General features: G+C 42.0%; 1 protein-coding gene and 1 pseudogene across 1 annotated transcript; both read left to right on the forward strand.

The window, feature by feature from the left end:
* Positions 1–7,399: 7,399 nt before the first annotated feature.
* Positions 7,400–49,951, forward strand: LOC139448453 (C-C chemokine receptor type 5-like). The gene is made up of 2 exons (XM_071230003.1): positions 7,400–7,698; positions 48,852–49,951. Exon 2 carries the CDS (start codon positions 48,880–48,882, stop codon positions 49,930–49,932), a length of 1,053 nt encoding a protein of 350 aa, XP_071086104.1. The 5' UTR covers positions 7,400–7,698; positions 48,852–48,879; the 3' UTR covers positions 49,933–49,951.
* On the forward strand, positions 14,308–15,584 carry LOC139448728 (uncharacterized; annotated as a pseudogene).
* Positions 49,952–72,089: the final 22,138 nt, after the last annotated feature.

The following is a 72,089-nucleotide window of genomic DNA, read 5'->3' on the forward strand; positions in this document are numbered from 1 at the left end:
ATCACTGGCATATCTTATCCAGACTCAATGACTGAAACGGCCACTGGCATAACTGGAATATTGCTGGACGCGCCGTTCAACAACAAACGAAGACACTTAAATATATATTCCAATATCAGAGCTACGGTTTTCTTGCGTTATGTTTGATATTGAAAATAAATCAAAGTATGAAATTTCAAACCCTTTGCCATTACCAAATCCCCCAAAGGAATCCAATTGTTAACATTACGGGGGCGAATATACACCCAAATATGTGACGTCACAACTGACAGTGCACACCAAAGGCTGAGTCTTTGGCATCATTGGGAAAACATAGTTTGCGGGCGAAAGAATTCCCCAAAGTGCTGATTTGTGTTATAATGCTTCAGCGGAAAAATAACGCCAAGGCCTGTATAAACTAGCCCCCACAACGCTGATCTATCGCCTTTAATCTGTGATCTTACGATAGTTAAATGTTGGATGTTGGCCGGCCCCACACTCTCGTTAGCAGTTCAGACACCTGTTGGATCTCATGACAATGGGCCGTTACAGCAATATTTCACTTGAACATTTACTTGACGTAAATTTCCCGCATTTTCAACGACGTCAGTAAGAAGGGCACAACTGTTCAGTTTCCATAATAAGGATCAAACGAAGATAAGAAAAATCAATTTCATATTCAAATTATGTATTCTCACTTATTAAGGCAAAGAGTGAATGGATGAGTATTGGTTTAACACCGGTTTGTACTGGAAAGCCAGAAGAGATTTAGTCCTTTAAGTTTGCCACTAGGGTGAAACCCATAAACAAGGATACGGCGCTGACAAACCTAGAAATATATTCCGGGTGAACCGGGATTCGAACCCACCACCATAGATTTCGATGCTCATGATATCAATCATTATTCATGATGTCAATCACTGGATTGTCTGGCCGGGACTCGATTATTTGCAGACCGCCGCCATAGCTGGAATATTGCTGAGTGTGGCGTTAAATCACAAACAAACCATAGGTTCCCGCAGGACATTTACGCTGCCCCCCCCACCCCCCCACCCCCCCACCCACACACACACACACACACACACCAACGTCCCCTATATTCATGACAGATAATATGTATGAGTCGTCGCGTTTTACAATAGTCAAACTACTTGTAGGCTGGTGACAATAAGTGTGTTTCAACTTGTGCATCGATTCAGGAAATCCAACACGGGTCTTCAGAATTACGTCCGAACGAGTACGCGTGACCAAACTTTACAATGGTCGTATCACTGCACTGTACTCTTCACTTAGCTTCTGTGATGTTCAGTATGTTCAGTGCAACGATTTAACTAATCCATTTATCTTGATTGTCCGTAACGTTGAAAGGAGGGACGCCGAAAGTGGCCCTGTGGTCCTGTTGAACAAATACACAAGCTGATTAGCTAAGCAACAGATTAACACCTATTACAAGAGATAGCTACATGAATACTCTGGCAAGGCAATCGACAAGATGCATTGACAGCCAATTGTGACCAATTAACACCTGAGAGTTAATTAACTTGACACTCTGATATGAATGACTTCGAACTGAATGACTATCTTGATAACGGTGTTAGAACCTACACCGAAAGGTCGTTCTTAATTGTAATAAAGAAGTTGTTCATCCATAAATTCTTATCCTTATCTAATATGAATGAATAACCTCGGCTTGGCTTGATCCCTAAAATCCCTTGGCCTATCCCTAAAATATGTCCCTTGGACAATTCAGGCTAGACAAACACGCCGAAATAGAAGATAAGTCTTATAGACTTAAGTCGGTTGGACTGAGCAACGGAATTCTAGACTTCACAAAAATACAGGTACTTGACCCTTAACTAGACAATCCCGGGGAAATTGGATAATCGGGGATCACTAGAAAAAAGGGGTATAAAATATAACACCCGAGCTAATACGTTTAGCCCAGTAACGCCAGACTATGTCAATAGAGGGTCAAAATTGCCCATTAAATATTATTTACTGGCGAAACTAAGTTTCGACCTGACCACCCAATACATGTAATTAACAGTACGATATGTAAAGCGATCTAGCAAATCCTGGTAGTGTGATCCTCTGTTGTTTCCTGTTTTCTTTAGTGTTAAGAGGTTGCCTGAGCAATGTCGACTGGCCTGTCCACTTTGGTTGGTTGGTTGGTTGGTTTGTTGTTTAACGCCTCACTCAGCAATATTCCAGCTATATGATAGCGGTCTGTAAATAATCGAGTCTGGACCAGACAATCCAGTGATTAATATCATGAGCATCGATCCATGCAATTGGGATCGATGACATGCATCAGCCAAGTCAGCGAGCCAGACCACCCGATCCCGTTAGTCGCCTTTTTTTACGACAAGCATTGTCACCTTTTACGGCAAGCATGGGTTGCTGAAGACCTATTCTACCCTGGATCTTCACGGGTCTGTCCACTTTGGGATTTATGTGTTTGAGTGGGGTACAATATAATATCTATTGTGAGTTTTTCGTTTTGATAAGATTTCATTTGTGATTTTTAGGAATTGATTTTTTTTTATTGCTCTGTTTATGTACGTGCTGACCGTCTCTCGGAAATAACCTTGAAGTGCCAGGGCTTTTGTACGAGACGCGCGGACATCGGAGAAAGACCCTCCAACCCCCCACCCCCACCCCCCCTTGCTATCCGAGAGAGCCGGGAGAGCTGACAGAATTGTGCTTTCTAACATAGGCAAAACCCTGATAGAAAAGTTTGTTGGTTAGTTGTTTAGCGCCGCACTCAGCAATATTTCAGCTGTATGACAGCGGTCTGAAAATAATCGAATCTGGACCAGACAATCCAGTGATTGGAATACGATGACATGTATCAACCAAGTCAGCGAGCCTGACCACCCGACCCCGTTATTCGCCTCTTACGACAAGCACAGTCGCCTTTTACGGCAAGCATGGGTTGCTGAAAGCCTATTCTACCCCGGATGTTCAGGATATAATGACACATTAATGTAATGATCTCTCGCAAGAAAAAGATAAGCTTTGAAAAATGACTGCCGGAGATAGAAATTTTCGGTACCAAATCCTAACACCCCCGAAACATGTCAGGTGGACAATGTTACTCCTCTGTCCACGTAGGCTGGGGTCATTCTTGATATTGACACTTCAGTGAAAGGACGTCAACTCGCTCTGAAAAAATAATATTGCTGATTTTTACCCACAGTACTACACACTGCTGCTTTAATGCAACATTTTTAAATCAAATTGGGACCGTGTCGTCTTCAACGTGATGAACCCACTGCTTCAACGGTAGAACTCAGAGAGACGCAGCCAATATGTTCAATGTGTCTCAGACTGTGATTTTGCAGTCTTTGGAACAGGTAGCTGCAGACACAAAATGTTAATGATCGGCCCAGCACAGGGCTCCCTTGGTCAACAACACCAAGTCCAGGGTCGGTTAATTAGAAACTAGGCTATTAGAAATCCAGCCCAAACAGCCAATCGAATCGCTGTTCACTAACGCTAGGGCACAGGAGTTCAAGTTACTGATGAGACAAATAAAAAATTTCTGCATTCAGCTGATCTCATGATCGGCGACCGGGTGTTTTAGCACCGTCAACAAATCAACTCATTCTAGCCAGACGCCAATGGTATTGAGGAAGGCAAATGATCTCGTACAACTTTTTCAGACGAGTCCGGATCCACGTAAGGTAACATGACAGATTTGTGGGGTGGGCCTGTATTGATATTGGCCGGAATAACTATGACAGCCAGAACACCACTGCACATTGTCCATGGAAGGGTTACTGGACAGTACTCCCGGGATGACATACTTCCGCCAATCATGGTGCTGTTTTCGCCCCACGCTGGTCCTCGTTTTGTCTTTCAAGACGCCAACGCTCTCGCCCACCGTGCACGCATGTTTTATACTGTAATCGGTAAAGGTTTTATTTTGTGTATATTTTATGATATTTCAATGGTATATTTTCTATGTTCTTAGTTTTGTAGTGATAACCTTTTATGTGTATATAGTTTTATGTTTTGTGTATATTTTTAGTTTATATATAGTCTCTCATAACCCTTAAAGGGGGGCTCACTTTTTATTGTATTTTGTATAGCATATTTTTACCCACACCTGTGAGGTCCCCATAACGTGGATCGATACTCATGATATTAATCACTGGCTTGTCTGGTCCGGATTTGATTATTTACAGACCGCTGTCATATAGCTGGATTATTGCTGGGTGCGGAGTTAAACAGAAAAACAAAACAACAAAAAACAAGTGTTTGAACCATTTATTTATGATATCAAGTTTACTTATATTTCGTTGGACCTCAGACTATGCAGAAGCAGAAATCCAGGACACAAATCTATTATCAACTCTTTTTTTATTTCACTTTGATGCAACAGAAATTTTGCATACTTTGACCATGGAATCTGGATTGTTCCTCATTAGTAACATCGCCAATGCTGCCTAAATTTTGCAAAACCAATTTCCCTCCAAACTTATGTGTCTGGAGCTGCGTATTGCATTTGGAATGTACATGTGGATGTAACGCGGTAAGTTGCTTTCCACTTTTTCCAGTATCAGGATCAAGGAAAGTCTACCAAGCCTGAGTCGTACACTAATGTGGGTCTTTATTTACAGTGGTGCATTCCCTCTTAAAAGGCGTCGATGCTAAAATGACAGGAGTAGCATTTAAAATCGGTTTTAATGGTTCCATATTACTCTAAAATGAGACAAAATCGTATTTCGTAAAGTATTTGTGAAAACGTCATCCAACCCTCTTTCATTGTATAATTCGTTCAATCGCTCAAAATGTAAGTGATGTAATTCGTTCAATACATTTTAAGGTTTGCCGCAATACTTTTTCCTGAGAACAATGGAATTTACGAACTTCAACATGTCTTTCAGTTTTGAATGAGAATGATGCAAATTGCCGCCATTTTTTAATATATGTAATTCCTTCAAAATGGATGGTGTAATTCAAACCTGCCGTTCTTACATGTTGGTTTTATTACGATTGTGAGTGTGCATCTAAGCGTATACGCGATGAGTGTGAACCGTTACCACTCTGGATAATATAAGTAAAAGAGGGTTTTTAATATCTTTTTATCTAATGCCGCACACAGCAGCATTCCAGCTCTATGGCGTCAGTGTGCAAATAATCGACCAGACAATCAAGAATTTGACATCATGAGCATTAGTCTATGCATTTGGGATACGATGACATGCATCAAAAAGTCAGCGAGCTTTACCACCCGATCTCGTTCGGGATCGACCATTTATATTGTAATAGGGTCTGGGATATTAATTGGAGACCAGATATTTTTCAGTTACTGTTGAAAAACCAGATATTTTTTTAAAATTAAAACTAGATTTAAAAAAAATTAAAACTAGGAGCCTAATTAGATATATTTTTTTGAACGAAAAAAACACCTGGCAACAATGCACACACACACACACACACACACACACACACACACACACACACCAATGGCCAAAGAGCGATGTTCACAAATTGGAACGCAAACCTACTGGGAATGACGCCGTGATATAACTGGAATACTGTTAAAAGCGGCGTTAAACCTAACTCACTCACTCACTCACTACTGGGAATGATATTTATGTATTTGATGGTACATCGTATCACTTTACCACATAGGCTTTTGACATCTAGATTTGTCTCAATATAAACCCATGACACCTAATTTCCCTTGTTGTTAATCAGTGACTGAATATTTTGACGCCGCAGTTTACAGCGCCTGTAAAATTGGAATCTGAACCAGGCATACCAGAGACCGAAAACATGTCTGACATACACGTCATCGTCGCAGGATGACACAGCGAGCCTTGGGACCATGGTCATCTTTGGTTGGTTCTTATGACAAGCGCTGACTGATGGGTTTGCCATGGGTGGCACGTGGTCCTGTGCACAGCGTACAAGGCACAAATTTGGTGAAATTAAGCCACGCCCGCCTCAGAGAGTAGTTGAATGGGTGATCGCTTTCAGCAGCTTGACTTCTGCGAGTTTCTAGGGTTTAATTCCTGCTATGACAAGACGATGAATGATTTTACATAGTTGCCTCCCATGTCCGTGCCCGGATCGTATTCCAGGTTCTCCCCACTGTGATCGTAATATGTTGGAAAATAGTGCGGAAGATGTGTCAATTTTTGAGTTATCCCACGTGAATCAAAGATGCAGTTTTAAAACTGAAATATTTACCACTTCTGTGTTTGTTCGGTCTAATCCACTGTCTTGTTACGTCCGAGATTCAGTTAAATAAATTATGAAGCCGGTTCGCCCCGATTATGTTTCTAGGTTTGTCAGCACCATACCCGTGCTCATGGGTTTCAACGAAGTGGTAAACGTCTGAGACCTGCATCACTTCGGGCTTTCCTCCCACGTAAGCTGACACGCCGTGATATAACTGGAATAATGTTAAAAGCGGCGTTAAAGCCAACTCACTCACTAAATTTAAAGCGTCAATACCAGAGAATAACCACTCTCTTTTTTCCGCCGAAACAGATTCCACTGGGCACAAAAATGCCAGACAATCAAGTGATTGACTACTTTGTCCAGTGACACAAAAAGCGCATTTACTGATTTTGTTTTACGTCTTCTGTGTACACATGAAAAATAATCTGCTGCATTATGAGTGAAGGAATACGTTTCAGAAATATGTTCATTTTGCAAGACAATGTGTGCAGTGTTAATGTCTCGGCCCAAACATAACAGAATACCAAACAACCACCTCCATTAATCTCGAGACCCGTGAAGATCCGGGGTAGAATAGGTCATCGGCAACCCATGCTTGCCGTTAAAGGTGACTATGCTTGTCGTAAAAGACGACTAACGGGATCGTGTGGTCAGGCTCGCTGACTTGGTTGATGCCTGTCATCGATCCCAATTGCGTGGATCGATGCTCATGACATTAATCACTGGATTGTCTGGTCCAGACTCGATTATTTACAGACCGCCGTCATATGGCTGGAATATTGCAGAAGGCGGCGTTAAACAACATACCATACCATACCATACCATACCATTAATCTCGAATACTATCACCCTTTCCCTGCGACCCCCAACTTAGACTAATAAAGGAAAATATAATAACAATAATTGAAAAATCAAAACCATTTGTATGTTTGGCACCCATCTGGTCTGATTACTGTACATGCTGTAATTACAGGTGCTGGCAATTACATCGTCAACTACGAGTGTATACATGACACGGTAATAGTGTCCCGATCAATAGTTGCCCAACAAGCCAGGGACCGCCACCACCGTCCTTTATAATGTCCAGCATTCAGGAAGAATGGCCATAGGTCGCAACCTACAGCCGAATGCTTCTGTGAGAAGTCTTACCACGCACGCGTCCATAACCTGACAGCTTGCATTTTCCACATTTGTTCATCGTAATAAGCTGCGAAGTGCTAACGACGTCCAAACGATTGAGCGTGTTGTACACAACAGTAGTCACAGAGTGATTCGGGGATCAATGATCGATATGCTGTAGGCGAGTTATGGCTCCGCCTCCTAGAAGAAAATATGTTGTTGTGTGTCGACACTGACAGGAGTCGCTCATCCTTCAAACACGTAGACATACGAGGGAGCGGCACGGGCAAGTGCAGGCACTGGTCTTCGTATTGACACGCCTTGATATTTTCCAGACGTTAGTACTCGGATATAGCTACGGCGAGCTTACTGAGCAAGTGTGTCACGTTTTCATATATTCAGGTAAGTAGGTTCTCTATACAAATGTGAAGTCATGTGTACATTTTGTTATAAATGTATGGAAATATTCAGGCCTTTTTATAGATACTATTTAGTATAAAAGTATTCAGAAGTTGAGCCACAATATGAATGGCTTGCTACTTCTGTAGTTTTTATACACCATGTCTCGAGGAGACCTTTTGCCCTTGATGAGGCATTAACGATGGGGCATCAATGATGGGACTACTACTACGACTACTACTACTCACCCATGAAGAACAGCAAACCATGCAACACTAACCGGGTCGGGTGGTCAGGCTTGCTGACTTGATGAATAATCAGAGTAGTGTCTGATCCAGATTCGATTATTTTCAGAGATCTGGATCCAATATTGCTGACACAAGCTACTACAACTACAATACTACTGCTACTACTACTACTAATAATAATAATAATGATAATGATAATAATAACGAACATTTGTAATGGGCCATATCCACCCAGGAATACATGTTCATAGCGCTACATGATACGAAATAGGTAAAGAAAAGGAATTTATAAGTAAATGTACTGACGCGGGACAAGATTTCAGGCCTTCTAGATGTTTTTTGTTTAACGCCGTACTCAGCAATAATCCAGCTATATGACGGCGGTCTGTAAATAATCGAGTGTGGACCAGACTATCTAGTGATTGTCGTCATGAGCTAGAAACCGTGAACATGTTCTTGATTTTGATTTATCCAATGAAATGTTTCACCTTATTCGTATTTTCACAAGTCTAGATGTTTTATAGTTTTCGTGTTTTAATGTTTTTTTAGATACATATTATTTGGAAATGCACATATTCCTAATGATATAGAGGTACTGGACATTGTTATGAAAAATTATACATCACACATGTATGTACCACGAATAATTATATGTTCCTCGTATGATACCAGTGGTAAGCAATGTTCATGAACAGTTTTGCTATAACTTTCTTGTGATATAACACGATATATTCTATTATAATGGTCTATATATATTAAATTGTTACTGAATTTATTTCGGTTTAGTTGTTGAAGACTTGCCGCATATCTGCGTCGTTGCACTTTAATTTTGTCTATATGTGTCAACGTGTAAGACGGCGAGGGACTCGTTCAAACTTCTTTAGTCGGTTTTAAAATAAACAAATACAATTACTAACAGAAATAAATTTAGCGGTGATTCCAACTGCTCAGCAGGCAGACGTATCCTGCTCGCGGCTTTACATACAGGTGCTGTCGGAATACCTGACTAACTGACAGTACAGGTGTAAAGATATATATATATATATACATGTATGTTAAAATAGATAACCAAGGACGGACGAAGTGACAATAGCGTTGCCCTTGACATGAGACTTGTGATTTAGTGATGAATTGCTGTGTTGGACAATGACACAATGGATCGCTGTGCTCACAGCATATCACTACAATGCAGTTTTTATGAAGATTTACGGTCTAATTTATTAAGAAAACAACCGAAACTTTAATGATATTTGCGAAGAGAATAAATTTAATTTCTTTATGAATTCAAACATTTTACAAAAATTGCTTGCCTGAACGCTTCTTAGAATGTTCATAATTATTCAATTACATAAATACAATTTGTTTGTTTTGTTTTCCCTCATCGCTTTATACATTTCTTTTCCTTTCGTTGTTGAGTCGAGGAGTTTGTTATTGTTTCCTGTGAGTCTTCTGAATTCGTAGCTAAATTTCCCACCTCTCACATTATATTTATCTACTATGTTTCTGTTGCATAAAGTCTCTCATTAGAACCGCCATCGCACACACGTTGACAGTTGACGGAGATTAAAACAGGCACCACCATAGTTCCAGACTGGTTTCTGGAAATCGTAAACTTGAATTTTCATATTTAGTTCAAACATCTTTTATTATTTAGAGATTGATACAACAGGGTCCTGTACTAGAATGGTATTCGGGTGTTGAAGGTATCCAACATGTCCAAGGTATGTTCAAGGTCCTAGAACTCTCTCTGAATCCCTCATTGCTCTCATTTTAAAGGGCGATAAGGCTCTGCGAAATTGGCAGTGGGGCACGGCTCATTCACCTTAAATCCCACTTAAGTCAATGTTTAACCTAATTCAATGTCACAGTTTCACCAAGGACACTTATCAGAAGGTATGGAACTCAACTTGACATGGGCAAAGGTCTTTCAAATGGTCTCATGATAATGTAACCAATTTAGTGTGGGGGTAAACAAAGGTTCAAGACACTGGTTACGGGGTGAGAACGGTTTCCGGTGTATGATAACACTCCCTAAAACCATATATCATTCAATAAATACAACGTCATGCACTATATTTGAGGCTTCAAAACAGTCCATTACACAAATTAGGTGAAATATAAATGACTTATTATATGACAATATACAAGAGGCGACAACTCCTTGATTAACTCATACATTCAAATCAAATATATATGTATAATACAATAATATGTATCTGCCACAATAATCAACGATCAGTACACAGTTATACTACACACAAGAGAACACCATGAGGTATGCCTCACGAGATGGAACATCTATTTATAGTTAATGGCCTAGTCTGTCTCACAGTCCTCGAACCATATTATTTTTCCTTCCCCCAGCCCTTACTGTAATCCTGAAGACATAAATGATTTCCCGCAGGGTCGGAATCTACCATCTCACTTGGAATCCTTTTCAATTCATGTGGTTGCTCGTTCTATCAAAGATATACATTTTCAGAGACAATCTCCGTTCTCCTACCGATAGTACGTTGCTCAAATATCACTCTAACATGATACTCTCTATCGTGTTTGCTGCCTGATAATACTGCCTCTATATACCCCTAACAACAGGGTCCTGACCAAACTCTATTTAACATTGCTGTCATTTCTCGCACGCCGTGATCTTGTGCCTGGCGACTATCTTACATAACTATCACTTTCTTCAACACATCGCCACATGCAAAGGAGTAAGTGAGTAAGTTGGATCAATTGTCTCTTTGAATGTTACTCCAGTTTGATGTGAAAGGAAGCATGACGTACATGTTTACTACATTGGTGGGTGTGGGGGTGTGGGTGCAGGTGCGGGTCATTATTATTAAATTTATTTATCATTTCTCGCAGCAAACCCGGGTAATCTCCAAATGTCAGTCAACAGATTGGGAAGTACCAAACCTAAGGCACCGAGAACAATGGGGAGTCGGACAACTTGGTACTTGGGATGCAATCGTGACATGTCGAAAGCGAGGTCCGCATATGTGCCATGTTTTTCCTCAATCTTATCAATCACATTTGTGTCAAAGGGGACAGAAAATTCAATGATATAAATGATTTATCAAAAAGGACAAGATCGGGTCTGTTGGCCTGGATACGTCTGAGGCTGTAAATGGGCCTATTTCAAAGACCTTTGTATTGATCATTTTCCCTGACGCCCTCTAGATATTCCGGGTCGTACCATAGATGGACCTCTGTGTCAAAACCACAAAATGGCGAAGACGGTAATAAAAAGATCGAGCTACACCATCATGTCGCTTTAGATACTGTGTTTGTGCCAAAGCTGGGCATCCACTGACAAAGTGATGGACAGTCTCATTAAATTCCTTACATAATCTACATTTCATATTTACATTTTGATGCAAAATCACACATTGACGGTTTCGAGTGGGAAGTGACTGGTCCTGAGCAGCAAACAGAAAGCCTTCTGTTTCACTTTTCAGGCCAGACGACTTCATCCAAGCGAAGGACTCTGCAGGGTTGCTGACCTTCTCAACATACTGGACATAAACTCGATGCAGTGGTCTTTCAGGTAGCCTCTACCTTAAAAACTGAGTCTGGGCCGATGTGATATGGCACTTCGCTTGGTTGACACTAATTTCTGTACCGTCCAGCAGTACAGAACCATCTACAAAATCAACATTGACATTGAGATTATGTCCCACATCCTTGGGTCGTTTTAGAAAACAGTGGAATGCCTTGTTTTTATCATGAGCCTTGACATGCTTCACAAGAGGATAATCAGACAAATAAATGTGTGCAAGAGTGCGCAAAACAATTCTATCATGAAGAGCCCCAACGTTAATCAAACCTCCCATAATGATTGGTAAATATAAGCGATTGAGGGAAGAGCTAGGGTGGTAGGATCTATTGTCTGACATGATTTTTCGTGTGAACGTGTCAATCCCCTGATTTTCTTGTTTCGTCCAATCAGCAACAATAAATGAATATGAAAGGACGGGTACGGCTTAAGTATTTGTGGCTTTGACTTTATTGACAGAGTTCAGCTCTGAACTCCGGATTTTCTTAAGTCTAAATTTGTACTCTGCCCGAAGTTTTTCCTTGATATGGGCATTCTGGAGTTTTACCTAATCTGCATCCCCAAGTACGTATAGGTCTGACCTTCCACGAGATGGTCAATAACTCCTCCTCCAAGTAAACTGACTGATACTCCCACCTATTATTATTATTATGATTATGATTATGATTATTATTAAGGGTCATTGTCAAGAGTGTAATGTTATTCTTCCGAAGGGTAATCAGGTTCTATTGTTCAATCAACCTTCTGTGAATCTCAACACTTTCTTCCTAATCTTAGCCGTATTACAATGGCATTATCTGCACCCGTAATGATAACGCCATCAGTGGATGCGAAGTGCGGTCGTTATCCCTCCACCTGCTCTCTCTTCCTTTCGAAGTTATTGTAGAATCAATACACAGTTGCAGTTAACACATTTTGTAATTATTTGGCAGTTTGTTGTACACATGTACATTTGAATAATGGAACACGTAGATGGGTGACCTTCTCTTTGCTTTGTCCTTGCCAGCTGAAATAAGGTGATTAGATAACAGTGTATGTGTACTGGAATAGGTCGGACTAAGCAAAGACACGGAATTCTTTCAATACATATATACATGGGGGTGAGAAAAAACGCTTTCCAAATTGCAAGACTGCAGTAAACTCTGGTTTAACGGCTGGTTCAATTACACTTGTCAGAGGGGTACTCAAAGTACGTGATCTAGACTACCAGTTGTCGGACTTTCATTTTGTGGAAGCCTCGGTGGCTGAGTGGGTTAGATCGCCGACTTTGTGTGCTGGCGATTAGGTGCCTCACTCTGGAAAGTGTGGGTTCGAATCCCGGACGGGAATCAACTCCAAAAAAAAAGTACTAGAGTCTGTACTTTACTAAGAAAGTGTTATCCCAAATATATCATGTGTTACAATTGCCAATTGTTAACCGTTCGGTTAGTAAAACAGTTTGTAACAGTGAATATTGTTTCACATCGCTATTGCTATTCGCGTTGGTAAAAAAAAATGATTCAATATAATATTGTTCCAATCGGCCTTAAATCAAACTCACTCTTTCACTAGCTCTCTCATGTAAACACCGAGTGTGAAACCTATGGATTGGGACGAATTCCCTCCTGACGAATACTGTTTGAAACGTCTTTATAAAATATAACGGATTTTTAAACAACATCTATTCTGCTTATTCCATAACTCCATCTTCCAGAAATAATCATGTGATTGGGGCGACCTCACATGGAAAGCAACCGTCGTTATATTCACGTTCATATGTGTGTCTGGATGGTGGTACGCTGTTCATGGAAGACGAACAGGGCATGACAGGAATGACTTATAGCATGAAGCCTAGATATTCTATTAAAGGACTGAACTCCACAGCCTGTCGACTCACAACTTGACCTTTTTGCGCAGTTCCTCAAGTGTGTTCTCTCTGTTTAATAGTATTTCAAATTGTCTCCAGAAATTGTTAGTAATCTCCTGTTTCACAGGGATGACACTTCAGTGAAGTAGTTTAAGCCAATGTGGCGAAATCCATTTTGTTCGCCAGACCAATATTAATATAGTAGATCAAATTATCCTCGGAGGCTAAATGGATTAGTCAGGCAGGTCCAGAGTCTGTTTCCTAAGTGACGTTTCAGAACTGAGTCTGGCGCTGGTTTTATGAATTGTTTAAATATGTGTACATGACGATATCTGTACATCTGTAACTTTTGTTAACAGTGCTTCTGAGTCAATATCAGAAATATGATGTTGTGTAAAATCGGATTTTGTTACTATCGATCTGTGGGTTTTATGTTGTTACAGGGGATAACGATCATTGGTTAGGAGACTGGTTGTAGTTAGAGGACAATGTATAAACAATACGGTATAAGTGATGTGAAACTGTCCGGTATCAGTGTTGTGAAACTATACATGTTTAGTGATAATTCTGTCTCTATTTGATCAGATTGAAAGGGTTTGACGTTGGATATCTAGCCTATCGATCACTTGATTGTCTGGTTTATTAAATGGTTGCCGTCAGGCGATAAATATTTATTTGTGTGGATGGCGGGTGCTACCGGTAGGGCAGAACATGCTTACACTTTTCGCGAACATCTGATGTCATCATTGATTTTCAGTGATCCATTCATATAATGTTCACCCTAACTTTGCCCTTTACGCTCATTGGAATCTGTTTCGGTGGATAATTAATAAAGACTGGTTCTATATATATATACAGAACCGTTACCTAAATTCGTGGATAACCTTGATTCGTGGATCGCGGTAATCATCGTGATATCTCGTAAATTAAGTCTCGTATGACGTCACACAGCGGTACTTTTGATGTACACACACTGCCACGCCTTGCTGACAAAAATGTTCCGAATCGCTGCATTACACGTAAGTACAGAAAAACCAAATGTCCAACACTGAGATAAATAGCCATAGAGCACTAATACCAAATGTCATATTTACAAAACATCAAATAAAATATATACCGTAAGCACCACCCTTCTCACATCTCGTCGTCTGCTTGTCTGGATGTCGATAAACATAAGTCACGTGACTTGAGGCGCTGTCGTCTGCTAAAATTAAAAATTAATGGAAATATTTTCGGGCCATCTCGTAGAGCTTTTTTCATTTAACGACAGGGATACAGCTTCTACTTAGAAATCAAAAACAATAAAGTTGCAGTTCATAAAGCGGCATTAAACTTCTCTGTACCCGAGCAAACACTGAGAGACAGGATAAAAGGCAAGATCGATGTTGACACAGTCAAGTCAGGTGCGACTCCAATTTTTGATGCGGAGCAAGACACTAGACTTGTTGACCATGTAACATACATGGCATCCATCGGATACGGATATACCAGGAAAGAGGTTATCCAATTAGGGTTTAACTTTGCTTGTCAGTTAGGAAAACGTGAGCTGGCCTAACCATTATCTGTCAAGGGGTTATATGGTCTGTTGGAGCGATGGCCGGAGTTGAAAGTTAGAGGTGCCAAGTCTCTCAAGGAACTTCGTGCCAAAGCTAGTTCTGAGGAATGCATCAACAAGTATGTTGATGAACCTGCTATGATTATGGACAAATACGGTTTCCAATGAAGACCAGAAGCAAATTATAACGTAGATGAGAAAGGAATCAACAAGTCCCATGTCGCACCGAAAATTGTTGGCTCAAGAAAATCCGTGGCCTACGAGATTTCTTCCAAGAGATCGCCGGTCGTTACACTTTTGGGAAACGCCCTGGGCACATGTATTCCACCTTTCTGTGTATTTGCGGGTGCTAGAATGCGCAGTGAATTGCTTGAAGCCTGTACAGCGGGAAGTGACGGAACTGTTTCTGAATCGGGATGGTCAAATGGTGTTATATTCCAAGATTACTTGGACAGGCATTCTCTTCGATATGCATCTCCAGCAACGCGCGAATAGACCTTTGCATCCTTCTGTACGATGACCACAAGTCGCACATTTCTCCGTCTCTGATAGACTGGGCAAAAGATCACAACATTGTGTTGTTTGCCCTTCCGGCTCACACAAGTCATATTTTGCTGCCAGTGGACGTGGGATGTTACGGTCCGTTTACAAAAAATTACAATGTCACAAGCTGTTGAAGTCTGATGGTACCACAGTCAACAGATATAACATCGCCTCCGTAGCCTGTAGGGCATATTCTGCTGCTTTAACGCCTGGTCACCTGCAGTCGGTATTCAGAAAGTCTGGAATGTATCCCTTTTCGCCAGATGTGATTTATAAATCTTCATTCCAACCAAATGCTTATATCCACCAATCACATGATGAAGACAAATCGCAGCAAGTACCAGCTACTGGCGATGTACACAGCCCACGTTCAAACCCTAACGTTGAGAAGGGGAATCTCGTCTCTAACTTTGACCAAACCCAATTCTTTGTTGACCAGCTTACCATCATTCAGAAGAAGCAAAGAAAACCCCGCAGATCTATCCACAGGATCGCTCGCGGCAAAGCCATTACTGAACCAGAGATCGAAATTCAAGTTAAAAACTATGTTAAAAGTTCAACATCTAAACAACCAAGAAACGACCAGCAAAGTCACATTCATCAGCTAAACCATCTCGGAAGAAACCTAAAAGTACCACCGAGCCAGCAGCGGGACCATCCGTTGCGATTAATCTACTATACAGCAGTGACAGTGAGGATTCGCCAATATCCGATGACGAAACATGTTGCGTGTGTCATCACTTTCAGCCCGCACAACTGGCCCAATGCACATCACTGTTTTTCGTACAATGGGGACAGTGCATGTATCATGACTGTAACCACTGGGTGCACTTACAGCATTCTTGTCCAGTGCGCGTGCTTCGGACTCATGACACATTTTATTGCCTTTGCCATGGTCTGCCATGCAAACCATCGGAAGAGTAGGACTGAAAGAGGACACAAACTTACCTGTAATAAGTGTACATAACTTTATTGACAAGATTCGTTTGGGACTTGTGTGTTGAATGACTATGCTTTTCAACTGTTATCAGCCGACACAGAAATGCTGGTAGGTATAGATTCGAATTCATAAAAAAATATTACACAGTAACGGTACTGGGATTTTGTACAAAGCGATACAATAATCTACTACGTAATCCACGAATCAAGGTGACGTCACATTTTTGTGTGCACATGAATTGCTGATGAATGCAAATGGCGTCGGTAAACAAACTTTTCAGTCACGAGTGCAATCTTCGTCATTTTCTTAGAGTTCAATAGATGGATTGATCAGTGTGTATACAAAACAAAATCAGACTTTTAAACCACGACTTTTTGGTGAACTTTCCCTATATCCAAAGCTCTCCAATAGCAACAGGTAACCCTGATACTCGGAACGCTGTGCTTATGTTTATAAATACCCACCTTGTTCACGAGGACCCTGCTAATACGGAAACCTGCCTTCTGTGCACTTACTGTTTGGAACGTCTATGAAAATTCCAAATCCGTGAAGATCCGGGTAAGAATAGGTCTTCAGCAACCCATGCTAGTCGTATAGGTGGCAATAATTGTTGGAAGAGGCGACTAACGGGATCGGATGGTCAGGCTCGCTGACGTGGTTGATGCATGTCATCGTATCCCAATTGCGTAGATCGATGCTCATGATTCCAAATACCGATCTGTTCGAGATTCGATTAGTTACAGACCGCCGTGATAGAACTTGAATATTAAACGACAAACAAACAAACAGATATTAAGCGATGATATTACGTATTTATGATTCATAAATATGGAAATGTGGCAATGTGAAACATGTTCTTTGTTATGCAAAGCTTGTGAGTCTTGGACTAGTACAAGCAACCACAAACACACACGACATAAACGTCTCCTGATTTTTTAACGCTACGTTAACCCCATTTTACCTAACTTGATCGCCTGCCTTTATAAAAGCGAAGCACTGGATAGGGAGTCGATAGGAAATGGACGCCAAGTGATCGGGATGTAAGACACACGGCTGTTGAGGAGCCGATTATACTAACTAGCACAACTAAAGGCGTTAAGTGTACATTTGGGAGTTGAATAACAAGTTAAGTGTTTCTACTTTTGTTTAAGTATTTGTGCAGTGGCGGTGGGACTCAGTATAAGTGTAATATAGTCACACATCGCCAATGCGGATGTATTCCTCTTTTGGTAAATGAATGTATTCGCGATCGAATGTGATTGATGGGTTCGAGTATTGATGTATGGATGTATGATTGTGAATGTATTGGTGGGTTTGGGTTTGAATGTGTAAACGATCAATGCACGTGCGATTGTGGGTGTATTGGTGGGTCGGGGAATTGATGTAGATGTTTGTTTGTTTTGTTTGTTGTTTAAGGACGCACTCAGCAATATTCAGGCTATATGACGTCGTACTGTAAATAATCTAATCTGGACCAGACAATCCAGTGACTGACATATTGAGCATCGATCCACGCAATTGGGATCAATGATATGCATCAACCAAGTCAGCGAGTCTGACCACCCGATCCCGTTAGTCGTCTCTTACGACAACCATAGTCGCCTTTTACGGCACGCATGGGTTGCTGAAGATCTACTCTACTCCGGATTTTCACAGGTATGATGTTGATGTGTTTTACTATGATTATGAATGTATTCATGCGTTGGGGTATGAATGTATTCATAATCAATGCACGTGAGTTGTAGTATTAATGTATATAAAATAATGTTGCATCTGATTACTGATGCATTATTCGTGCATGGATGTATTTACGATCAAGTGGGTGTATTCGAGGATTTGCGTGTTCATGGATTCCGGATTAACATGGAACAATGAGGAAAATGTCATTGTAAAATGTAAATTGTAAATATACACTGCACAAGATGAAACGCTAAAGTGATTTTAGATGTATATTTTATATATCATAGTGATAATCAACAGATGGTAATCGATTTTTTTCAAATTTGGCACACATCATTGTCATTGACCCTGGTTCCATATCGCACACATGGAACTGTAGATTCTCAAGCTGAAGGTCACGTACCCCTTCTGAATATCTTGTATGGCCATGGCAGGACCTGGATGTTGCGATTCCTGAGGGTCGGGCGTTGGTTAATGACGTTCGCTTGGAGCATAATGCAAAGGACGCATGGAAGGGAACAGTTTTCGCACTACCACGCTAAGTGCGTATTGATTCTATCGAATTAAATATTCTCTTGCATTGTCATTGTATTACGTCATTAAAACAACATGTCCTCGGGCATGTTAATCTTCATTGTATTGCCTCATCAGGATGTCAGTGTTACTGCGTTTCCTGTTAGTTTGTTACATAATTCATGCGCTGAACGAACGTGCCTGGATTCGGGTTACCAGTGTCACGTTGTTTATGCCGTCAACAGGGAGTATGCGCTGAAAAGTGCATGGAAACAGTCTATGTATCGGTGCTTCAGGGGTGACCGTGCGCAAACATTATGCAAACATTATAGTTGAAACAATAACCAGATACCGAAGTACAGTAAACTACGGTTATAACGAACTCAAAGGGGCCACTAACTTTTGTTTGTTATAACCGTAGTTCGTTATAAGCATATATACATCATAGCTATAGCAAATAGTCGGGACAAAAAATCGGTTCGTTATATCCGTCAGTTCGTTATAAGCGTGTTCGTTATAAACGTACTTCACTGTATAGAAATAAATGAGAAAGCCTCACTTGCTCAATATTGACAACCTCATTCTTAGAAAGGCACACAGTCTAGTTTGCTTTGTTGTCAAGCCTGGTGGTGTTTTGGGTCGCCATTTTCATTTTGCCTCTCAGCACTGGTGACGGCCTCTCAAAGTTGCTGACTTTCGCTCTTTAGCGCTGTGCCACAGCGAGGTGTTGTACAACGCATCAATGGACAGTGCTAGGCCCAAGCAATACAACCCAGTCTTTTTCTAAAGCTTGGCGGGGGCACGGGTGGACCAGTCGTCTAAGGCGCCGCGATTCGCTGTGCAGAGTTGCGTCCCTTGGCCACGCCAGAAACCTATGATTGTGGGTTCGAATCCCGCTTCGCCCCAATTATGTTTCTAGGTTTGTCAGCACCATACCCATGCTCGTGGGTTTCACCGAAGTGGTAAACGTCTGAGACCTGCATCACTTCGGGCTTTCCTCCCACGTAAGCTGACACGCCGCGATATAACTGGAATACTGTTAAAAGCGGCGTTAAACCCAACTCACTCACTCACTCTAAAGCTTGGCAGGTGCAGTTATTGAGAGAGCATTCAGCGTACACGATACACTGTCGGATATTATTCGCTGTGATTTCAAGCTTTAACCCCGGTGAGACTATCAACGGAAATATTGACGTCTGCTTCTCAGGGCCCCCATCCCACAAAGCGATCTTTGAGCCACGATTGTACGATAAGTCTATGATAAAGAATCGGAGTTACGATTATCTTAGTGCAAATATCGGAACGGGGCCCTGGAAAACATTTCCCTTGTAAGGTACCGTACCTAAGTGTTTGTGTGAGTTGGGTTTAACGCCGTTTAACAGTATTCAAGTTATATCGCGGAAAGAGGAAAGCCCGAAGTGATGCAGGCCTCAGACGTTTACCAATTCGGTGAAACCCACGAGCACGGGAATGGTGCTGACAAACCTAGAAACAATTGGGGCGAACCAGAATTCGAACCGAAAATCATAGGTTTCGGGTGCGTCCAAAGGGACGCAACTCTGCACAGTGAATCGCGGCGCCTTAGACGACTGGGCCACCCGTGCCCCCACCGTACCTACGTCAGGTCTTAGAGTGAATGAGTAACACAGAAAGATAACAAAAAATGGCGGAGGGTTCATGTTGTGAAACTTGGGGACGGTTAATGTGACGACAAACCAGGTATATGATAATCGGGGCGACTGTGGGATTCGACATCACGTCCAGCTGATCCTGACGGTTAAGGGAGCGAACTGTGGCGTTTTTAACTTATTCTGTAGAAAGTAGCAAATGAGTACATCTAGTTCATATAAAAACCAGGGGGGCACGGTGGGTCGAATCGTCTAGACCGCCGTAATTCGCTGTACAGATTTGCGTCCCTTGGGCTCGCCAGGAAACTATGATTATGGTTTCGAATCCCGGTTCGCCCCTATTAGTTTCAAGGTTTATCAGCACCATATCCGTGCTCGTTGGTTTCACCAAAGTGGTAAACGTCTGAGACCGGCATCAGTTCGGGCTTTCCTCCCACATTAAGCTGACATGCCGTGATCTAAACGGAATAATGTTCAAAGCGGCGTTAAACTCACTCACCTAAAAAACAAGTACATGGCATCTTTGACATGGGCCATTCATATCCCATGCAGTAACAACAAACGGGAAAGCGACGAATGTTTTGTTTGTTTGAGGAGGAGGTACATGATACGTCCACGGCAACAAAAAGTTTAATAGTCAACATCAATCATCAAGGTTTGTGGTTAATCGAATCTGGGCCTCAGAAACCACTGTTTAATAATTCAGGCAATATATATATTTATACCAGGCACTAGAACAATAAAAAAGGTGTTGACGACTAACATCGAAAAACACATCTAGTTTGCACGCGTCGTTCCTTGGGTGTCGTCATTCCTGATTTTCACAATTTCACGGTAGGTCGATTAATCTCTGTCGACTATCATTTCTGTCAACCTTATTGATTCTGCCTATCATACAATTGTGATTTACTTGATTCATTCATTGCTTGTGTATGAGCTCGCGATGCGGCAGCGGGCTCTTGGCATGCTCGAAGTCCGCGTGCAGTGGCCAATCAGTTCAAAGTCTTACAGTCTGTTAGGAGGCTATGGAACAGGCACTAACAAACCCAAACTATTTGTCATGGACTCCGTTCAGGGCGTTCCAGGTCAACGAAAAGAGTACCTGGATGCCGTTGTACAAAACAACCTCAGCGCTACGATTGTCGTAGTGAGTGAGGGAGTGAGTTGGGTTTAACGCCGCTTTTAACAGTATTCAAGTTATATCACGGCGTGTCAGCTTAATGTGGGAGGAAAGCCCGAAGTGATGCAGGTCTCAGACGTTTACCACTTCGGTGAAACCCACGAGCATGGGTATGGTGCTGACAAACCTAGAAACATAATTGGGGCGAATCGGGATTCGAACGCACAATCATAGGTTTCTGGCGTGGCCAAGGGACGCAACTCTGCACAGCGAATCGCGGCGCCTTAGACGACTGGGCCACCCGTGCCCCCACGATTGTCGTAAGTCTATGTGGTAAGGTATGGGAGTTATCATCACCTTAGCGCTAAGATAGCTTTGTACAACGGCACCCTGGTCGATTGATTAACCTCAGAAACCAGGTTCAACGAAATTGAGCTGAAACCGGCGAATCACATTGCTGCAAACGTTCAATCAGGCTAGTGGGGTACGAGTTACGGGTCAGACGATTAGATATCTAATCTAAGTCTACAAACAGCTCATCTCCATGCTCGATGGCCACGTGTTGTGCCGCCCCTTACAAATCATCATTGCCAACAGACGTCAATGGTGTACTCAACGTCGAAAAAGGGGTAACCGTCGCTGATCACGTGTCATGTCCCGATTCACTTCCTTAATAGGTGTGGTCGTGTCTTGCGACGTTGACATGGACGTCAAGCCAGTGTCAACCAGAAACCTCATGACAGATTTGTCAAGAAAGGGTCACTGGACAGAACTACGGGACAACATTCTGACACTCTTGTTGTTCCGTTTGCAAGGCTTGTGGGTCGACGTTTTAATTTGTCTTTTAGGGCCCCGTTCCTCAAAGCGATTTTAGCGCTACGATGATCGTAAGCCTATGTCAAAGTATGGGACTTACGATCACCTTACTGCTAAGATCGCTTTGAGGAACGGGGCCCGGGACGACAACGCCCGTGCTCATCGTGCACACATCGTCAATGCTCACCTCCAACATCACAGCATCCATAGAATGCCGTGACCAACAATGTGCCCAGACATTGCCCCAATGGAACACGTCTGGGACATGATAGGCAGACGCGTGCGTCAACGTCATAGGCCGCCGACCATGTTAGCTGTAATTGGCCATGCACTGCATGAGGAGTGGATCAGACTCCCTCAGATCGCCATTGGGAAACTCATATCCAGAGTGCCTAGTCGATTGAATGAATGTTTGACAAGTCATGGTGGTATTACGCACTACTGATCCAAAACGTCAACTTCTGAAATTTTCCATCTTACCCCTCTCGCCCTTCAAAATCGTTAGAGGTCATAACATCTACTGTCATACTTCACTATCGGTTTTATCGTGTTTCGAATTCGTTCATTATTATCAAAACATTATTACTAAAAACTAACATCTCTTACCATTTTGGAAATTTTAATTAATTTCAGAGTATCCTCTTCTTTTGTTAAGAACAACGAACAGAGTTAAACTACAGATCCAAAATAACTCATTTTACTGTAATCCTTAATTGTAAGTTAATTTTGCCTCGTAGGTATTTTGACAGTCAGCTTTGTTCATCTTTATTGATACTTCATCGACATTGCTTGTAGTTCTGACTTATGCAGTTTGTGGAGTGGATGGAGTAGTGTGCCGTGGATGCAGAGAGAAGATCGGGACAATGCAAGTTGTTCTTGTATATATATATATATATCCCGTATCGAAGATAATATTTGGGAATCCAGTTTTGAGGCAGTCTGTACAAGATGACATCCTTGCTTGTGACGCTCTTCGGACAGACGCACAATGCATTAGATATTAGATCGCGGAGACGTTACAAACGGAAATTCACACGAACGTTTTGCGTGCTGATTACCAGGAAGAAGCCATATTTCTTCTGAACCTACCTTCTAAACTGTGACAAATTATCAACTTGGTACTCCAGACGGTCAAATGAATGTCAACTATTAAAGGAACTTATCACCTGTCGTGAACAAAGGAAACACATCAATTAACTCTAGGCTAGACGCATCACTACGTTTGGGACTGACCTAATAAGATTCCGTTTCATGTTCCCTGTTTTTTTTGCTTTTTTTGTTTTTTTCATTCAGAGGGAACATGTTTTAGGTCTGTTAAATCTGTTTGAGTGACCATCCTGTGTATTCCTCTCCTGCTCCATCCCCTTTGTTTCCATGAACATTTAGTGCCTGGTTTGAGTAAGAAATAATTTTTGCCTTTTTAGTTTACTCAAAGTGAAGAAGGAAAAGTAGAGCTCATAACCATTGCGAATCATTAGGATGTCGAACACGTCATATCACACAAAAGTGGTCAACAAGTCTTGTCAAATCGTCCTACATATACAGACTCAACACCTGGCGACTAATTTGTGTGTCCTTGAAATATGTACCCGTGGATGCTATTTCCATTATTCTCAGCCGCCTCTGTGGTCTTGTGGTAGAGCGTCCGCCCGGAGAGCGGAAGGTCCGGGGTTCGATCCCCGGCCGCGTCATACCAAAAGACGTTAAACGATGGTACTTGTTGTTACCCTGTCTGGCGCTCGACATTAAGGGGCTAAAACAAGGACTGGTCGGCTCGGAGTCAGTATACTGTGTCAGAGTGGGGTATTCATGTTAAACTGCGGCATGGTATCTCAGTGAGCTAGCACTATAAATCGGCATCAGTCCGGACTAGTACAAGCATCCACACACACACGTCGCACGTCGCTATATAAGTGCATTGCTTGAATAGCGGCGTAAAACCTTACTCACTCACTCTACCACTGGACCACGGAGGCGGTCAATAAATGTATGTGATGCAATGATATCTTCCCCGGTAATATTGGCTTATGCTGGTAAGCGAGTGTAGAATGTTTACGGCTATGGACATGAGTTATTACCAGTTTTAGTTTATGAACTTTACACTGAATACTCGTGTGTACAGGAAACTATTATATTTGCGTGTTTTCTTAGAACATGGTGCTGAAACCTAAAACAAATTGACGAACAGTGTTCTTGAAGGAAACAGTGCAAGACACTAGTGTGTGTGGTTGCTGAAACCGCTTCCTCTCACTGTGTCAGGATGTATATACTTGTACACACGTGTCACTACATGCAAGACAGCGTCCTGTTCGATGCATACATGTCCGTTATCATGGACGATGATAGTTAACATTAATCTCAACATCACTCATGGAGAATATAAATAACCATTTCACAAAAACTTATGGTAAGACGGGATTCAAATTTGAAATATGAATTTATTAAAATATTTGCTTGAAATAAATCTCTTTGAAGCTTCAAGCGATGTTTGTTTGTCGGACGTTATCAAAACAAACTAATTTTGTTTGAAACAAATAATTAGATTTCAGACAGAAAAAAAACAAAAGAAATACATATTTGCAAGACGTTAATCAAAAGTGATAATTTAAATATAAACACACCGTGTCGGGATATTTAAGTTCATAATGGTGTGTGTTCGAATTTGACGATACCAAAGACAGATTAGAGTATTCCATATTGAGATAGAAGGGGTGTATATTGTTATAATTCTTTGGAGGCTTTGTCTTGGGCGCTGTTGTTTTGAGTATGTTAAGGTGAGTGAAAATGCAAACATGATCAGCTTTTCAACTATATTATCGCGGGTGAACTGAACGTGGAGCCAAATGTGGCGTGTACCCCCTTAAGAATCCCTCATCACTGGGTAACGTGTGGAAAAACGAATGACCATAATCAAGGTGGATTTCGTATTCCAACCCAGGTTAACATTAGAAAATTATGATAAGGAAATGTGAAACAGTTTTAACTAAGTTAACATTCAGTTTACGAACTTCTTGCTTTAGTTTATGAACTCTTTGTTTCAGTTCATGAGTGTCCTTGATTTAGTTCATGAACTTCTTGTTTCAGTTTATGAACTCCCTGATTCAGTTTATGAACTCCTTGTTTCAGTTTATGAACTCCTTGTTTCAGTTTATGAACTCCTTGTTTCAGTTTATGAAGTCATTCAGTTTATGAACTCCTCGTTTCAGTTAATGAACTCCCTGTTTCAGTTAATGAACTCCCTGTTTCAGTTTATGAACTCCTTGTTTCAGTTTATGAACTCCTTGTTCAAGCTTATGAACTCCTTGTTTCAGCTTATGAACTCCTTGTTTCGGTTTATGAACTCCTTGTTTCAGTTTATGAACTCCTTGTTTCAGTTTATGAACTCCTTGTTCAAGCTTATGAACTCCTTGTTTCAGCTTATGAACTCCTTGTTTCGGTTTATGAACTCCTTGTTTCGGTTTATGAACTCCTTGTTCAAGCTTATGAACTCTTTGTTTCGGTTTATGAACTCCTTGTTTCAGTTTATGAACTCCTTGTTTCAGTTAATGAACTCCCTGTTTCAGCTTATGAACTCCTTGTTTCGGTTTATGAACTCCTTGTTTCAGTTTATGAACTCCTTGTTCAAGCTTATGAAAGGGTATCAAAAGACATACAGTGGGAAGTAATTTGCAGGTATTTCCACGTGGTATTTCTATTGCTGTCTCTTGTCATATACATGGTGGGGATGGGATGATTACAGGGCAATATCATTCCCATACATCAGAAATATTGCCATGGCATGCCTGAATAAATGTTAACTGTTGTAGCATTAAACAAACACACTGACGATATCAACAATTGATAACTGATTGTAGTACTGATTTCAATGTGTATCGAACTGATCACATTAAGTTGTTTTCTGTGGATTAGGTTCAGCTTGATCCGTCTACTGGTGTCCCCTGATATCCATCATACTGACAGTTGTGTACGCTGCCTCTAATGAAATTCTATTGTCATGATTACATAACGTTTTTTAACTAAAACCTATAGTACGATGAACAATGAAAATGAATCGATCGACAAAGGAATATGAGTCGTCTACGTTATAATTGTTCAACTCCCTAATGATCAGATCAAACTGGTGTCTCAGTATTAATTACTTCCGGCATCATTTAGAAGATCACAAAATTGTCGAGTAGGGTAAGTAGGTAAATATTTAAATGCCCAGAGATACTAGACCTCCCAACGACTATGGATTAACGTTTTGCTACCTGGTAGTTTACGATTAAAACTGTAATGAGATTTAATACATGTACCTAAGGTGCTTTGGGGGTGAATCAGGTGATTCAGTTGTGAATCAGGTGAATTAGGGTGAGTCAGGGGTAAATCGGGTGAGTCATGGTTGAATCAGGTGAGTCAGGTGGGAATGAGGTGAGTCATGGTTGAATCAGGTGAGTCAAGGCAATCAGGTGACTTAGGGGTGAGTGAGGTGAGTCAGGGGAATCAGGGAGAGTCAGGTGAATGAGAGAGTGGGTCAGGTGAATGAGAGAGTGGGTCAGGTGAATGAGGAAGTGAGTCAGGTGAATCAGGGAGAGTCAGGTGAATGAGAGAGTGGGTCAGGTGAATGAGGAAGTGAGTCAGGGGAATCAGGGAGAGTCAGGTGAATGAGAGAGTGGGTCAGGTGAATGAGGAAGTGAGTCAGGTGAATCAGGAAGTTAAACTGGAAGTGGTATCCTTGAGCCGTCGTAGATAGAAACTAGAGTTAAAAAATCAACAATCTGTCACAACTGCCATCATCATCTTGCACCATAAACTGAAAGTTGATGGAGTTGAGCCTTCGACATGCATATGTCTTGAAATAAACGTTCCGACATAAATGAATAGTTAGTGAGTCATTTCAAGTTAAAAAGATGGTTGGTTGGTTGGTTTGTTGTTTAACGCCTCACTCAGCAATATTCCAGCTATATGACGGCGGTCTGTAAATAATCGAGTCTGGACCAGACAACCCAGAGATTGATATCATGGGCATCGATCCACGCAATTGGGATCGATGACATAATTCAACCAAGTCAGCGAGCCTGACCACCCGACCCCGTTAGTCGCCTCTCACGACACGCATAGTCGCCTTGTACGGCAAGTAAGGGTTGCTGAAGACCTATTCTACCCCGGATCCTTTGGAGGGAAATGCATTTGAAACAGATGACGAGCCTTAATGGTAATATCTCACAGTACCTCTGCGAATGATTCACGGGAAGCATGACAAACAAAGTGTCCTCAAACAAAGGAACGCCGACCAAAGTATTGCCTTTTGTTCAACAGTCTCATATGTCAACGACCGCCTCCGTGGTCTAGTGGTAGAGTGTCCGCCCGGAGTGTGGAAGGTCAGGGGTCCGTCATACAAAAAACGTTTAAATATGGTACTTGTTGTTTCCCTGTCTGGCGCTCGGCAGAAACAAGTACCACTATAAATCTGCATCAGTCCATCATCCGCATCGAAAACTAGAAATCCTGCTCAGATTTTGCAAAGGTAACCAATTCAAACTGCTTATTCGGCTCTGCTTCAGTATCATCCAACACATGAGACCTAATAATGAAGAGTGATGGAAGAAGCTTGCTATTAATCAAATGTCTTGGCGAACTATGCTTTATCATTTTGTCTCCTTGTAGAGGCGATATGACAAGTACTTGTAAATGGATGGTTGTGGTTTCAGACACTTCTTTTCATTTTGTCAGTTCAAAGCTTTCTTCTTTCATTTTCCGTTTTGTATGAGGGCTAGTATATTGCAGTCTTGTAGTTAGGTCGCATGGAGAATGACAGCCAATCCCTATCGACCAGTCTGTATCCAATTACCAGTGGATTGTTATGGAAGAATTCCTCGAAGTCCTAAATATGTTGCACCTTTAGGAACGGATAACCCTCACATTATTGTTACAAAGGTGTTACTCATCGATATATATATCAAGACCCGTGACGATCCGGGTAGAATAGGTTTTCAGCAATCCATGCTTGTCGTAAGAGGCGACTAACGGGATCGGGTGGTCAGGCTCGCTGACTTGGTTGATGCATGTCATCGATCCCAATTGCGTGGATCGATGCTCATGATGTCAGTCACTGGATTGTCTGGTTCAGACTCGATTATTTTACAGACCGCCGTCATATAGTTGGAATATTGCTGAATGCAGCGTTACACAAACAAACAAACACTTAAGTGGCACATTGGGAAACGAAATCTTGACAAGTAGATTTACATTAATACATATACAATCGTACGGGGGCGGTCGGGTAGCCTAGTGGTTAAAGCGTTCGTCACTCCGAAGACCCAGGTTCGATTCCCAACATGGGTACAATGTGTGAAGCCCATTTCTGGTGTCCCCCGCCGTGATATATTGCTGGAATATTGATAAAAGCGGCTTAAAACCATACTCACTCAGCCCTTTCCTGGTGTCCCCGCCATGGTGTTGTTGGGATACTGTTAAAGCAGCGTTTAATGATACTCACTCACTTGAAGGTCAATTGGCCATATCATGCCCACAGTAACCGCCTGTTGGATTCATTCAGTAGTTTCCATTTTTTCGTCAGTTAAGTTGCGTTTGCTTTCATATCTATCTACCCTAATGTACCGGACTGGCGTTTCAATATTGGGCTTTATCGACTAAATTTGATTAACGTATTATTCCTTATTTCAACATCTTTAAAACTCCAGCCAACTTAGACACTTCATTTCTAGATTGAGGTGTGTCTGAACTATATAAACCTGTAAACCAATTTTGCTGAAAAAAATATTATAACCCTCTATATTTAAATTCTGCTTTAGTAATATAACGCGTAATTCTTGCACGTCAGCAATCTTGTCACATAGTTCATCAGCAGAAAATTGAACTTCTCATTAAATCTTTCTCAGCAATATGTTATGCTGCGTCGGAGCTATGGAAATAAACGATTTTCACTTTTTTCTTAGCGCCTGGTTAGAATCAAATATTAAGCCTGGAACTGTTATGAGATTTAAATGGGACACACGATTGGATGGAATCAATATCAGCTTTTACTTTTAGCTCGGTTCGGGTCTCTATTTGACTTCTTCGTGAGAACATTTGCAGACATGACACTGCCAAATTGAAACACCATGGTCTTCTCAGGATTGGTTTGAGATGCACATCACTGAATGGATGGGTTGTGGATCTGTTCCAATACATCTCACACACGCGAAATTGATAAGTGATCTGTAAATGACATTGGTCCATTTGTCCGTCAAATGTGGATTTGTTTCAGCCATAAGAGCAGAGCGCGCGTGATGATCATCGGGTTCTCGGATCAATTGCTTTCGCTATTTTGAGCAATCAAGAATATGGCGTCTTATCTGACGATAAATTGCTTCAATGTATCATTTGGAATAAATGGGGATATGTTTATCAAAGTAAATTGAGTCTTTCCATTATCAGGACGAGAATGTTGTTCCGGCAGAGGCGGTCTGGTCTACACGGTCGAAGGCCATCACAGCAATATCTGATTTAATTGAGTTTCTTCTGATACGAAACCTCAATTACCGACCTACATGTACAAACACCGCCTATCGTATCACCCAGCACTCTCTAGCCCAGCATGCAGTGCGGTACCCATACTTATAGACTTGCATGGGCTGTATTTGATATATTTGTACCAGGGTCTGTAAGACAGATTAGTTAAATTCATATTATCAATGTTCGTGAGTACAGGCGGAGTAACTTTATTCTATGGCCAGCAAATGTGACTTCTCCCAGAAAGCGCTGCCTTATCGAACCCATCCAGAACTTTTCGGAGAATGCGAAGACTCGCCAACACTGCAGCCATTTACAAAACTGTAGGATGCCTTATTTTCATGATGAGTCATTATATGCTTCACAAGAGCATCATCATGAAACAATTCTGATTGAGGAAAGAGCGAGGGTGGTGGGATCTATTATTTTTATTATTATCATTACCATTATTATGTACAGATTAAAATAAAAAATGTAGCAAAGAGGGTTTGGGTGATCCTGGTACAGTCAGGCTGGTAAGGCTCATCATCAGCTCAGGGCCCTTGCCCCCTCTACACGCAGCCCAGACAGCGAATGGGGCTTCTCCCAGGAAGCGCTGCCTAGTCAAACCCACCCAGAACTTTTCGGAGAATGTGAAGACTCTCCAACACTGCAGCCTTCTGCATTACTCAGATTGTCAGAAGGGCTGTATTCCTGGTAGCAAACCCGGGTACTCTCCCAATGTCAGTCAACAGATTTGGAGGTACCAAACCTAAGGCACCGAGAACAATTGGGAGTCGGACAACTTGGTACTTGGGATTTGCCATGTTTTTCCTCAATCGTGTCAATCACATTAGTGTCAAAGGGGACAGTAAATTCAATGATATAAATGATTTCATTAGATTTATCAAAAAGGACAAGATGAGGTTTGTTCGCCCTCTAGATATTCCGGGTCGTACCATGGATGGACCTCTGTGTCAAAACCACAAACATGGCGAAGACGGTAATAATATGATCGAGCTACACCATCATGTCGCTTTAGATACTGTGTTTGTGCCAAAGCTGGGCATCCACTGACAATATGTTGGACAGTCTCATTACATTCATTACATAATCTACATTTCATATTTACATTTTGATGCAAAATCAAGCATTGACGGTTTCGAGTGGGAAGTGACTGGTCCTGAGCAACAAACAGAAAGCATTCTGTTTCACTTTTCAGGCCAGACGACTTCATCCAAGTGAAGGACCCTGCAGGGTTGCTGATCTTCTCAACACACTGCACATAAACTCGATGCAGTGGTTGTTCAAATAGCTTCCTCTTGAGTCCGGGCCGACTTGATATGGCACTTTACTTGGTTCACACTCATTTCTGTACCGTCCAGCAGTACAGAACCATCAACAAAATCAACACTGACATTGAGATTATGTCCCACATCCTTGGCTCGTTTTAGAAAACAGTGGAATGCCTTGTTCTCATCACGAGTCTTGACATGCTTCACACGAGGATAATCAGACACAAGAGAATTAAAATAGTGAAGTAACGGTGTTTGTACAAAAGGGAACAGTTTCCAAAACCGGTTTTGAATACCATCAGGCCCTTGCGCCGTATTAGATTTGGACTTTTTAATTACAATTTTAAGCCAATCAGGTGTAATGAAACACAACAATGGTGATTATATTTTTTCAAGTACCCAATCATAATATTCCGCTTCCTATGGTTCCTCGAGGTTACAGTTGCCGCGTATAGACCACAACTGTTTCCAAAACCTTTCACTGGAATCTATGGTGGCTCTTATCTCATCACTGCCATTGGATGCATTTAGTTGCCTGTATAATTGTTTTTCATTAGATTTAAACAATTTCTTTTGTCTGATGAAATTAGTTTTCTTTCTCTTGTCCCACTTTCTTTTTCTTTCTGTCAAAACCTTTAACTTGGCTTTCAGAGATTCAAGAATTTGATTAAGAATCTTCTCTTTTGTTGTCTGTTGTTTTTAAAGTTTTCCAAATTGATTTCTGCCATTTTGACATTGATTGCCCTGAGGAACGTAAATTTAGGCAAAGTTCTATCTAGGATATGTCTTCCCTTGTTTCGTCTAGTTTAATTTAGAACTATTTTTTCTTTGGATGATTTTGTTTATTACCCTTTTGTGGTTTATTTTCTTTGGAAACTGTATGGAGTTCCTCCAGTGTTCGAGCGGCAGCATACACGCAACAGTTAATGTCATGTAAAGAACAGTCTACATTGAGAGTGACAGAATTATGCCATTTAATTTATTGAGTTGATTTTGTGGAAATGATTGGTTAATTTGTTTAATTGGCCTCCGTTTCTCAATTGTATATCACAGGTTTGATTATAATCTGTTTCTTGAAAGAGTCCAAGGAAGGTGCTAGTTTGATTTCCAGCGGGAGTTCTTTCTAGGGAACTGCGAGGCTGAAGCTGTAAGATCTCTTGCCAAAATATTTCCGTTTCCTCCTTAGGGTAATTAGCACATGTGTGTCAACACACCCTCCGGCTCTTGGTGGAGAGTCCATGCATGTCAGTACCCTGAGGTAATTTGGACACATCTGGTGGTAACACTGGTATGCTGTACCATCATGATTCTGTGTAGAGCGCTGGTCGTCACTGGTATGTGTCTTTACTCCTTATGAATAATGACCAATCCACAACACTGAAGTGGTCGTTAAACCCATAAATGGCGGACAGACTATGAATGTATGTAGGGTAAAGGAACACTTATTCTTTGAAAACATTCCTTTAATTGTCTATATTTATATTATGATTATATAATGGGTGTGTGATGTTATTTACTAAAAGCCTAGGCAAGTCTAGTTCTAAGTAAGCAAGTTTAGTTTCCCACACGCTGATTTTTCTCGAGGTTCTCAGCAATATTCCAGCTATATAACGGTGGTCTGTAAAGAACTGAGTCTGGACCAGACAATCCAGTGATTGCTGTCATGAGCATCCATCCACGGAATTGGGATACGATGACATGCGTCAACCAAGTCAGCGAGCCTGACCACCCGATCCCGTTAGTCGCTTGGCTTGTTTAAGGAATTGAACGTAACCTAGTGTCTAGAAAACGAACTTCAGGGGAATAAGGGGGACACTGTCAAGTTTGACGTTTAGCTACCTGGTCACATCTTATGGGATCACATGAGGTGAAGATCAACGCCATTTCAGGGTCAACGCCATTTCAAGGTCAACGCCAGAAGGGTTGACAGATGGAACTCAAAATAATCCTCGTTCAATGAGTGCTGAACATCCTGGAGTTGATCGTGAGCGAGCAACCACTAGGGGTGAAATGATTGATCGGCCTACCGATGCTTTGCAAGAGTCAGTTCTAATGTCAATACGTCCATGACAAGTATCAGAAGACTTAATAAGGTGATAATGCTGATAGTTCTTTAGGCGATTACATTTTTTATTGGGTTATGGAATTGTGTTTTGTTCTCACAATGTTCGTGATAAAAAAAAGATCTCCACTGAACTGACGAGGCACATGAATGTCGCAATTTTCCTGCCTGAACGCTTCGCAACCGCATGTCATATCGAAGAGCCATAACTCTCATATCGGTTTAAAAGTTGCGTTAAACACGTCGCTATGCATTCCGTTTTTCGTAATGAAAAAAAACAATATGCGTGATACTTCATGTTTACTTACTTTTCATACTATTAGAGTGGGCGGTATTTCTACATTTGATAAAAAACATTTTAATTATATTTTCATTTTCTGTTTTTTTCCTGTCGGCATATCAGTAAATCAATAAACAACATATTATCGCGTTATTATTCGATTTCCATTTGATCCACATATATACTTTTCACCGATATTTTGTCTTTTACGCTAAGTGGAACCGGCTTTGGCGGTTACATGAGACGGGATATTCTCTGTCGTGGACTTTTTAAGGTGACACCATGTTTAAATGGGTATCCATTCTGAAATCGATAATGAAGTTATATCAGACCGCCCCCGTGGTCTAGTGGTAGAGCGTCTGCCCGGCGAGCGGAAAATCTGAGATTCGATCCCCGGCCGCGTTATACCTAAAGACGTTGAAATATGGTATTTGATGTTACCTTGCCTGGCGCACGGCATTAAGGGTCTAAAACACGTATTGGTCGGCTCGGAGTCAGGATACTGTGTCTGAGAGGGTAATCATGTTAAAATGCGGCATGGCATCTTGGTGAGCTAGGCCTATAAAATCGGCATCAGTCCTGACTTTTACAAGAACCACACATACAAGAGCTAATAATTAGTGCAATAAACTTGAACGCGACGTTAAACCCCATTTCACCCCACCTCACTTAAATAAAAAAATACCCAGAGCTAACTATCCTTTACTCCCTGAAAAGAGCCATAGCAATAGCAATATGTTAAATAGTGGTCTTGGTATATATGGTAGCATTGTTGTGTTGAAGAGATCAAGGAAATCTACGTTGTATGACTAGTGGTATTAATAATAGTGCCGCTGTGGTGTTATTTCTATCGCAATACTGATATTAAAATAGCCAATGTACCCATGACAGTCACCCAAACTATCAACGTAACCGAACGTACACAGAATTCGTATAGGTTTGGTTTGGTTTGTTTGGTGTTTAACGCCGCACTCAGCAATATTCTAGCTATATTATGGAGGTCTGTAAATAATCGAGTCTGGACCAGACAACCAAGTGATTGCTGTCATGAGCATCGATCCACGCAATTTTTGGATACGATGACATGCATCAACCAAGTCAGCGAGTCTGACTACCCGATCCCGTTAGTCGCTTCTTACGACAAGCAAAGTCGCCTTTTACGGCAATCATGGGTTGCTAAAGAAATATTCTTCCCCGGATCTTCACAGGTCAGTGCAAATGCAATGGCATGGTGATACTTCACCTCAAGTGATATGAGTGAGTCTGGGAATGTGAACCGAAGTGTATAAATAATGCCGCTTGGCACGGAAACCCGACATGATCCACGTCTCAGTGGTTTACCCCTAACCCCAAACCACTGGGAATATGCTGACAGACTGATGATCATTGCGAACACCCGACTTGGGCCCAAGATCATTGGATCCTTCGCGTCTAATGGAGACAACTCTGAACAGTCAATTGCGTGCCTTAGACGAAGACCGCCACCGTGGTCTAGAGGTAGAGCGTCCGCCCAGAGAGCGGAAGGTCCGGTGTTCGAGCCATGGCCGCGTAATACAAAAAGTCGTTAAGTGATGGTACCTGTTGTTACCCTGTCTGGCGCTCGGCATTAAGGGGCTGAAACAAGGGCTGGTCGGCTCGGAGTCAGTATACTGTGTCTGAGTGGGGTATTCATGTTAAACTGCGGTATGGTATTACAGTGGGCTAGCACTATAAATCGGCATCAGTCAGGACTAGTACAAGCATCCACACACACACGTACATGCACGTCGCTATATACATGTAAGCGCAATAATCTTGGACGCGACGTTAACCCCAATTTCACTACCCTCACCGCCTTAGACGACTCGGCCAACATAGAAAACATGATATGATACCCGAACATACAACCAAAATCACCTTTCTCCAAGCTTTGCCTGTTGCGTGCTATGGCTAATATTGTTCCCTGTGAAAAACAATATTACTTCCACAAGCTGTGATTTCCCATTTCCTGCCAACTTACCCTGAGGCCGATGTGCTAATACGATGAGATCCTCTTCGCTGTCGTCCATAATACTTCAAAATATAAATAACGGTACTTCCTCGCAACAAAATACGAGTTCAAACCTGAACATTATCCAAATTAGTGTCGTTACATTTTCATAATGTGATGTATTTAGTCAGTTGATGGAAGGGCCCCAGCTTCCGTCGGGGGCAATTACAAGTTATTGCTTCATGTTCCTCGGGATGATTTGGAAGCGCAATAAGCTGGTAATCTTGTAGCCTAGAGAAATCATGTGCTCGTGTTTTATTAGATATGATTGATGCATAAGGCGACAGGGCATTTTACTGGAGAAGCTGTTTCGCAACAATGTTTCAAAAGCTAATGTCTTCGGAAACCTCTTTATTTGAGAACATTAGATTTGTTTGTTTGTACTCAGCAATATTCCAGCCGTATGACGGAGGTCTGTAAATAATTTAGTCTGGACCAAAGAATCCAGTGATTGATATCATGAGCATCGATCCCCGCAATAGGGGTACGATGACATGCATCATCAACCAAGTCAGCGAGCCTGACTACCCGATCCCATTAGTCGCCTTTCACGACAAGCAAAGTCGCCTTTTACGACAAGCAATGTCGCCTTTTACGACAAGCAAAGTCGCCTTTTACGACAAGCAATGTCGCCTTTTACGACAAGTAAAGTCGCCTTTTACGACAAGCAATGTCGCCTTTTACGGTGTTAAAGGCTTTGGGACATGTCTTGAGAGTTATCGTGGCGCATGCTGAATAGGCACATGATTTTCATGAATAATATTTTTCTTTAAGTTTAAGCTCCAAAATCACAAATGGCACACAACAGATGTAATTCAAAATTAACATTTCGATTTCAGTTTCAACAACATCAGTAATTACACTATCGTATCTCTGGATTTTCTGGTCTATGGCGATCGATCACTTGATTGTCTGGCCGCCGTCGCATGGCACGAGTATTGCTGTAAGGCGTCAGGCAGCAAACATTTACTTTTTTATGCAATTTATGCGAGTGGCGGATACGATCGGTAGGGAAGGACATGCTTGCCCCTTTCGCGGACACAAGGTGCTATCACTGATTTTCAGTAATCCATTCAAATTAACGATTTCAGCTATTTCGCCGAAAACAATAGGGGCGGCAAGAATAGCACTTCTCGTGTTTTTGGTCATGTAAGGTAGTTCTTAAATGTCATTAAATGGTGGCTAATTCCCTATCTTCTATCTTTTATCAATGATTCTTTTATCCCGATGATCTTCGGAACGGTACTGACCCGTGCCTAAAATAGGTCTTCAGCAACCCATGTTTGCCGTAAAAGGCGACTCTGCTTGTCGTAAAAGGCGACTAACGGGATCGGGTGGTCAGGTTCGCTGACATGGTTGAATCGGAAGATCGGAGCGGTACTTCCCAGTGGCGGAGCGGCAGAGAACACGTGCAACACATTTAGCGCAAAGGTTGAGTTTTCCATGCTAATCATTTCTGAATATACCACACCTCAAAATCCAATTATCTCAGTTCCGCATTCGCGAATCGAGCGATGTGAAAGTTTAACTTCTGAGAATATGTCTCAGTAGATACGTTATTATACACTGCACACGCTAAGACATATTTCAGAACAGAAATCTAAGGTGTCTAATCGTGTTACTCATGTTCTTGTATATCGATATGATTTATACCTGCGACGGTTAGATTTGGTCTTCAGCAACCCATGCTGGTCGTTAGGGGCGACTAACGGGATCGGATGATTATGCTCGCTGACTTCGTTGATGCGTGTCTTCGTATCCCAAATTCACTGGATTGTCTGATCCTGACTCGATTATTTACCGACCGCCGTCATACAGCTGGAAAATTGCCAAACGCGGTGTTAAAATAACCAACCAACAAACAAACTATATTGATTAGGTTGCCTCAGTTTACTTCACTTCAGTGAATATTACTGCGTACAGAAAAACACAAACTGAGGGCTAGTTCCATCAATTTTATAGCTCTGGTTACGTCCTGTATAAGGCTTTCTTCCATATTCCATTCCAATTTATTTTACCATTCCTACCAGCAGACAAATATATTCAGTACCTCAGAAAAAAAACACAACCCAAACAGTCGTGATTGGTGCAATATCATTATATTTGAGGAGAATCCTGGAAAGAAACGTCCCACATCACCCCATGCCTGGCGTAGTAACCGACTTGGATCAGGATCAGTTGGTTGCCACATGTATGGTGTTCATATTATCAATCACTGGTTTGCTTGGTCCCGATAAGAGTAGGCTGCCGAAATGTACTTGAAAAATTATTCCTTTACTCATTTCAGGCATTTGTTTATGTATCAATCAGTGAATTATTTGTATTTGCCGACGTTTGGTCTGGTAGGTTGTATTTCGTATTGTTGGAATTGTATCAAGTGTGCAAAATACCTAACTGACAATACGCAAATATGTGGAATAGGACCCAATACAGTTGATGCATGTGTTCGGGGGCACGGATGGTCCAGTAGTCTGAGGCGCCGCGATTCGCTGTGCTGAGTTGCGTCCCTTTGGCACGCCAGAAACCTATGATTGTGGGTTCGAATCCCGGTTCGACCCGATTATGTTTCTAGGTTTGTCAGCACCATACCCGTGCTCGTGGGTTTCACCGAAGTGGTAAACGTCCGAGACCTGCATCACTTCGGGCTTTCCTCCTACATTAAGCTGACACGCCGTGATATAAGTGGAATACTGTTAAAAGTCCGGTAAGTGGTAAAAGCGGCGTGAAACCCAACGCACTCACTTAAAAGTACAACGACATGTCGGATAATCATAGTTCACTCATACAGCTACACGTGTAGGTTTGTGTGAAATATGCATTGTCATAGTATATCAATATATAGGTGGTTTTTGAGTAATGTATCATACAACTCTTGAATAACACCCATACATTTATTTAAATCCTTTGTTGGTGGAGCTAAATGGCCACTGTCAGCTCTGACAACTTTGTTTTCCCGCACGACCAAGTTACAAATCCAGTGCACGTGATGGCCGCGTTTCGTCTTCCATTTCATACTCCCTCTAGGACTAAGTAAACTACGTTTATAACGAACACGCTTATAACGAACAGACGGATATAACAAACTGATTATTTTCCTCGCCACTTGCAGTATATATGCTTATGACGAACTACGGTTATAACGAACTAAAATTCGTGGTCCCTTTGAGTTCGTTATAACCGTAGTTTTCTGTACATGTACAGTAAACTACGGTTATAACGAATTCAAAGGGGCCACTAACTTTTGTTTGTTATAACCGTAGTTCGTTATAAGCATATATACATCATAACTATAGCAAATGGTCGGGACAAATAATCGGTTCGTTATATCCGTCAGTTCGTTATAAGCGTGTTCGTTATAAACGTACTTCACTGTACTTCAAAAGCTGAACCATCTCATCTAACGCTTCAGCAACTCACCTAAGGCAACAAGTCTAATGGCCCTGCAGCTTAAACCACACTCAATGTGAATGAGTTCAGAGTGTACACCATATTTAAAATCGATTCCCATACATGCGGTTTTGATGCAAAATCGGTTTGGAGCAGCTTTGTCTCCATTGATGTTCAAATGTGGGTTAATCTCCCACAGCCTACCCCAGGGGCGCTCGAGAAGATTGAGTGAATTTTGTTTACGCTGCACTCAAATGCATTACAGATATAACACGGCGGGCTGAACGCTGTGGAATCTAGACAAGCCAAACTAATAGTTGATCATATTATTACCAGCCCACGCCGTCGTCCGTTTGTATGAACAGAAACCAGACACTTCAGTCTGGACTAGCATGGAGACCGGCTGGTCAGGCTGTCACTTGACTCTGCGGGCCATTGTACCCCTGCTTCCAGTCACTGCATGGCTTGGTCAGACTCGAGTATCTATAGGCCACCATGATATAGCTGAAGTACTGCTGACTGTAGCTGTTGAAGAAGATTCATCAACCTAATCCTTTGAGGTACGATGTCACAAAGGTAAAATCATTAATCCTAACTATTAATGAGCTCAAATAAACAACCCCGACCTACACAGAACGCAGTATCGGTGGTTGTCTTCCATGCTCTGTCGTTTACATCACACCTGCCACCGGTGGGGAGACCGGGTTCGAATGGGTCATAGGTGTATCGTAAGAGGCGATTAACGGGATCGGGTGGTCAGGCTCTCTGACTTGGTTGATGCATGTCATCGATCCCAATTGCGTGGAGACCCGTGAATATTCCGGGGTAGAATAGGTCTTCAGCGACCCATACTTGTCGCAAGAGGCGACTATGCTTGTCGTAAAAGGCGACTAACGGGATCGGGTGGTCAGGCTCGCTGACTTGGTTGATGCATGTCATCGATCCCAATTGCGTGGAGACCCGTGAATATTCCGGGGGAGAATAGGTCTTCAGCGACCCATACTTGTCGAAAGAGGCGACTATGCTTGTCGTAAAAGGCGACTAACGGGATCGGGTGGTCAGGCTCGCTGACTTGGTTGATGCATGTCATCGATCCCAATTACGTGGAGACCCGTGAATATTCCGGGGTAGAATAGGTCTTCAGCGACCCATACTTGTCGCAAGAGGCGACTATGCTTGTCGTAAAAGGCGACTAACGGGATCGGGTGGTCAGGCTCGCTGACTTGGTTGATGCATGTCATCGATCCAAATTGCGTGGAGACCCGTGAAAATTCCGGGGTAAAATAGGTCTTCAATGACCCATACTTGTCGCAAGAGGCGACTATGCTTGTCGTAAAAGGCGACTAACGGGATCGGGTGGTCAGGCTCGCTGACTTGGTTGATGCACGGTCATCAATCCCAATTGCGTGGGTTTATGCACATGATATTAATCACTGGATTGTCTTGTCCAGACTCGATTATTTACAGACCGCCGTCAATTAGGTGTGATATTGCTGAGTGCGGCGTTAAACAACCAACCAACCAACCATTATATTGATAGAGGTGAATGTCTGTCTTCCTTAAGTTTGAAATTGTTGATGGTTCTAGCAAAGATGACGAATGAAATGACAATGGCTTCTATAACTGCTTTGCTTGTTTGAAATACCGATGTTGATTAATATTGTGGTTTTAATACAATCATCCTCCTCATATACTGTTCTACTCATTGTACCATCGTATTCTCCCCATGAGGATGCGGGTTCGAATAGGTCTTCAGCAACCCTTGCTTGTCGTAAGCGACTAAAGGGATCGGGTGGTCAGGCTTGCTGATTTGGTTGATGCATGTTGTCATATCCCGATTGCGGACATCGATGCTCATGATGTCAGTCACTTGATTGTCTGGTCAAGACTCGATTATTTACAGACCTCCGTTATACAATGAAATATTGAGTGTAACGTAAAACAGACAGGAGAGAAACCAGCGTACTCCCGATATCAACTTATACCTATATGCACATACTATTATCGTCATTATCGCGATGACGATTGTGGTTCTGAATGATATTGATCATAAAAATAACGGTGATGCTGAATATATTTATAAAGTTGATGCCAGTGTTGGTCATGACTGCAATAAGAACGTCTGTGATGATAGCGACAGTGGTTACTTCCGTTCGAATTAAAATGTTAAACTGACATTATACGTGCAACTTGATGTCAATGTTCATAATCACAGAGCTGCAAATCAATACCGGACAACCCATATTGTGGCACTTTGGCAAAGCAACTTATCTGCTTTTCGATTCACAATCTGAATAAACATACAGTATTGGTGGAACGTGTGTGTAAATAAACTAGATGTTATCGAAATTAATCTTTACAAGTTACCTTCAAAAGTAAGCCATCAGGATACCATTACTCAATATTGACTGCTACCACAACATTGCGAAATGTGTTTCATCTTTGCGATAGAGTTGCATTAGTGTTTGATTACCAGATTTACGACTTAGCAAAGAGGGTTTTTTAGGGAATAATACACTATTGACATGCTAACAAGCTTACATGCTTACATGCTAACATGCTAACAAGCTTACATGCTTACATGCTAACATGCTTACATGCTAACAAGCTTACATGCTTACATGCTAACATGCTTACATGCTAACAAGCTTACATGCTAACAAGCTTACATGCTTACATGCTAACATGCTTACATGCTTACATGCTAACATGCTTACATGCTTACATGCTAACATGCTTACATGCTTACACTTTTTGTTACCGCCTGGTGCCATCACTGACTTTCAGTGATCCATTCATATAATTATTGCCTTTTACTCCCAATGAAATCTGTTTGGGCGGCTAATCGAGACTGGTTACTCTCTGGAGTTGACGTTTCATGAAATTTGTATGTTTAATTACTCTTCACAGTTATATGGTTTTAGATACCTTGAAACTGTAGGTGCGGCCTCTGTCCCGGTGACTTTAAGGTCAGGATTATCAGTTGCTGAATGGGAATGTATAATACACGTGGACAAAACAGAATGAGACACGATTAGAAATTAACGGGGATGTATTCTTCAAGCTGATCAGAAAATCCGGGCACTTATTAGGCTTAACACATCGCTTCAATACGCAAAGTAGATTAGCGTCTTCTCCATTTAAAAAAAATAATTTCAGGAAACTAAATAAAATGTCAACTCGACAATAATTCTTAACGATTCACGATGAATCACTTCCATTAGGACTGTTCCCATTATGACTACTGAAAAAAAAAGAAGATGAAATAAGCCTACTTTCTGAATAATGGGCTGCTCCAGCCGTCATACACACACTGCCCATGAAGAAAAGAAAACGGCTTATGAGAGATGTTTGTATTTTCGATGTATCATTTATTCTTATGTCTTTTATTTTCACAAAAATCTCTGAGAATACCTTAGCACAGATACTGGGAATTTCTCGATTAGAGCATACTACAGTGGGTGACGTTGTAGCATATATATATTGTTAGATATGTTGGAAGGATAACATTTTGGTTTAAATTATTAAATAGTATTAAATGTTTGTTGGCATTAGCATTTAATATGTAGTGGAATGGGTTTTAAAATTGACTTTCCATATCAAGAATATTGAACCAAACAAACAAAATTTATACGTATGATCTTACTGCTCTCTGTAAACCCTGGTGCTTGTGTATGTTTCAAACAGCGTTTGCCTGATAACTACATCGAAACGTGGAGAGAAAATGTATGTCATAACAAGAAACGTCTATTGTATACTTCTTTGAGGTTGACGATATGTGTTTACATATTTTACCTCAAGAAAGCAGAGTGTTACAATAATATTGCAAGAAAATGTAGATACAAAATCCGAAAATCGGTTGTAATTTTGCAATATCATCAATCATAAATTAAGGAATGAATTAATGAACAGCAAAACTATATGAATATATCGTTTCTAATGATTTTATTACAAGGTACTCATTGTTCTTATCTATCGTGAAGATGTCCGTTTTTCGATCACAAATCACCTAATTTCGTGTATCTGACATACTCATAATCATATGCAACCATGTCGGATTAACGGGACTTGTGATTGTGATTACTGTCAGAAACAAAATGTATGTGCTATCGAAGATGAATGTTATTTTCTGCTAGTGCGTCCTAAATGCAGTTTTAAAAGAATTGAGTACATGAATAAATATTACATAATATATTAATACGAATACTACATGGAATCTGTTGACTATTCAGACCCTCTATGCAACTTTATCTGGAAACATATATGGGTTTGCACACCATAATGGGGAATAGCAATCCATCGCACATACCGAGTAGGTTAGACCTCGTACACAATGCTATCGTGGACGTTCTTCATCCATTTCGACATACTTGTAAGTTTTCTTGGCGAGCAGGAGGATCGGAGGACACCGGGCACTTAGGCCTCACACATCGCTTCAATACGCAAAGCAAATTAGCGTGTCTTCTTCATTAAAAAAAGAATTTCAGGGAAATAAACAAAATGTCAACCCGACAATAATTCTTAACGATTAATGTGTGTCACGATGAATCACTCCCATTATGACCGTTCCCATAATGAGTCGTATAGGTTGGACCTCGTACACAATGCTATCGTGGACGTTCTTCATCCATTTGGACATGCTTGTGAGTTTCTTGGCGAACTAGGTTCTCTTTATGACTGCAAAATAATGTATAAAGATACAAGTTGGGCGTGTTTGGGCGTGTTTGGGCGTGTTTGGGCGTGTGGGCGTGTGGGCGTGTGGGCGTGATTGTGTATGTTGAACTGTTCGAGTGATCAGGGGAATTCAGATACTCCAAAATGAGTTCGAAACAACCGGGAGCTTGACACGTCATAAAGTTGGTAACAGAGACCATATAATCTATTATATGGTCTCTGTTGGTAACTTTGCCTCACTGTTCTGTGGCAACTACATGTCTTTAAAAGTTTATAACATACATAGCCCATCTGGACATGCGTCTTAAGTGCGTAAAGTCTAGACATTGTGCAGATTCTAGTTCAATTAACGCATATTGTCTGGAGAAATTAAACAATCAGAGAATCCTGCACGATATAAACTGCTTTGGTAAGTGAACTTATACCTTCCCAGTCGCCATTACTGTCTGAGTGAGTAGACTGTTAAATGTTAACGTGATTATATACGCAGCTGAACATGCGGAGTGGGGAATACGGTTTGTTAATTTCACTAAATGTTATCATGGTAATAATCAAAAAAAATTTAAAAAATTGTTTGATATTGTTAGCTATGCACTCATAATGTCATTAATTCTAAGACAACTTAGCATGATGACGTCGTCTTGAACACAAATGTTTATATCGGCACTCTGGGACTGTGGAATAACTCGATATACATACTCCTGAGCAGTGTATAACTTTGTTTAACAAAAAATAATGCAAGCCCTCATCGTATTACATACAGCCTAGGGGCAGTCGGGTAGCCTAGTGGTTAAAGCGTTCGCTCGTCACGCCGAAGACCCGGGTTCGATTCCCGACATGGGTACAATGTGTGAAGCCCATTTCTGGTATCCCCCGCCGTGATATTGCTGGAATAGTGCTAAAAGCGGCGTAAAACCATATTCACTCACTCACATACAACCTATATATTTTGTGTTAACCTATTTGTTTATGTATTTTGTGTGTTTTGTGCATTTTGAGACCACTGTGCTCACCAATGGCGAAGTTGATTCGCTGCCTGGAACAATAGGTTTGTGTGACTTTCGTGGTGGTTCTTACACATTCCCGAGCATCGTTAATAACGCATGTACGTGTATATCAGTCCTAATCAGTGTACAGCCAAAACCAAGTTCATCACTGCGCGTGAGTGAGTGAGTGAGTATTGTTTTTACGCCGCTTTTAGCAGTATTCCAGCAATATCATGGCGGGGGACACCAGAAATGGGCTTCACACATTGTACCCATGTCGGGAATCGAACCCGGGTTTTCGGCGTGACGACCTAACGTTTTAACCACTAGGCTACCCGACCGCCCCCAACAGACTTTGAATAAGCCTTAACTGACTCGCAGAAATACATATGTGTTGAGTAGAAGTTTAAACTAGTAAGTCGGCGTGCTGCAGGTCTATATGGACCCACCACTCAGGCCTTGTGTTAGCCTTTCAATGCTGAAGGTAACGACCAGGGTGGGGACCGTGGATTTTAAGGAAGAATAATAAAAAGTCTCAAAACAATAATTATGCTTCAGACTGTGGAAAAAAATGCCTGCCCAAAACATTAAACTGTTGAAAGGTATTTTTCTTAAAACAACGTTCAGGTTCATAGAAATATGGGCTTTGTCAGCTGTAACTAATCTAATCTAATCTCCAGAAATCTCTTAGAAATTAAATCTTGCGTATTGAAATGTAGAAACAAAAAAATGTAAAAAACAATTACCATAGTTTTACCCATTATTTCTTTTAAGCTATTTGGTCACAAAGAACACAAACACATTGTTGTTCTTTAAAAAAACGCGAGGGTAATAATAGCTTGTTCTTTTTCTAGCGCGGTTTGTGTCAAATCAGCGTGTTTACCCAAGTTATGTGAAGGAAAGCGTCTTCATCACGGACCAACCAGTGTTCTATTTCAAACTCCTTATTGGCTTTGTATGGACGGATTGTGTCTCACACGAACACGACATTTTATTTGCTGGTTTAATGCCTTGAGGCACATATAAAGCGACCTTTCAGAGCCACAAATACCATGAGGGCGGAAGGCAATGCTAACGGTTTCTCGGAGTTCGTTACAAGTCATGAAAATCGGAGACAAGTCGCGTGTCTTTTGTTGACCACGAAATGCATTTGTTTATTATGTTTATTCAGCAAGGTAACGTATGTCATCGGCCGATGTCACATCAGTTGAAATTTACATCAGCAGGGGCGGTCGGGTAGCCTAGTGGTTAAAGCGTTCGCTCGTCACGCCGAAGACCCGGGTTCGATTCCCGACATGGGTACAATGTGTGAAGCCCATTTCTGGTGTCCCCCGCCGTGATATTGCTGGAATATTGCTAAAAGCGGCGTAAAACCATACTCACTCACTCACTTACATCAGCAGTTTTGTCCTAAGTTGCATAGACTTATAAACATACATAGCCAAATTTCTTATGATATTACATTTATCACTTGACATCAAGACATTGAATTTATGTAATGTGGCAAATACATAGCAGTTTCTTGGAATGTACTGTTCACTCATTTCGGCATACAAACAAGAAATGATACTCAACCTCAACGAAACCTTTTTTAACAAACGTTGGAAAACCTTCCATTTATTGGAACATGTGCATATCTGCCAGTCTCAATTTTTAGTTTGAATGGTATCCATCAACAGTGTCTCGAAGAATTGTGACAATCCTTATTTTTCCAGAACAAGCTCCACATGGCTCTGACATGTGCCTTGAACGTGCCTCGGTAAAAGGTTCAAACATCTTAAGGCTTTGATATGTTGTTGTGTTTGTTTTGTAATACAAAATATAGAATTGATGGTTCATTTTTATAACGATTTTTAACCACTTACGAATAACATCATTTCATTTCATACATCTCAAGACGACGTTCTTGAAGTGTACTTCGTTTTATGATCATATTTAAACAAATAGATGTTCCTGCACTATCTGATAGTGATTCGTAAACACATGCTCATGATATAGTCGTAATCGTACGATGGACTCTGCTCTTGGCAGAGATTTGTTATGTATGTGCAACGAAAGCCCATTAGTACGAAAGCCCATTAGGACTATATTGGTGTTTTGGTTTTTTTCTCTTTTAAAAGTCGTAATTACGAGAACAAAGTCGTAATTACGACTTTTCAAATCTCGTAGTTACGAGAATAAAGTCGTAATTACGACATTTACAATGGTGATGAAAATCAACGTGATATTATGACAAAGCAATAAATAGAATCTTATCATAAACTATATTTTCTCGTAATTACGGGTTTTGAAAAGTAATTACGAGTTTTGAAAGTCGTAATTACGAACATTTTCTCCTAATTACGAGTTTTTTCTCGTAATTATGACTTTTTAAAGAGAAAAAAACAAAATACCAATATGGCCCTAATGGGCTTGGAAAGTGTTTTGTCGCATATATTCAATAACGTCGTATTCATGCTCCAAATATAGGGTCATATGAGCAATATTTTGTTAGCAGTAAATCATTATTGAAAAAAAACTCCCGTTACCTCCCGCACATGTTAGTGCTGAACGTTACCGTCATCGACGGTTAGTGCGGATCACCCATTTGCCAGATCCACATTTTTCATACTCTAAAACATAGGAAGTAACCAGCCAGTACCTGCTTCTATAGCAACTTTGGGGACACGGGTGGCCAAGTCGTCTCAGGTGCCGCGATTCGCTGTTCAGAGTTGCGTCCCCTGGGCACGTCAGACACCTATAATCGTGGGTTCAAATGCCAGTTCTAAGTTTGGCAGCACCATACCCGTGCTCCTGGGTTTCACCGAAATGGTAAACGTCTTAGACATGCGCCACTCCGGGCTTTCCTCCCACATTAAGCTGACACGCCGTGATGAAAATGGAATACTGTTCAAAGCGGCGTTAAACCCAACTCACTCACTCACTATAGCAATTATACATTTACAAAGTTGACACAAACTTAGTGTTCACCAACTTCAGTTTGTTTAAAGTGAGCTGCGCATTTTGCGAATATGATTACAACGGACCTTTGTCATGGTTAACTATTGTGTTCCCTAAATTCGTCACCTCTTTTCAATGAAGAGACTAGCTTGATTACATAGATGGGTCGTCATTGTGACTGTACTTTCCAGCCCCTGTCGTGAACCCACACAGTGTAGAAACACAAAACTCTTACTCGGATATTGTCCGTGGAATGGGAGAGAAAGAAGAGAGAGTACATTGAACGTAAATAATCGAGTCTGGACCAGACAATCCAGTGATTGATATCATAAGCATTTGGGTTCGATGAAATGCATCAACCTAGTCAGCGAGCCTGTAAAAATTGCAAACCCTAATGAGATCCTGTTTACGTGGTCATCCCCGGTGATTGTTAAGATCACAAATCCTACCTACAGTCAGACCAGATGGCAGTCTGTATCATTTACAAAGAATATGATAAGTTAAGAATACTAAATGTTACACTAAATATGCAACGTCAAAGCCTGATAATAACCAGTCTTGATTATCCACCGAAACAGATTCCATTCGGCATAAAGGGCAAAATAGCTGTGAAAAGTATGTGAATGGACCACTGAAACTCAGTGATGACACCAGGTGTTCGCGAAAAGGGTAAAGATGCTTTGCCCTACCGGCTGCATCCGGTAAACTTCAATCATCTATCATTATATACCTCTTATGATCATGATGATAAGAAAGATTTTCTTGATATTATTTCAAATTACATGGACATATTTTTTTGTAATTTTTAAGTTGGCATTAGTCTCTGTGAATTAGTTTTCTGACTTTGTATTTCAATGATTTCTTGAGGTTTCCTTTCTTCCAGGAATTCATGTTGGTATACAGAACGTTGGTTTGTTGCCAGGAAATACCGTGGTCAAGATGGTCATGATGTTGCTATTTATGTACAATAATCCAATCCTAAACATATCAGCATCTCTATATATCAATTCAATATGGGTCATCTCATGAAGGGACCCTGAATCGTCGATACAATGAATAAAGTGTTTGTTATCCACGAACAAGTTTCACGTATTCACCATCTGTCATGTTTCGTTTCGAATGAACGCGCCGAAAGTGGAGATTTGTCCGGGAAGACAACAGCTGTCTCATTTTTTTCAGGTGTTTCTACTAAAGCTTATTAAAACACGGAAATTACAAGTATTACGTATTTCAAAGGCACAGTGGTCTGTTGTATCGGGGCTATGTTAAGATAATTATATAAACAACGGTTGTTATGGCTGAGAATGATACGGGGTAGGAAGATAATGGTGTTCTTTATTCCTAGTCTTCATAATGAAATAAACATCCAGCTGAATCAATATATCTTCACATGCATGTATTTTCTAGATTGTGTAAATGTGCAGTTTGCGCTAGTTGCAGTCTCATTTGTTCGTGATTATATACCTCCCAGTTTAAAGCTGTACGATGAGATATTGCACGGTTTTCTTGCAATGTTAATGGTTGTTAATAGACGCACAATTAATCAAACTTATTGTACTTTATTTATTGTTTTTTTTCTTTCCAGATGAGATGATTCGCGACCCAATCTCCACATGTGCATAAACTTTCCTCGGACAAACTACATGGACGATCCAATTCTGAAATTGGCGGGGAAAGGTAACTTTTCCACCCCAGACGAAAACTTCACCTGGTACCGGCCGGACACAATACACCAAGTCGCCCATTGCTTGACCTTATACTTCCAACCAATCATATGCCTTTTTGGGGTCGTTGGGAATATCATATCACTGATTGTATTTTCGTCCAAAAAGCTGCGGACTGTGTCGTGTAATGTGTACCTGGCGGCCTTGTCCGCAAGCAACAGCGCGTTCCTTTTGGCCTTATTCATCGTTTGGCTGGAGATGCTTGGAATACGACTTGTTCATCAGAATGGTTGGTGCCAGACTGTCATCTTCGTTACTTACGTGTGCAGCTTTCTATCCATCTGGCTCATTGTGTGTATTACAATTGAGAATTTCATCATAACGTTCCATCTCCATGACGCTCCCCGTCTGTGTACCGTCAGTAGAGCGTTGATAGTGGTCGGCGGCCTCACCTTCTTCGCGTTACTTCTGTACGACTTTGCTCTATGGTCGACCAAAGAGACGGAGATTCAAAATACAACGTACTGCTTTGTATCGGATGAGTATGGCACCATAGTTGCCGTTCTGACCTGTGTGGATGTCGTGATAACACTTGTGCTGCCTTCACTGTTAATCATATCATTCCTCATAGCTATATTCATAAAAAACATATCCCAGCCCAATGGTTTCAGAACAAACATGAGACGTGTTCTTACCCGTAAGGAAAGAGCGTTGTTACGAGTAACAAGACTCCTCTTTGTCATTACCGTTTCCTTTATGATATTTTCAGCTCCTAGCCACGTGAATAAACTGTGGTATTTGATTTCAATCCTAGCAAGTGATAAAAATGAAGCGACTCAGCACGACAGAGTTACACAACATTTGTGCCAGTTAGTATATTATACAAGTTTCTCGTGTAATTTTGTTTATTACCTTATATGGGGGAAGAATTTCAGACACGTGTTGTTCAATATTATCAAAAGTGTTGGTAAATGCTGTTGCAAGCGTCTGCGACCACCTTGAACTTCTCCATGTAATATCATGGTGTATTTCGTCCAAAAACATGTGCTTTGCAATGTACACTTGTATTATAGAGCTTTGATATATACACCTTTGAATAAATACATCAGTGTTGATTTTCGACATCAATAAACTATTATACTATTTTATTAACAACAGTGCATGTTATGATATTATTGTTTAATATTTTGAGTCAGACACACCTCATATCACGAGTGAGTGAGTGAATATGGTTTTACGCCGCTTTTAGCAATATTCCAGCAATATCACGGCAGGGGACACCAGAAATGGTCTTCACACATTGTACCCATGTCGGGAATCGAACCCGGGTCTTCGGCGTGACGAGCGAACGCTTTAACCACTTGGCTAACCGACCGCCCTCATATCACGATGTCCACGACCGTCATCAAGGCATTTGCCCAGTGACTTCGAAATTCACTTCGTATAATGAACAGTAATATGACGTAAAAGCTTTTCAAACTAGAAAGATGGTCAAACTGTTTCGTTGGCAGATGACAGCTGTCTTGGCCGAGGGATACCATTGCGTACTCCTGTACGAGTTTGTTGACATGGTATTTCCGGTGTTACTCGCTCACAGTTGTCTTTTCGTTGGGGGAAAACATCAAAATTCATTATGGCGTGTGTAATGTTCTACACAGCTGTGTGCTTGGTGTTTTTTTAAAACATGGGCACTATACGGCACAAATACGGTAATCCCGATTTGTTTACGTGTGACGGTGGCCAACTACCGGACCTATGCTCTGTTCAACAATGCCTAAACTCCTTTTAACGACAATCTGCAATTAGGTATGTCCCACTGATAGATGTCGTAAGCAACAGTCCGCGGGAAACGATGCAACACCAGGTTTCCAGGTAACGTGGAGGCAGGGACAAACTGGTTACCTTGTTAAGACCTATCGGGCGTTCAAAACTAGCCATAACGTCGCATTTTCAAATATAAATAACAAACCTCTTTCCATTCTTATAAAAAAATCTATGCCAAAAGCAAAGTCCATTATGAATCGCTATAGAACAGTGTCACAAACACATGCAAAGGCACGTCAGTTGTTCATATGGAGAAACACGGGAACATATGGTACACGTCAAAATCGGAAAACGTGGTTAAATCAGAAGAAGGGAATTAGCTAATTGGCCAACATTGAACGACATTAGAGTGAGTACATGTCTTGGGTTTTACGCCGTTTTACCAGTAATCCAGCAACATCACCAGAAAAGGGCTTCACACTCTGTACTGATGAGCGAACGCTTTAACAATTAGGGTACCCCACAACCCCTTACGACATCAGATCATCGATACACATGAAATTTAATAAAACTTGGCCACTTCCCATGTTTTGAATTTCCCAATCGGAGCAGAACTTCCGATTCGTTTACATTAAGAATCCAGCATTTCACATATATACTTGTCTTCTCAGTACAATTCAAATGACATTTGCTTTCATTTTCAATAAATTGTCCCGAACCTTTGAAAATAAAGGCGTAACTACGATGGTTGATTGAACGTTTCTAAGCCTCGCATGGAAGGATTTGCGTAATAGTGAAATATTTTGTCGTGGAAATTACAAGATTTCATAGAGGTATATCCATAAACACTTTAGTCAATTGATCAAATTGTCGGTAAAATAAGCAGGGGTCTGTGATCTTTGGAAATTGGACAAACTTAAGGATCTTGCAGTGATCAGTAATTGCAGATTGTTATTTGGACATGGCATCATTCCACTTGCAACAATACTTTCTGTGAGGATAAATAAAGTGCTTCCTTGTTTGTTTAAGGATTATGGTTAATGTTGGAGACAATGTTTCGTGGTACATGTGCTGGACCCAGTCTCTCTGTACGGATTTTATGGAGCTTTCAAATCCAGTACAAAAGAGTAATGAACACGTCTTCAGGTTTTCGTGTCAAACCAATAGTTAATGGTACAGATGCGTTGTTTTGGCAGATGTCTTGCACAGTTAACACATTGGCCGTATATGTGGCATTACTTGGTGCTACTTTCACCAAGTTCTTTGAGCAAATAATTAATGTAGTGATGCCTACAAATAACACATTCTATTGAGGATGTCATCAGATCTCCACCCAGAGAGATATCACATCGGAGTAAAAGATCTTATTTTGATAAGGTTAGGCTGCGGTAGCGTGGTGCAAATACTCACACGTCAACCTATTTGACTAAACGTATCCCACATCTTCTTGACACGACATTACACAGTCGATGAAGTAATGTAAAGCTTTAACCTTCCAGCGTGTGGTATTTCAAGCCGTTTACTGTGTGTATTTCTTATCATTCGTCCTTTGTAACCTACAGTGATTTATGGCTCAGACAGTACTCGTGCAGCCTTGGAAATCAAATAAGGTCAGCTCCTGCGAATGAATAGGAAATACGGCAAATTCAACAGGCTTGCTGTGTTGCTTCAAAACAAGAAAGGTTGCTCTGGTGAGATGCCCCCGTATTCCACAATATTTGTCCGTAAAAACAGCAAAACATCTGCCGTGATTGAATAAGTCACTGACATTCCTCCAACAGCTACACAGGAAACAGGCTTTGATGGATAAGCACTACTGGTACATATAACCAGTTGATGACAAACACGGGACGGTCGGGTAGCCTGGTGGGTAAAGCGTTCGCTCGTCACGCCGAAAGCCCGGGTTCGATTCCCGACATGGGCACAATGTGTGAAGCCCATTTCTGGTGTCCCCCGCCGTGATATTGCTGGAATATTGCTAAAAGCGGCGTAAAACCATACTCACTCACCTACTCATGACAAACACGCAGCTAGAATATATATGTATAGGGTGAAATACTGCATTTCATTGAATCATGTATTCCACAATTAAAGCACGACCATGGTTCTGAGATGTTTAGAGGAAGACTATTGACCCCGTTGAATGTATACGTATCTCGTAACAGGTAAGATTACTGAATATAACAACCAGCCATCATGTCATAGACACACCTGACAACACGTGTACCTGCACTGGCACACTGGTGCAAGGTGATAACATCTGATATTCATTTATACACACAGTACTCAGACTAGCCAAACCAATTCACAAGAATGCATTGGATAATGTTGGAAATACGTTTTAAAGTCACGTCAATCTTGAAAATTCTGAAATTGACTATCTGTCTACACACGGAATGTTTAGACCTCGGAAATTGCGCATATTCTTCTTCCAGTGCATGGTGTCTAGCACCGACGCAATACCTAACTGATACAGTCATAAATTTCGGGGGTACATACTGAGCCAGTCGATACTGTCGGGTATTTCCCTATATCAGTTTGAGACCCGGACTTGCCTTTATTGACAACTATTACGGGGCCGGGACTTGCCTTTATTGACAACTATCACGGGGCCGGGACTTGCCTTTATTGTCAACTATTATCGGACCGGGACTTGCCTTTATTGTCAACTATTATCGGACCGGGACTTGCCTTTATTGACAACTACTACGGACCGGGACTTGCCTTTATTGACAACTATTACTGAGCCGGGACTTGCCTTTATTGACAACTATTACGGAGCCGGGACTTGCCTTTATTGACAACTATTACGGAACCGGGACCTGCCTCTATTGACAACTATTACGGAGCCGGGACTTGCCTTTATTGACAACTACTACGGACCGGGACTTGCCTTTATTGACAACTATCACGGGGCCGGGACTTGCCTTTATTGTCAACTATTATCGGACCGGGACTTGCCTTTATTGACAACTATCACGGACCGGGACTTGCCTTATTGACAACTATTACGGAGCCGGGACAAGGCAAGTCCCGGCTCCGTAATAGTTGTCAATAGAGGCAGGTCCCGGTTCCGTAATAGTTGTCAATAAAGGCAAGTCGCGGCTCCGTGATAGTTGTCAATAAGGCAAGTCCCGGTCCGTGATAGTTGTCAATAAAGGCAAGTCCCGGTCCGATAATAGTTGACAATGAGGGCAAGTCCCAGCCCCGTGATAGATGTCAATAAGGCAAGTGCCGGTCCGTGATAGTTGTCAATAAAGGCAAGTCCCGGTCCGATAATAGTTGACAATAAAGGCAAGTCCCGGCCCCGTGATAGTTGTCAATAAAGGCAAGTCCCGGTCCGTAGTAGTTGTCAATAAAGGCAAGTCCCGGCTCCGTAATAGTTGTCAATAGAGGCAGGTCCCGGTTCCATAATAGTTGTGAATAAAGGCAAGTCCCGGCTCCGTAATAGTTGTCAATAAAGGCAAGTCCCGGCTCCGTAATAGTTGTCAATAAAGGCAAGTCCCAGCTCCGATAATAGTTGACAATAAAGGCAAGTCCCGGCCCCGTGATAGTTGTCATTAAAGGCAAGTCCCGGTCCGTGATAGTTGTCAATAAAGGGAAGTCCCGGTCCGATAATAGTTGACAATGAGAGCAAGTCCCGGTCCGTGATAGTTGTCAATAAAGGCAAGTCCCGGTCTGATAATAGTTGACAATAAAGGCAAGTCCCGGCCCCGTGATAGTTGTCAATAAAGGCAAGTCCCGGTCCGTAGTAGTTGTCAATAAAGGCAAGTCCCGGCTCCGTAATAGTTGTCAATAGAGGCAGGTCCCGGTTGCGTAATAGTTGTCAATAAAGGCAAGTCCCAGCTCCGTAATAGTTGTCAATAAAGGCAAGTCCCGGCTCCGTAATAGTTGTCAATAAAGGCAAGTCCCGGCTCCGTAATAGTTGTCAGTAAAGGCAAGTCCCGGCTCCGTAATAGTTGTCAATAAGGGCAAGTCCCGGCTCCGTAATACTTGTCAATAAAGGCAAGTCCCGGTCCGTGATAGTTGTCAATAAAGGCAAGTCCCGGTCCGATAATAGTTGACAATAAAGGCAAGTCCCGGCCCCGTGATAGTTGTCAATAAAGGCAAGTCCCGGTCCGTGATAGTTGTCAATAAAGGCAAGTCCCGGTCCCGTAATACTTGACAATAAAGGCAAGTCCCGGCCCCGTGATAGTTGTCAATAAAGGCAAATCCCGATCCGTGATAGTTGTCAATAAAGGCAAGTCCCGGTCCGATAATAGTTGACAATAAAGGCAAGTCCCGGCCCCGTGATAGTTGTCAATAAAGGCAAATCCCGGTCCGTAGCAGTTGTCAATAAAGGCAAGTCCCGGTCCGATAATAGTTGTCAATAAAGGCAAATCCCGATCCGATAATACTTGTCAATAAAGGCAAGTCCCGGCCCCGTAATAGTTGTCAATAAAGGCAAGTCCCGGCTCCGTAATAGTTGTCAATAAAGGCAAGTCCCGGCTCCGATAATAGTTGTCAATAAAGGCAAGTCCCGGCCCCGTGATAGTTGTCAATAAAGGCAAGTCCCGGTCCGTGATAGTTGTCAATAAAGGCAAGTCCCGGTCCGATAATAGTTGACAATAAAGGAAAGTCCCGGCCCCGTGATAGTTGTCAATAAAGGCAAGTCCCGGTCCGTGATAGTTGTGAATAAAGGCAAGTCCCGGCTCCGTAATAGTTGTCAATAAAGGCAAGTCCCAGCTCCGTAATAGTTGTCAATAAAGGCGAGTCCCGGCTCCGTAATAGTTGTCAATAAGGCAAGTCCCAGTCCGTGATAGTTGTCAATAAAGGCAAGTCCCGGTCCGACAATAGTTGACAATAAAGGCAAGTCCCGGCCCCGTGATAGTTGTCAATAAAGGCAAGTCCCGGTCCGTAGTAGTTGTCAATAAAGGCAAGTCCCGGCTCCGTAATAGTTGTCAATAGAGGCAGGTCCCGGTTCCGTAATAGTTGTCAATAAAGGCAAGTCCCGGCTCCGTAATAGTTGTCAATAAAGGCAAGTCCCGGTCCGATAATAGTTGACAATAAAGGCAAGTCCCGGCCCCGTGATAGTTGTCAATAAAGGCAAGTCCCGGTCCATGATAGTTGTCAATAAAGGCAAGTCCCGGCTCCGTAATAGTTGTCAATAAAGGCAAGTCCTGGCTCCGTAATAGTTGTGAATAAAGGCGAGTCCCGGCTCCGTAATAGTTGTCAATAAGGGAAGTCCCGGTCCGTGATAGTTGTCAATAAAGGCAAGTCCCGGTCCGATAATAGTTGACAATAAAGGCAAGTCCCGGCCCCGTGATAGTTGTCAATAAAGGCAAGTCCCGGTCCGTAGTAGTAGTCAATAAAGGCAAGTCCCGGCCCCGTAATAGTTGTAAATAGAGGCAGGTCCCGGTTCCGTAATAGTTGTCAATAAAGGCAAGTCCCGGCTCCGTAATAGTTGTCAATAAAGGCAAGTCCCGGCCCCGGAATAGTTGTAAATAGAGGCAGGTCCCGGTTCCGTAATAGTTGTCAATAAAGGCAAGTCCCGGCTCCGTAATAGTTGTCAATAAAGGCAAGTCCCGGCTCCGTAATAGTTGTCAATAAAGGCAAGTCCCGGTCCGATAATAGTTGACAATGAGGGCAAGTCCCGGCCCCGTGATAGATGTCAATAAAGGCAAGTACCGGTCCGTGATAGTTGTCAATAAAGGCAAGTCCCGGTCCGTGATAGTTGTCAATAAAGGCAAGTCCCGGCTCCGTAATAGTTGTCAATAAAGGCAAGTCCCGGCTCCGTAATAGTTGTCAATAAAGGCGAGTCCCGGCTCCGTAATAGTTGTCAATAAGGCAAGTCCCGGACCGGGATTTGCCTTTATTGACAACTATCACGGGGCTGGGACTTGCCTTTATTGTCAACTAATACGGGACCGGGACTTGCCTTTATTGACAACTATCACGGACCGGGACTTGCCCTTATTGACAACTACCACGGACCGGGACTTGCCTTTATTGACAACTATTACGGAGCTGGGACTTGCCCTTACGGAGCCGGGACTTGCCTTTATTGACAACTACCACGGACCGGGACTTGCCCTTATTGACAACTACCACGGACCGGGACTTGCCTTTATTGACAACTATTACGGAGCCGGGACTTGCCTTTATTGTCAACTATTATCGGACCGGGACTTGCCTTTATTGACAACTATAACGGACCGGGACTTGCCCTTATTGCCAACTACCACGGACCGGGACTTGCCTTTATTGACAACTATTACGGAGCCGGGACTTGCCCTTACGGAGCCGGGACTTGCCTTTATTGACAACTATCACGGAGCCGGGACTTGCCCTTACGGAGCAGTGACTTGCCTTTATTGACAACTATCACGGAGCCGGGACTAGCCTTTATTGTCAACTATTATCGGACCGGGACTTGCCTTTATTGACAACTATCACGGAGCCGGGACTTGCCTTTATTGACAACTATTACGGAGCCGGGACTTGCCCTTACGGAGCAGTGACTTGCCTTTATTGACAACTATCGTGGAGCCGGGTCTAGCCTTTATTGTCAACTATTATCGGACCGGGACTTGCCTTTATTGACAACTATCACGGACCGGGACTTGCCTTTATTGACAACTATTACGGAGCAGTGACTTGCCTTTATTGACAACTATTACGGAGCCAGGACTTGCCTTTATTGACAACTATTACCGAGCCGGGACTTGCCTTTATTGACAACTATTACGGAGCAGTGACTTGCCTTTATTGTCAACTATTACGGAGCCAGGACTTGCCTTTATTGACAACTATTACGGAGCCGGGACTTGCCTTTATTGACAACTATTACGGACCGGGACTTGCCTTTATTGACAACTATTACGGAGCCGGGACTTGCCTTTATTGACAACTATTACGGAGCCGGGACTTGCCTTTATTGACAACTATTACGGAGCCGGGACTTGCCTTTATTGACAACTATTACGGAGCCGGGACTTGCCTTTATTGACAACTATTACGGAGCCGGGACTTGCCTTTATCGACAACTATTACGGAGCCGGGACTTGCCTTTATTGTCAACTACGGAGCCGGGGCTTGCCTTCAGTGACAACTATTACGGAACCGGGACTTGCCTTTATTGACAACTATCACGGGACTGGGACTTGCCTTCATTGACAACTATTACGGAGCCGGGACTTGCCATTATTGACAACTATTAAGGGAACATCGACCTTGTCACGGGGGGGGGGGGGGGGGGTCATCAAACTCACACTTGATTCGGTAGAGCCAAGGAATACGTACAACACAGACTGATATTGCACGAGAGGTTTAGCCAAGTAATACCCTGATTGACACTGACATCTGTAGCCAGGCAGACCTAACTATTACGAGGGGGTTTAATGGAACTCGCACTTGATTCGGTACAGCCAAGCAATAGGCATAACACACACTGATATTGCACGAGAGGTTTAGCCAAGTAATACCCTGATTCACACTCACATATTTAGCCAGGCAGACCTAACTGGCATAACTAGAGGGTTTAATCAAACTCACACTTGATTCGGTAGAGCCAAGCAATACGTACAACACAGACTGATATTGCACGAGAGGTTTAGCCAAGTAATACCCTCATTCACACTCACATATTTAGCCAGGCAGACCTAACTGACATAACTAGAGGGTTTAATCAAACTCACACTTGATTCGGTAGAGCCAAGCAATACGTACAGCACCGACTGATATTGCACGAGAGGTTTAGCCAAGTAATACCCTCATTCACACTCACATCTGTAGCCAGGCAGACCTAACTGACATCACTAGAGGGTTTAATCAAACTCACACTTGATTCGGTAGAGCCAAGCAATACGTACAACACCGACTGATACTGCACGAGAGGTGAAGCAAAGCAAGTAAAACCCTTACGTATTGTATGTCAGCTTTTATGTGGGAGGGCGCCAGAAGTAATGGAGGCCTTAGTCGTTACCACTATTGACCACTATTTGCCACTATTGACCACTATTGGCCACTACTGACAACTATTGACCTATATTGACCCATAGTGACCACTAATTGACAAAACTGACCACTATTGACCAATGTTGGGCACTATTAACCACTATTGACCACCACTGTCCACTAGTGGCCACTACTGACCACTGTTGACCACTGTTGATCACTATTGGCTACTATTTGCCACTAAGGACAACGTTTGGCGACTTTTGACCACCCATGACCACTATTGACTAAAATCTAAAAATGCAAACAAAAGCAAGTCTAACAAGCTCAAGCTAGCTCTATTCCACAGAAATCAGCATAGGGAAATCTTTTTTTTATTTTTAAGTCAAGAAGGGTATTGTGTAATATAAGATATTAGAGACTAAATGTTAGTCTACGCCCGATGGAATCTGTTTCGTCGGATAATTGAGACTGGTTAATTTTCTGGCGTTGACGTTTTGTATTTACACAGTCACCGAGAAACAAATAGCTTTGAAGTGTCTTCATTCAACGCGGTAGTAATTCAGAAAGCTATATTTACACCTGTATTTCACAATGAACACCTAACAGAGCATGTTAAGTCTGGCACATACCACATCGCTATTCCTTGACATCAGCATGGCAGAGGCATTCGTTATCTGTCAAATGTAATCTCGGTGCAAAAGACAGAAGAGACAGAAAATGTCAGAGATTCCTGACATAAATACCACACACATTACAAAGGTCGCAGAACAACACGTATTGAGTTGCTGCTACATTCGCCGAAATCACAGGTGTTGCCACGAATACCATAGGTTGAGTAGGTTAGTTACCCAGATGACGAAAATAAACACACCAAAATAGACTGTGAACGACTCCGACTGAGATCGTGTTCCCCTGCTGAACGCCTTCTGGCAAAGCCCCTCATCCCTCATTACCGTCGTCAATAATTAGCCAATAAATGATTCCACTGAAAGAAGTCTTGGTACCCCACAATGGACAAGCTGGGAGCATCTCTCTCGTGTGGCAATTAGACACTGAGATGTAGGTGGGTTTCCTGTGATGTGCATGACCCATGACAACTTCCAATTCTCTGGCTCCACAGAGCCGGAGTCTGTGCCTGGACATTAAGTAGCACATCCTTTGCAATTAGAAAAACCTCAAGGCTAAAGATAAAATCAGAACATTGTTTAATTTGATCATGTGTTTGCGGGGCGTTCTGACATCAAGTGAGTTTTGCAGTTAAATAGCACTTGGGTACTTGATTATCAATGAAAATTAAGAATGTTGGGTGCTTCATAAACCATTGCGTGGACTGGGTTCCAGATGTGTGACCGTAGCCGGTATGCATGTGATAGGGCTTGGACGGGTAACTCGGGTACTCGGTTCGGGTGGGTACTGAGTAGGCCCCGGGTACCCACAGGACTACCCGGACGCGTGCTTAGTCACGTGATATATTGTTTAATGACAAAAGGTATCTAAAACTCTACGTTTAAACTACAAGTCACTTATGTTCGCAGTTCTACCTGACTACTTATCCCATTCCTTCTGACTTTTATATGTTTCAATAAAAATAAAACTTCACTCAACTTCAGTGTATTCACCAGATCGTTACATACATGTATCTAAACATATTTTACCAGAGCTACGGTCAATTTTTTCCCAATCGCACAATTTGTACCTATCTCTTGAGACCTACAGCGGGTACCCGGGTAGGGTCGGGTAATGGGGGATGGGGTGGGGGGTGGGGGGTGTAATAAATTTGGCATCGCCCCGGCCCTAGGGTGCGAGGGAAAGGGAAACTCGTGGAGATTATGGGCCAGAATACTATAGGTCCCTAGCAACCTAAACTGGATCGGGTGGTCAGACTGAGTAACATGTTCGAGTTCATGTCATCGTATCCTAATTGTGTTTATCACTGTATCGTCTGGCCCAGACTGGATTTATTTACAAACTGCAGCCATTCAGCTGGAATATTTCAATCGCGTAAATATGACAAACCTGATCTGAAAGAAATCCCCTATACCACTATTAAAATTATAACGCCTTATCAATGATGGCCAACCTTCCTTACAACCGATCTCATCCTTGGTTCGAATCCACGATTCATTGATACGCCTCGGTTTACCAGCCTGTACTCCGTACTCGCTGGTTTTACCAAAGTGACCGGTTACGCTGACACTTATACAGTGCTGCTTTAAACGTAACTTCGGATAAATCATCTTAATGAGAGAGAAAAAGCAAAACTAGCGCAGTTCTTGCGTGTTGGGTATGGCGCCACAAACAAAACATGACCCGCGGAGCTAACAGTGAGTGAGTGAGTGAGTGAGTATGGTTTTAAGCTGCTTTTAGCAATATTCCAGCAATATCACGGCGGGGGACACCAGAAATGGGCTTCACACATTGTACCCATGTCGGGAATCGAACCCGGGTCTTCGGCGTGACGAGCGAACGCTTTAACCACTAGGCTACCCGACCGCCCCGCGGAGCTACCAGAACTCATTAACATGGCGGATTATGACCTACGAGGAATTGTCGTGCGACAGATAATGCGCAATTCGATAAGTGTCGAAAAGATTATATATATTTTATATATTACTCATTGACATGTTGAGAGAAAAAATGAAGAAAAAACGTGTGAAATTTCAACGCTCCAGAGACACTTCACAGATGACGTAATGTAATTAATGTGTGACGTCATGACAATGGCTGTCGTCATATCGTATATTTTTCTAAACCATGGCTTCTATAGACCAATCAGCATTAAGAATCGCTAAAATGCACACGTGCAAATATCGGACTACCGATAACACACTAACATTCTACCTTCATGGGTAAATGTACTTGTAGTCTTGTAGTATATAATGTTGGTCTTTTTATGTAGACCCGTGAGGATCCGGGTTAGAATTGGTCTTCAGCAACCCATGCTTAAGAGGCCTGGTCGGATGGTCAGGCTCGTTGACATGTTTCATGCATGTCATCGTATCCCAATTGCGTATGATGTCAATCACTGGATTGCTCATGATGTCAATCACTGGATTGTCTGGTCCAGAGTCGATTATTTACAAACCGCCGTCATATAGTTGGAGTATTGCTGGGTGCTTCATTAAACAGCAAACAAACAGCATAACTACATTCAGCTGTTCTCTCGTCTTGATTGTTTAAATTAAAAGGAGCAATTCGTGTACAATGACATGACATGACAGGTTGGGACAGGTAAAATATGTCTGGCTTAAGGCGAGGTCCGGATAACACAGAATCCATTCGAGTCCATTCGAGACGCAAGTGATTTCAATAGCAGCTAACGATACCGTGCTTTGATAGCTCAAATAGCTCCTTGATCGAGCAATACCATACAGAGATGCTGTTAGGAGGCAATCATTCAATGTTCACGTTGCTCAATACGATGTTTGCACCAAATTAAACGAAAGGGGGACAAGATTAAGAAAATATCAGTATTAATCACTCACTATCTTAGAAACTAGCTACGCACAAACCACCCAATTTTCGTATGGGGGCACGGGTGGCCCAGTCGGCTAAGGCGCCACGATTCGCTGTGCATAAACCTATGATTGTGGGTTCGAATCCCGGTTCGACCCGATTATGTTTCTAGTTTTGTCAGCACCATACCCGTGCTTGGGGTTTTCACCGAAGTGGTAAACGTCTGAGACCTGCATCACTTCGGGCTTTCCTCCCACATTAAGCTGACTCGCAGCGATATAACTGGAATACTGTTAAAAGCGGCGTTAAACTCAACTCACTCAATTGCACACTCATTTTCGTATGGCCGGTCCCTTGTGAGTATCAAGAATTGTGTTATCCGGCGCCCCACAATTGGAATGGGCATTACTTTGAAATTAGGTGAGGTGAAATTGGGTTTAACGTCGCGTCCAAGATTATTGCACTTATATAGCGACGTGCATGCACGTGTGTTTGTGTGTGTGGCTGCTTGTACTAGACCGGACTGATGCCGATTTATAGTGCTAGCTCACTGAGATACCATGCCGCAGTTTAACATGAATATCCAACTCAGACACAGTATACTGACTCCGAGCCGACCAGTCCTTGTTTTAGCCCCTTAATGCCGAGCGCCAAACAGGGTAACAACAAGTACCGTCTTTTAATGTCTTTTGTTATGACGCGGCCGGGGATCGAACCCCGGACCTTCCGCTGTCCGGGCGGACGCTCTACCACTAGACCACGGAGGCGGTCACTTTGAAATTACCTACCTCATGAGTACACCATTGTCGGTGTTGTAAACACACGTGGTACATGGACATAATGTAGCAGCCACATGTGTCAGCGTCAAATAAACACTAAGTCTTCCAGTCGCTGAGAGACAGGCGCTGTCGAGCTTGAATCTCACAATAGGACACAACCATCAATACATCCTGCCTCCATTAACACATTAACCAATCAGGTTCAAAGAGCAATGCATCGACATCAAGGTTCATTGCTTTCTATTATCGAGAGATCAAAACGTCCACACTGTATGTATATACCCTTTGATCAGAAGACTTAACTGAAATAGCTTTAATGGAACCCGGTTGTCATTCAACCTTTTATTGTTATATTTCATGACTTACCAAGTCGGAGAGGAACTTAGAGTGGATTGTGTTGTATGGAACTCTCTCACGCTCCCTGACAACAACAGTAATAATGTCAGCCTTATATGCACTCGAAGCAGCATGAGTATAATTCTTTTCGAATGATGTCACCATACCTAGTATTGGGTGATCTGTATGTGTTGGTCATTTAGCTTTGAATACAATATAGCCATCATGATTATTTTCTAAATTTATTTAAAAGTGAAATGCCATCTTCATTTTTACATTACCAGATCGTGTGGACATTCTGGGTGAGTAGGTTGTTGTTGTTGTTTACTGTTTAACGCCGTACTCAGCAATATTCCGGCTATGTGACGTTGATGTGTAAATAATCTAGTGTGGACCAGAGAATCCAGTGATTGACATCAAGAACGTCGATCTACGCAACTGGGATACGATGACATGTATCAACCAAGTCAGCGAGCCTGACCACCCGATCCGGTTAGTCGCCTGTTACGACAAGCAAGGGTTGCTGAAGACCTATTCAAGTCCGAAAAATTCACGGGTAGAGTGAGTAGGTATTGAAATTGAGGGGGGCATGAAAAAATGACAGCTCGTTGGTTGAAATTTAGTTCACGAAAAAACGACACGGTTCTATTATTTTAAATAAATAAAACATGTTAGTATACATATCCCATATGCGTGGATCGATGCTCATGTTATCGATCACTGGATTGTCTGGTCCAGACTCGATTATTTACAGACTGCCGTCATATAACTAGAATATTGCTGAGAGCGGCGTCAGAGAACAAACAAACAAACTGTAATAGTAAACGTATCGATTCCGTCTTTTTTGGAGTCACCTGCCTTCCGTTATGACACATTATCAGAGCAGGCCAAACTAGCAAAACGTTTGATGTTCCATTGTGCAAAACCTAGCCATACACACAAAGGCGACATCTGATGGTAGGGGAAACTTATGAAGAAACGACATAAAACGTCCATGGAATGACGACGGCCATACATAACGTTTAAAAGGTTCAAAGCGCGTTTCTTGCCACAACAGATTCATTTCAGGGCCCACTTGCATAAAGCGATCTTAGAACTACAACTATTGTAAGCCTATGTTAAAGTATGGGAGTTATGATAATCTTAGCGCTAAGATCGCTTTGGGCAAGATGGCCCAGGTCAGTAATAGGCAGGATACGATCTATCAATTGTCTGGCGTTTACTTCTTTAATCGGCAAGTGTTTTATGCCATTTGTTTTGAAAAATAACTTCGGCAATGACTTCAAAGCAATTATTAACTTGAGGTTTGTCGGATGCCAGCGATGTGTCTTTCCTTGTACGGAGTTGCATGTTTTTGTGTTGGAAAAGATTTGGCATTATTCATTCATGGTTTTACTTTCTTCCTCAGAGAAAGGAGCGGCGTAGCAGCTGACACCTTTATCCGTTTATTGGCAATTTCACTGGCGTGAGAAAACATGATGTAATACCCTTCACCTTAATTGTGATATTGGATGCTTTGTTCGGGACAAAGAGGCAGTAAAAACTATTGTTTTACAGACGGAAGCTATGTTTTTCTTGATTCAAAAAGTATTTGACAGTTTAAACTTCCCTGTTTCACTTGTGGAGCTGTGTAGTCAGCAGGGGAATTTTGGTTAGTTGTTATCGTATATGAAATGAATCTATACGCAGTAAACTACGGTTATTACGAACTCAAAGAGATCACAAATTTTAGTTCGTTATAACCGAAGTTTGTTTAAAGCATATATACAGCACATGGCCGAGACAAAGACATAAGTTCGTTATAAGGGTGTTCGTTATAAGCGTAGTTTACTGTACCAGTAAACAATGAACGTCTTGGTATATAATGCATTCACCAGCATGTGCAAGTGTTCAATGTTTGTTTCCAATACCCAGAAGACCCGACTATAATGAGAATCGGATAGCCACAAAATATGACCCAGATGTTGGTCGCGTGGATCGTTGCTCGTGCTATCAGGCACATGTTTGTCTGGCCAGGTCTCGAGTCTTGTCATCTATTATTATAAACATATAGTTTTCGATTGTTTAGAGAAATGCCTCCGTGGTTTGCCGGGAGAGCGGCGAGTCAGTGGTTCGACCCCCCTGGTAGCGTCGTACCAAAGTACATTCAACTTTTGAACTTGCTACCCTGCCTGCCCATAAAACAAGAACTGAGTACGGTATTCATGTTAAACTGCGACATGGTATGAAAGTGGGCTAGCACTTTAACACTAGCATTACTCCTGACTAGTATAAGTCGAAACACACACACAATCACACACGCACGCGCACACATGCAAACGCACACATAGGTGCATGAACACTGCCAAATAAGTGCAATAATTTTGAATGTAAAACATGATGTAATACCCTTCATCATGAACGTGGGGGCTTTCATCCATGCTTGATAAACCTATCTATACTTGTACGTGGGGGTTTTCATCCATGCTTGATAAACCTGTCTATACTTGTACGTGGGGGCTTTCATCCATACTTGATAAACCTGTCTATACTTGTACGTGGGGGCTTTCATCCATGCTTGATAAACCTGTCTATACTTGTACGTGGGGGCTTTCATCCATACTTGATAAACCTGTCTATACTTGTACGTGGGGGCTTCCATCCATGCTGGATAAACCTATCTATACTTGTACGTGGGGGCTTTCATCCATGCTTGATAAACCTATCTATACTTGTACGTGGGGGCTTCCATCCATGCTTGATAAACCTGTCTATACTTGTACGTGGGGGCTTCCATCCATGCTTGATACACCTGTCTATACTTGTACGTGGGGGCTTTCATCCATACTTGATAAACCTATCTATACTTGTACGTGGGGGCTTTCATCCATGCTCCATAAACCTATCTATACTTGTACGTGGGGGCTTTCATCCATACTTGATAAACCTATCTATACTTGTACGTGGGGGCTTTCATCCATGCTTGATAAACCTATCTATACTTGTACGTGGGGGCTTTCATCCATACTTGATAAACCTATCTATACTTGTACGTGGGGGCTTTCATCCATGCTTGATAAACCTATCTATACTTGTACGTGGGGGCTTCCATCCATGCTCCATAAACCTATCTATACTTGTACGTGGGGGCTTTCATCCATGCTTGATACACCTTTCTATACTTGTACGTGGGGGCTTTCATCCATGCTTGATAAACCTGTCTATACTTGTACGTTGGGCTTTCACACATGCTTGATAAACCTGTCTATACTTGTACGTGGGGGCTTTCATCCATGCTTGATACACCTGTCTATACTTGTACGTGGGGGCTTTCACACATGCTTGATAAACCTATCTATACTTGTACGTGGGGGCTTTCATCCATGCTCCATAAACCTGTCTATACTTGTACGTGGGGGCTTTCATCCATGCTTGATAAACCTATCTATACTTGTACGTGGGGGCTTCTACCATGCTTGATAAACCTGTCTATACTTGTACGTGGGGGCTTTCATCCATGCTTGATAAACCTGTCTATACTTGTACGTGGGGGCTTTCATCCATGCTTGATACACCTGTCTATACTTGTACGTTGGGCTTTCACACATGCTTGATAAACCTATCTATACTTGTACGTGGGGGCTTTCATCCATGCTCCATAAACCTGTCTATACTTGTACGTGGGGGCTTTCATCCATGCTTGATAAACCTATCTATACTTGTACGTGGGGGCTTCTACCATGCTTGATAAACCTGTCTATACTTGTACGTGGGGGCTTTCATCCATGCTTGATAAACCTGTCTATACTTGTACGTGGGGGCTTTCACACATGCTTGATCAACCTGTCTATACTTGTACGTGGGGGCTTTCATCCTTGCTCCATAAACCTGTCTATACTTGTACGTGGGGGCTTTCATCCATGCTTGATAAACCTATCTATACTTGTACGTGGGGGCTTCTACCATGCTTGATAAACCTGTCTATACTTGTACGTGGGGGCTTTCATCCATGCTTGATAAACCTGTCTATACTTGTACGTGGGGGCTTTCATCCATGCTTGATACACCTGTCTATACTTGTACGTGGGGGCTTTCATCCATGATTGATAAACCTGTCTATACTTGTACGTGGGGCTTCCATACATGCTTGTTACACCTGTCTATACTTGTACGTGGGGGCTTCCATACATGCTCCATAAACCTGTCTACACTTGTACGTGGGGTCTTTCATCCATGCTTGATACACCTGTCTATACTTGTACGTAGGGGCTTTCATCCATGCTTGATAAACCTGTCTATACTTGTACGTGGGGGCTTTCATCCATGCTTGATACCCCTGTCTATACTTGTACGTAGGGGCTTTCATCCATGCTTGATAAACCTGTCTATAATTGTACGGGGGGATTTTCATCCATGCTCCATAAACCTGTCTATACTTGTACGTGGGGCTTCCATCCATGCTCCATAAACCTATCTATACTTGTACGTGAGGGCTTTCATCCATGCTCCATAAACCTGTCTATACTTGTACGTGGGGGCTTTCATCCATGCTTGATAAACCTGTCTATAATTGTACGGGGGGATTTTCATCCATGCTCCATAAACCTGTCTATACTTGTACGTGGGGCTTCCATCCATGCTCCATAAACCTATCTATACTTGTACGTGGGGGCTTTCATCCATGCTTGATAAACCTGTCTATACTTGTACGTGGGGGCTTCCATCCATGATTGATAAACCTGTCTATAATTGTACGGGGGGATTTCACACATGCTTGATAAACCTGTCTATACTTGTACATGGGGGCTTTCGTCCATGCTCCATAAACCTGTCTATACTTGTACGTAGGGGCTTTCATCCATGCTTGATAAACCTGTCTATAATTGTACGGGGGGATTTTCATCCATGCTCCATAAACCTGTCTATACTTGTACGTAGGGGCTTTCATCCATGCTTGATAAACCTGTCTATAATTGTACGGGGGGATTTTCATCCATGCTCCATAAACCTGTCTATACTTGTACGTGGGGCTTCTACCATGCTTGATGCACCTGTCTATACTTGTATGTTGGGACTTTCAACCATGCTTGATAAACCTGTCTATACTTGTACGTAGGGGCTTCTACCATGCTTGATAAACCTGTCTATACTTGTATGTTGGGACTTTCTACCATGCTTGATAAACCTGTCTATACTTGTACATTTCTGTGTGTACGTGGGGCTTTCACCCATGCTTGATAAACTTCTATATACTTGTTCGCGGGGGCTTTCATCCAGGCTTGATAAACCTGTCTATACTTGTACGTGGGGGCTTTCATCCATGCTCCATAAACCTGTCTATACCTTTAGCTGTCTATAAAACAGTTGACTGACTCCCCGTTAGAGAGAGAAGCATATCTTGAAGAAAGAAGGAAACATTATTCTGTCTGAATCCCCTTCCCTCGGGACATTAAATGTACATTCTCGATGAAAATTTGCCTTATGTATTATATTTACTATACAGTATCTTTCAGTTTTCAAATAACATTGGAAACAATGTCAGTCTAGTTCCTATTATTTGTCCTGTGTTTATTACCATATTTATAGATTCACCATTGAAGGCAGTCGGTACAGTCGAACATACAATCAGTGTTACCAACTTAGTCCTGGAGTCTACAGTGCATTAATGTATTCTGTTTTCGCCGTCTACTTGAACATCAGGATCAAAGGCAATAAAAGGGACAGTCTCGGGGGCGCCGCGACACGCCTGTAACATATGTACCAGATTTGAAGCATGTCTGATTAGTTCGCAAACGCCTTATTTGTCAGGGTTGACGTCAGTACCATGAAGGTTTCACAAGCACGCCAAAGTCAAATCCAATAGAATTCGACAGATACCACAATTTGCTAACCTTTGTATTGATTTCTCTGTCCGTGTACTTTTGCAGTGGAATGTTTCGCAAATGTCTGGATCAGCTGAGCGTTGGTCCAGTCGTGTCAGGCTCCGGATTTGCTTTGAAGAGTTGCATCCCTTAGGTGTGCCAGAAAGCTATGATCGCTAGTTAGAATCCCATATTTTCCGGAATTAAACGTTTAGGTTTTTCAGCACCATATCTTATGGGTTCCACCCAAGTTATGAACGTTTAAAACCTGCATCACTTCGGGATTTCCTTTTTCAACTCATCCATCAAAAACGAATTGTTCGATAGACATTACTTAGACGTTGACGGATGACAAAGTAGACACAATTTATGGATACAGTAATTAAAGAAGTTGTGACGCCGAAATTATGTCTACTTTGCTATCAATCAAAGGTACGAAACAATGTGCTGCTTGGCAAACGACGTTAAGACAGCACTCAAGGCACAACTACAGCCCCGTAAAAGGAGATCTTTGTCGATGTGGTCGAGTAAATGGTCGTTTTTGCTCTTAATTTTAAACATATACACCTTTTATTCTTTGAATAAATTCATAACGGTTTTGCATTTATCAATCTGTCATCCCCATTTTCATATTTTTGGTTTCAGCAAAGAGGAATACGTCAAATGCATATGTCACTTCAGGCATCCATATTACACAAAGCTAACACGCCATCGAATTACTGAAATACAGGGAAGAGCTCAACCCATTCACCCCCTCATTGTATTCGCATGGTACGATTTGTTTGTTTTGTTTGTTCAACGTCTCGCTCTGCGGCATTCCAGCTATATGACGACAGTCTGTAAATAATCAAGTCCGGACAAGACAATTTAGTGCTTGGCGCCATGAGAATCGATCTACGCAATTGGGATATGATGACATGCATCCACCACACGATCCCGTTAGTTGCCTCTTCCGACAATCATTGGTTTGCTGAATATCAATTTTAACCCGGATCTTCACAGATCTACGTCATAAGAAGACAAGCATATCACATTAGTAATACGCGAAAAGCTAAACATAAATTTCAAAACAAAACACAAAACATTTCAAAATACCAAATATATACAGATAATACAAGAAAAACCCAACTTAATACAGATGTACAAATTACCCTTTCATAGAAATGGTAAGACATCACGGTGGGTCGATGTACTCCGTGTTATTTCCTGTAGAAACACCTGTCTTAATAATGTATGGCCTGATGACTCGACGCTAAAGGATTGGCCCACCAGAACGACTGATTACAACAGGCAGTTGAGGTACAGCAGCGTAAGGGCAGGTGCTTCATCCCGTGTCGAGTGATGGCACACTACCAAAACAGACAATACTTTAGAGGTCATGTTACACGAAGGGGCTATTTTCATAACCTTAGACAATTTACACTTTCTTCCATGGTTAAAGATCAGGAAACTTTACAGACGCTTGTCCACACCTTCCTCTGGTAAACATTATCTATAACGTTTGTCTGTTTGTCTGTTATTTAACGCCGCACTCAGCAATGTTCCAGCTGTATGACGGCGGTCTGTAAATAATCGAGTCTGAACTAGGCAATCCAGTGATTGTCATTATGCGCATTATCTATAGCGGAACACTCCGAGAGGTCACCTTATTTACATTATAGGAGCCGAGTAGTTTTGTTTCTGTTTTTGTACTTTTTACCTTTAATTCTTTGTGTTTATGAACACTGTGAAAATGTTAACGCGTTGTAAACAATGTATCATCCATCTGTCATGTATCATCCACAATGCATCATCCATCCCGTCGTGTATCATCCCTCGTGTATCATTACTCGTGTATCATCCATCCCTCGTGTATCATCCGCCATGTATCATCCATCTGTCATGTATCATCCGCAATGTATCATCTATCCGCCGTGTATCATCCCTCGTGTATCATCCATCTGTCATGTATCATCAATCCATCATGAATCATTCCTCGTCTATCATCACTCGTGTATCATCCATTCCTCGTCTATCATCACTTGTGTATCATCCATCCCACGTGTATCCTTCGTCATATATCATCCATCTGTCATGTATAATCCGTCATGTATCATTCATCTGTCTAGTATCACCCATCCTTCGTGTGTCATCCGTCATGTATCATCCGTCATGTATCATCCACCTGTCATGTATCCTCCTTCTTGTATCATCCACCTGTCATGTATCCTCCTTCATGTATCATCCACCTGTCATGTATCCTCCTTCATGTATCATCCACCTGTCATGTATCATCCGTCATGTTTCATCCGTCAGTCATGTATCATCGATCCCTCATGTATCATCCATCCGTCGTGTATCATCCATCTCTCGTGTAACATCCATCCCACGTGTATCATCTGTCATGTATCATCCGTCATGTATCATCCACCTGTCATGTATCCTCCTTCATGTATCATCCACCTGTCATGTATCATCCGTCATGTTTCATCCGTCAGTCATGTATCATCGATCCCTCATGTATCATCCATCCGTCGTGTATCATCCATCTCTCGTGTAACATCCATCCCACGTGTATCATCTGTCATGTATCATACATCAGTCTTGTATCATCCCTCGGTTATCATCCGTCGTGAATCATCCGTCGTGTATCATCCATCATGTATCATCCATCTGTCATGTATCATCCATCTGTCATGCATCATCCATCTGTCGTGTATTATCCATCCGTTATGTATCATCCCTCGTGTATCATCCATCATGCATCATCTATCTGTTATGTATCATCCATCATGTATCATCCATTTGAAACGTATCATCCATCCGTCGTGTATCATCCGTCACGTGTCTTCCATCTGTCATGTATCATCGATCCGTCTTATATCATCCCTCATGTATCACCCGTCGTGAATCATCCTTCGTGTATCATCCATAATGTGTCATCCATCTGTCGTGTATCACCCATCCGTCATGTATCATCCCTCGTGTATCATCCATCATGTATCATCCATCTGTCATGTATCATCCATCCATCATGTATCATCCACTTGTCACGTATCATCCATCC

The sequence above is a fragment of the Haliotis cracherodii genome, unplaced genomic scaffold (genome assembly GCF_022045235.1).
Source record: "Haliotis cracherodii isolate W230 unplaced genomic scaffold, xgHalCrac1.p SCAF_7, whole genome shotgun sequence".
Classification (NCBI taxonomy): domain Eukaryota; kingdom Metazoa; phylum Mollusca; class Gastropoda; order Lepetellida; family Haliotidae; genus Haliotis; species Haliotis cracherodii.

Bases quoted from the DNA above. Each gene is read 5' to 3' on its own strand.
- LOC139448453 (XM_071230003.1), top strand. From the start codon at position 48,880: ATGTGCATAAACTTTCCTCGGACAAACTACATGGACGATCCAATTCTG.